Below are 72,089 nucleotides of genomic sequence, written 5' to 3'. Positions count from 1 at the left end.
TCAAATTTTACGGAACAGTGCATTCTTTCAATGATACCCACGAGCTGTTTGATGAAATTCCTGAACCCAAACATTGTTTCTTGGAATACTTTGATTTCTGGCTATGTCCATGGTGGTCTGTTTAAAAAACATTGTTTGTGTTTGGAAATCTAGAAAGGTTGCAGATTTGTGCTGATGTTTTCTTATGGAAGAACAAGAAGATATCTGCTGGTGCACTCGGTGTAGCATCTGCTATTTGGGTGTTTTTTGAACTGTTTGAGTATCACTTTCTTACAGTTCGATTTTGGTTCTTGCACTATTGTTCTCGTGGTCCAATGCTCATACATTTATTCACAAGACTCCAACTCACATCCCATTAGTTCATCTTCCTGAGGAACCATTTCTGCAGTTTGCATCTGCATTGAGAATTGAAATTAACCGAGGATTTTCTTCCTTAAGGTTCAATTGGAAAAAACAACATTGGCGAGAAGTAAGAACAACATCAATCAACACAAGAATTCAATGTTGGATCTCCTTGTTGCATTTTGTTGTTGTTATTTTTCTTTGGCAGGGTGTTGGTTTTCTATCAAAGAAGATTGAAAGGCTCCATGATGATGGTTATGCGGTCAGGTGCAGGTCTGCAGTTCATATGGTGTCTGATGAATTTCAGTTTTAGTTCTTCAGCTTGTTAACTCCAATCTTTCTTTTGCAGGGTGATTTTCGGTTGTGACTTGGTGGGGCAATCTCTGCAGGGTCTGCACGTGTTATGTATGTTGATCCTGTTAGAGTTGTAGGACATGGTTGTTGGCTGCAACTGATGGTTAATGCAGGTACAGCAGGGGTTGCCTTGGTTCAGGTTGCACCTTGCATTAACTTTTCTAGCAAAATTGAACCAATGCATTGAAGTGGTCTATCAACTGCTGACGGTCTTGTTTGATCCTTCTCATGTGATGCAGGTAAGGTCAGGTCAAGTTGGAAATTGTCCAGAATTTGCATGGTCTCAACTGGCATTGCTATTTGTAATTTCATCCTCATGCTTGGAGAAATGACCACTGCAGTAGGCTCACCCTTGTCTTCAAGTGGAAAATGGCAAAAGTAAGGTGGTTAACCCTTCCGTTGGACAACTCTGGTGTGACAGTGTACATGTTGTTGGCTGCTGTGAGACCACAGATGTAGGATGCTAATTCAAAGCCAAGTTCAAAATAAATTGTCTAGTCCAAATAACCATTGTAAGCACACATATGATTAGGTGGTTGTGATATTTGTTTGGTGGTGAGTATAAGTTTTGTAACAAGGAAACAAGGTTGTACATTTTTGCTGTGATAAAAGATGGTTGTGTGTGCTTGCAGGCTAGCTATTGCAACTCTGTTGTGCAAGTTGATGCAAGTTAGTGCAGGGTGCTTGCAAGGCAATGTTAAATGTGTTGATGAGGATGGTAAGTGAAACTTGGTTGGTCCTCTTGCAGGCAAACTATTGGTTGCACTGGTTTTGGTTTACATCGTATGTAATGCATACCTAGTTCAACCCATGGCTTGGCATGTTTCATGGATGAAAATGGTTTTACCTTTGCATTAGGTCCTGCTGGCTCATGCTCACAGCAGGTTTATCATTGACAACACTTGTGGTTTTAGGTCATGGCATATTAGCAACACTTCATGGATGGACCTTAATGTTGGTTATGACTTTGGTCTGTGCAGGTTAGGCATTGCAGCAGGTTGGTATAGCAGGGCAAATGCAGCATGATGGAAGTTAATTGGCAAAGCAAGATTCCAAAGGTTCAAGGTGTGACCATGTTGACATTAAAGTGAAGAAGCCAAGCACAAGTGGTTAAACCAAAGATAACAGGGACATGGATAATGTCATGAGAGTTAGGACTAGTCATTTAGTGATTAGGGATGACCAATGGCATAGGGTTGACTTTGGTCAAAGTTGACCAAAAAGTCAACTATTGACCAAAGTCAACAATTGGTTAAAATTCAATTTTATTTGCATTTTTCTTGTAAATGGACAAATGATTGATGATTGTGGTGAAAATTAAGGCTTTTGGGTTTTGGGTGACTTTGGTCAATGTTGACCAAAAAGTCAACTGTTGACCAAAGTCAACAATTGGTCAAAAATTGTCAAGACTTGTACCCCTTTTTTTTATGTAGAATCAAATGTGATGGTTTAGAATGATGTGAAATGAATTGAAATGGTTTGAAATTTGTTTTACAATTGGTTTATTTTATGACTTGAATGCTTGACTTTGAAAAGAACATGACTTGACTGGTAGTATGTGTTAACAAGGCCGTGAAATGATGGTATAAGATTAGGATTTGAAAGGGATATTCATGAGTCAAGTGGCATGATTGGCAATTGGCTTGTGACATAAGAAGGTTGGTTGTTTGGATGACCAAGACCATATGTGCATTAACAATCACATGAACAACACCATGACTTTGGACCAAGACCAATCCTCATATAAAACCAAAGTAAGGTTAGGCCAAGCATGCTAAACAAAAATAAAAACATAAAAAATTCAGGACCAAAATCGGGGTATGACAGAGCTTTGATGCTTACAACTATGGATGGTGAAGATTTTCCGTCCCCTGTTAACTCGGATGTAGTCAAAAAATACTTCGCATGAATTGACCCGCTGGACAAAAAGAATAAAAGAGTCCAGGCAAAAATGGGCATCCCGGCGAACCGAAAAAAAAGAAAAAAGGTTCGGGCAAAAGTTAGGGATAAAAAATGAAAAGAATTTGTACACCCGGTAAGTCGAAAACCCGTAAGGGCGACTTAGGCAAAAATGGGTATCCCGGTGGATTGAAAACCCGAAAGGGCGATCCAGGCAAAAGAGGGATTAGAGCGAAGACTACAGTCTGAGTTATCTGTATTTCATCGCGCTTCGACGTCGATCGTCTCGAAGGATGTGACCAGTCCAATCATTCTTCTCAGAAAGCAAGGAATTTGGGGAGAAATTGAAGATCTATGAGTCATAACAGAATTGGAAAATAGTGGATGCCGTATTCACATTGCCATTAGGGTAGATTTTTTCCTTTTTGTGTGCAATTACCTCTTCCTAGGAATTGCTTCCTGATGTATTTGCCTTTTCAGGCTCATTTTCAATCAATAAAAGTCGTTATTCAGATAAATTGCTCTCCTGTTTTTATTTTACTGTTTTGTTTGCAAAAACGTCCGAATTTTTGATAAACATTGCATATAAAAACATGAAGACCAGACAATAACATGCAGAAAGATGAGACATTTGAAAATCATTTTGAATGTTGAGTATGCTTGGGTGTATTGTGTCCATGCCATCCCCTGGGGCAATGTTTGTATTGTTGTTTGCAGGATTTTATCTTTTGATTGCTGGCTAAGCAGGAGCCACCGTTTATTCAAAAGGATTTTCAACACTGCCCAGTAGTGTGAGAGGTTGATTTTTTATCCAAGACAGATTTAGGGTTTGTATCCCCAGCGAAGTAAAATCAGGGTTACCTCAGCAGGCAGTTCTGAGATTGATTGCAAATCCCCGGTAGGGTCGTGAAGAGTATTCTCCCCAGCAGACCTGAGAGTTGATCTATCCCCAGTGGGTCTGAGAACCGGTAATTCCCCACTGAGTCGGAAGATTGTTATTTCCCCAGCAAAGGTGTCAGTGGAGTGTTGTTCCCCAGCAGTTTGGTTTGAGGTACTGCTATCCCCAGCGTGGTCGTGAGCGCTTATCCTCATCAGGATCGTGAAGGTTTTCCCCTGGCAGATCTCTTGAGCAGAGGTTTATGTGGATGGTTTTTCCCACCAGGTTCCCCGGGCGGATCAGGTTTGGTGGAATTTGTCTCCAGCAGAGTTTATCCTACCTGTGGGTAACTCTCCCTAGTGAAGTCGCCTTGTTTGTTCCCCAAGCGGAGTCCCTGAGTGGATTGGAATCTTTTCCCCAGCAGCGATGTTATTCTCCAGCATGAGTGAGAAGTCGGTGCTCTCCCCGCAGAGTTTTCCTCAGGCAGAGTCTCCCCATAGAGTTGGAGTACCTGACCAGTTTTGGCTCCCCAGCAGGAGCTCATCATTTTGCATCCTTTGCATGTAGTAATCATTGCATCTTCAAATCGCGTAGCATTTCCATTCAATATGGAGCATTACGCCATAGAAAAATTCAAACATATGCATTCATGTGTTAAACCTAATCAGATCATATCCCCGGCAGAGGCGGATCATTTGTTCAACATCTGTACAACACGTTTGCTATCGCTGCTCCTGACAGCATTCAGGATTGATATTCGCCAGAGAGGTTTATTTCCTCACCCGTCCGCGAACGGAAAGCTTGTTTCTCCCCAGTGAGATCCCCAGCAAGTGGTTAGCCTTGCCTTGATGTATTGAAGATGTCATCCTTGTGATACCGGTAAGTGTCATGTCGGCACCCGCGTGTGTTCTTTCTTTGGTGTCGGTAAACACCATTCTTTCGGTGTCGGTAAACATCGAGTCCTACCACAGTCATCGGTAAATGTCTGGTCTTCTTTGTTGATGTTGGTAAACATCATCTTTCGATGTCGGTAAACATCAAGTCTTATCCCAGTCATCGGTAAATGTCTGGTCTTCTTTGTTGATGTCGGTAAACATCATCTTTCGATGTCGGTAAACATCAAGTCTCATCCCAGTCATCGGTAAATGTCTGGTCGCCTTTGTTTGATGTCGGTAAACATCATTTTTCGATGTCGGTAAACATCGAGTATTTTCCCCAGTCGGGTAAATGTCTGGTAGTTCCCCAGCTAGAGACCCCCAGTAGAGTCGTCGGTAAACGTCCTATTTGGTTTCCGGTTGCAAGTATTTGTTTTTCTTCCCCAGTGAAGTGTTCACCTCTCCGTTGGTGTCGACAAACGTCGAGCTTCTCCCTTTCGTCTGTTGACGTCTGGTCGAGTCCTTTTCCCCAGTCATCGGTAAATGTCTGGTCACCTTTATTTAATGTCGGTAAACATCGTCTTTCGATGTCGGTAAACATCGAGTCTTGTTCCCAGTCATCGGTAAATATCCGGTCGTGCGTATTTCCTTTGATAAAAATCAAAAATCCCCAGGAGTCGTCGGTAAACGTCTTGTCTGATTCCATTTGCAAATATCTTTTTCCTCCCCAGGTGGAGACGCCATCGGTAAATGGCCCCGTTTGCTTCGATATCGGTAAATATCGAATGCCCATTTTAGCCGCCATCGGTAAATGGCCTCGCTTTCTTCGATATCGGTAAATATCGAATTCTCAGTCGGAACAGCCATCGGTAAATGGTCTTGCTGAAGTTGATATCGGTAAATATCAAGTTGCTTTGAAGCCACCATCGGTAAATGGTCTTGCTTCCTTTTAATATCAAATTCTCAGTTGAAGCCACCATCGGTAAATGGTCCTGCTTCTTTTGAAAGTTGTTTCCCAACAGCCATCGGTAAATGGTCTCGTTGAAGTTGATATCGGTAAATATCAGGTTTCCAGTATTTAGCCATCGGTAAATGGTTTTGCTTTCCTGAAGTTATCGTGCAGCCGCCATCGGTAAATGGCTTGGCTTTTCTTTGTGTCATGTCCCGCAAAGTGCAAATTTCTACGGTTCTTTGGTATTCAATCCCTGTGTACCTTGAAAGTCTGACAGCCGTTGCTCTCATCCCTTCAGGTTCCCAGCTGATTGAATAGGGGCAGATGTAGCACCTCAAATTTGCACCTCCCATTTTGTACATACATTTTCATTTTAGGTCATTAGCATTGCATTGTCCACTGCATAGCATTGCATTGTCCATTGCCTAGTGCAAGTCATCAGTCAAGACTAGTCAGGAGATTCAGTTGTGCAAGCAAGCAAGTGCATTTCCTATGGAAGCAAAGCCCTAGGGTTGGTTCAATGAGTTCATGTGACCTAGGGATCATTTTGAAGTGGTTTGGCCAAAGGTTGGATGTTCAAGGCTCATCAGTCAAGATGCAATTCATCTGAAACCCTAGAAAGTCAACCAAAGTCAACGGTCAATTCAATCATGGATTTGAAGGTGGGAGATGGTTAGAGAGGCCTCATTCATGTCCATACAAGTCTCATTTGACATTTCAAACATCAACATTGAGGAATTTGAGGTCAAATGAAAACTTTCCAAAAATAGTAAGTGACCTGTAATTTGAAATTGCCAAAAATGGAAAGGTTTTCTCCTCAATATTACATGACCAAGCAAGCTTCAAATGAAATTTTGTCCAACATGAAAGTTGAAGATCTTGTTCTCCCATTTCCAAAAAGTCCAAGATCATGAATTTCTCATGTGTGGTTGAAAAGATATGGATCAATCATGGTCAAGTGAATTTGAACTTCAAACATGCATAACTTTCAAACCATAAGGCCAAATGGAGTGGTTCTTTTTTGTACATTCATGTTTTGACCTCTACTATCCAAATTATGCATCACAAGCCATGCATTCTTATCACATAATTCTTTGGTTTTTCATTTGAATTTTGGAAGGAATTTTCAAATTTAAAAATAATGCATTGTTTACACATTTCAACACTTCCATTGGCTTACAAACAGAATTTTGAGTGGATTCAAGCCCAAAAACATGCACTGTTCCATTCATTTCATGCATAGGGGTGCATTATCCAATTTGCACTTACACTCTCATATTTTGCTAATCCATTTGCCATTTGCCTAAACCTGATTAAGGACATGATTAGGAGGGAGTATAAAGTGCAAACCCTAACAGATTTCAGCATTAGCATTCAGAACTTTCAGATCTAAAAAAAAACTCTTCAAATTTTCTCTCTCAATTTTCTTTGAAATTCTGCAAACACATTGCACATTTCTCGATCCATTCTTCACCTAGATGCATTATTGAGTAGATCTGGAGCAAGAACCGAAGGAATCCATGCATTTTGGAAGCAGCTCAAGCCTTGCAATCATCAATGCTGAATTCAGATTTCTGGGGAATTAAGCACGATTAAACCTTCATTCTTCATCCAACCAACTCCACAAACACTTTGGAAGATCTGTTGAGCTTTGCCAAGGCTTAAATCCATCGATTCCAATTTTGTTTGCTCCAAGAGGTCAGAACTCAAGTTTCTTCTTTCTTAAATTGATTATGTGATAGTTGTAGGTCTTATGATGCTGGTGAAACTGAGCTTTGAATCGTTGATTTCCATGCCAAATTGAATGAGTTATGCTGTTTTGAAGATTCACATGTGGAATTTGTTTGCTTCGATTTGCTTTGTTTAGTTAGAATTAGGTTGAATCATGTATGGATTGTTGATGTGTGTTACAAGATCTATCCAATGATATGCTTGTTTTATGTTTCTGAGAAAAATGTTCTTGAAGTATGATGAACATGATGAACGCGATGAAGAATGCATTTCCAGAACCGGTTTGATCTTTTCTAGCGCGAATTTAGGGTTTGCATGTGTTTTTGGAGAGACGCTCATGTATTGGTCCAGCACACTGCCATGCTTGCACGTGATTGGTTCTTGCTTTCTGTTGACCGGGTGTTGACTTCCTCATTTAAATGAAACGCTGAGTTTTATCCTCAGCAAGCGCGCCTCTTCCATTTAAATAAATATTAAATAATTAATTCATATTATTTCCATTTCTTTCTTCAATGTTTATTTCATTTCCAATTGCATTTTCTAAAATTCATATAAAATCAAAGAATGATCCAAATGACATGGGGATTTTTGCTATGGTTTTGTCTCTTCCTTTAGTTTTTTATCAGCATGATAGTCAAAATTGTGCACGGATGGAAATTAATTGGTGCTAGGGTTTGTGTATGCATGTCTATTTTGAACCTTGCTTGCTATTTCATTTGTGAAATGATGAGTTTTAATCCAATACTCTTGAAATTTGGTATGCTTAAGCTAGACATCTTGCTGATCATTGTGGTGTTGAGTTTGTATTTTTAGCATTTGTGGTTGCTGAGTTATGATCCTTTGAATGTAGGTGTGACAATGTGTGTCACACCTTTGCTTTCTCAATTTGATGAATTTCTTTGCCATGCCAAATAAACTCCAAATGATTTGATTTTTTGCATGATGCTTCCTCTAGATTGAGATTGATCATGAATTTTTATGGAATTTTTGGATCCATTTCTGATTTGTTTGGGATTTTCCTTGCTGGTTGACCATGTTTGAAACTTTTGAATAGTCATGAACTTCAATGATTTGTGAAATGATGGTTGTTTATCCTATGATTGTGAAATTTTGCACATTGTTTTTAGACACTTTGAAGTTTATTGTGGCTTTGGTTTGAGGCATTTATCATTTGTCAATTCTGTTTTAGGCTTGTGTTAAGTTGATGCATCATTTTGTGCCCTAATTGAGCTTGTTTGTGCTTACCTTGCCTTATGGAATTTGATTACCATGCTTAAACTTGTCCAAATGCCTTGATTTTTGGTGTGTTGATCATGTGATGTGTGCTGTTTAGTCATGATTTTTCTTGAGATTTATTGAACCATTTTTGAATTAATGAGCATTTGTTCATTCTGTTGTTTCAATGTGCTTCCAACTTGCATGCCTTGCCTTATTTGATTTTTGAAATGCTTTTGGTGCATGATATTGATGTGAAACCTTTTGGATTATGTTCTTAATTGATTAAAGTTGATTCATGTCTATTTTCATGTTCTGTTTTGAATTATTTCTTCCTCTTTAACCCTAGGCCTTGTCCTAGTGGTTGGTGCTTATGTTTGAGTTTTGTTTTCAGGTTAAGAAGTATATGGCCATAAGAGGATTGATTCACATTGCTTGAATTGGATTATTTGTTTGATGTTGACTAATCTTGATTTGTTTTGTAGGATTGATGTTAGCTCATTTGAGCTTGAGCTTGTGCATTGCACATTGTTATCCTGCTTGTTTGACTATGTCTGTTGACTGTTGACTAGTAACTGTCTATTTGATTTTGTTGAGTTGTGAACTGACTGAGTTGGATTGTTTTCAGGTACATTAGTTGCTTAAGTTCATTGTGAACTTGTGTTTGCTTTGCTTGGTTGCTTAACCATTAGAGGTATAACTCACTGACTTCATGTAGTCTGGAAGACCTGTCCTGTTACTTGGGCAGGCGCCTGTCTGAAGTCCTCCTTAAGAGGCAATGTTTGTGATTGTTTATCTTTGTCCCCTGTACATATCAAAGACCTCCTAAGTGAAGAGGCATTGGCAGATAGAAGAGATGTGTAGTCCATCTCCTGTTATTCAGTGTGTCATCCACTTTGCTCACACACCTTGTGTTGATGCATTGTGGATAATAGCCCAAGATCTTTGTCGTGTCAGTCATGTAGAGTCCCACATTCTGGACTCCCACACTTTCATTTGTCTGAAGCTCTCCCAGGCCAGGGATAAGAGCTGTGAAGTCTTATCTTCACTTCCCATTTCATCTGCTTCACCCTAACTCTCAATGTTAGGGTTAAGAGCTAACATCACCCTGTTACAGTGGTTTGTTTGTCGAGGTTGATATGACCCCTCGACTAAAACCTAACCTTGATTGAGCCAACTGATTGCATATAGTGTGTGCTACTTGTGCTTGTATATCTGTGCTTTTTTTAATTTAGCTTGCTTCCTGTGCAAGTTAGGGTTAGTTTGGCTTGCTTCCTGCGCAAGCCATGTTTAGGTTAGCTTGCTTCCTGTGCAAGTTAGATAGAAACCTTAACATAGGGCTATGATGCATGACAACTTCTAGGCTTGAGTCGTAGTCTCCCTAGTAGTTTGTGTCTCCCTTTGTATCTGGTTAGGCTAGTCCTTTGTCCCTGCGTAGGGGAACTACGTCACCCTGATCCTCATACCAGATGAGGTACGTAGGCAGGAGATGAGCTGATCTCTCCGGGCGCCCTTTTTGTTTTGTCTCGTGTGTGTGTTAGGAGATGGATGTAAGACCAGCGGTTGGCATTCCGTATCCTATTGTGGTGTGCTTGGAGTCCGATGTAAGTCCAGCGATTGGCATTTGGTTTCCAGTGTGCGTGTGTTTGGTTTGGAGTCTGATGTAAGTCCAGCGATTGGCGTTCGGTTTCCATGTTTGCCTGTGTTCGTGTTTGTTTTGTTTGGCGTGTGTTAGCCGAGCTACGAGTGCTCTGATTCTTCTTTAGTCCAAGAAGATACGTATGCATAGGATGCGACATCCTAGCGAGCACGTTTCCCCTGTCCCGAACTACGTCGGCTCTGATGTCTGTGCCTGACAGACTACGTAGGCCCAGGATGCGATATCCTGCCGAGTCCTGTTTCTTTTGTCTTTCTGTGTGTTCTTTCAGCCAGTGTTTGATGTTTGAGCAGTGTTTAGAAACCTTTATCCTTTCTTTTGTGCGTGGATCCCGTCGAGTACGACGGATGCGTAGGGGTGCTAATACCTTCCCTTCGCATAACCGACTCCCGATCCCATCTCTCTTTGGTCGCGAGACCATGTCTTTTCCAGGTTTACTTCGAGTGTTTCCTTTCCCTCTTTTGGGATAAATAACGGTGGCGGCTCTGTTGTCTTGTTTTCCCGCCGGTTTTTCGCGTAATGCGACACCAGTATTCAGACTGATGAGCGGCATTTAGGCCATGGTTATTTCTGTATTACCATTTATTTTGGTATCCAGGTTAACATTCTTTTTCGGTATTCAGACTGACTCTCACCGTACCAGACGGATTCTTCTTTCAAGACCACCTCTTTGCCGATTCTGACAGGCATTGTTACTTCACTTCACTTCAGTGCAAATTTTCGGGCTTTTATTGTATTCAATCCCTTGATACCTCGAAAGTGTGAAAGCCGCTGCTATCTTCTTTTCGGGTCTCCAGTTGATTGAATAGGGGCACCTGTAATACCTCAAAATTTGCCCCCCTCATCCATGCATTCATTTTTAGGTCATTTAACATTTCATATTGCATTTCATCATGTCAATCAGAATTAGATCCAAGAAGCTTGAATATCATCCAAGACACTTTGTGGGTCCTATCTGGGTGATCAGTCAACACAAGGGAATGGCTTGAGATACTTCCAACATGTTCAAATGGGGTTTATTCATCAATCAAAACGTTAATCTTGAAGGAGCAAAAGTTTGTTCATGAGCTGTCATGCTCGCTAGGCGAGCAGAATGGGTCGCCTAGCGAGTCCCAAGGAAAGCCACCAGAATCACCTACGCTCAGAGGAATTTCTTGAACTGTCATGCTCGCTAGGCGAAGCCCACGCGTTTTGAAAAAAAAAAATGAAAAACGAAAAAAAAAATAGAATAAATAAATAAATAAATAAATAAAATATAACAGAAAAATCTTGGACTTGGACCTCTCTCTTTTGAGCCCACAAAGTCATAAAAATCAGGTTATAAATTCTAGACTTCCATCTCCCAAAAAACCCTGGGAAAAAGATAGTGAGAGAAGAGGTAACAGAGTTCAGAGCAACCTCCAGAGACTGAAAGGAACTCATCTGCAAAGAGCCAATTCCATCTCATATAAACCCTCAAATTGCTTTGCAAACCCAACCGGGAAATTCAATTTCATTCGATCTCTCCAATCAGCTTTGCCCTATTTCCATTACTCTATGCTTTCAATTTGAATGCTCTGAATGTATGAGGTATTATCGTTAGGTTTTGCATGTGGGCACATGTTTTAGTATGTATGTCATGTCTTGATGTGTGGATCCTTGCCCCTGACTTTGAATTTTGATACCCTTTTGATGCATGTGTTTAACAAGAGGTTTAGGCCTCCTACACTTGGTTGCTTTTTGTGAGCTCTTTTTGTGAATTTTAATGGCATGATTCAATTGGTTACATTTTGATTTGGGGCAACTCTTGATTGCGCCCCATCTTGTCACTCTAACCTGTTTGTTGAGTTTTTTGTGAGGGCTCACATGACTCCTGAAAGGATAGCTTGCTTGGCATTCCACTTTATTTGTGGGATACCATTTGGAGATTTATTCCGATTACCTGTATTGACTTGCTTTCTTTGATGGTGCCAGCTCGAGAGATCTCTGGGTTTCTTATTTCTTTAGTTGTTGTTACTTCGGATCTTTATCCATCTGGTAGATCTCTTGATCCTTTATCTTTCCCGCGTTTTACCGCTTTCTTAGCTGGAAGACCTCAATAGGAGGCAATGTTTTCTTTTGTTTGTTTACTTTTGTGCCCAAAGACCTCAAAGAAGAGGCATCAGTGCTAAAGACCTCCCTGAAGAGGCAATTGACGGATAAAAGGGATTAGTAATCAATCCCCCATTATTCAGTGTGTCGTTCTTTATGCTCGCACTACGTGTCGATGCTTCAGAACAAAAGCCTAAGGTCTTTTGTCCGGTCAGTCAGTGGAGAGGGTTCCACCTTTCTAAATCCCCACTTTTTGTCATAAGCTCACCCTGGCCAGGGTTAAGAGCTATGAGGTCTTATCCTCATTACCCTTTTGATCTGCTCACCCTGACGTTCAATGTCAGTGGTTAAGAGCCCATTTGATTACCTATTCCATGGCTTGTCTGTCGAGGTTGATATGACCCCTCTTGACTAAAGCTCTACCCATGTATGTTTGAGCCCCCTTGTTGGCGTGTTTACTTTAAGATACATGTTTTGTGTGGTGTGATCGTCTCCCCATAGGGTTGCTAGACTTCGTATAGTCTCCCGTTTGTATGTCAATTAAGGTAGCGCGGTTCCTTCGTCTAGGACTGCCTTTTTGCATGAGCATCCCTAAAACACCCCAACTCATTGATTTTTCTTCTCCTAAAAACACGTTTACTTCTTCTACTACAGGCGAGTAAGTCTCCAAAGGTCGAGCATCCGGTAGATTGCGTAGTAACGTTGTTCACCCCAAAACACAACCCTTACCCCCCGTAGTTAGCCGAACTACGGCTTGCTCTGATTCTCATTCCAGATGAGATACGTAGGCATAAGACGCGATGTCTTAGCGAGCACACTCCTCTTTAACCCCTAGGTAGCCGAGCTACGAAGACTCTGATTCTCATATTCAGATGAGATACGTATGCAGTGGATGCGACATTCGTGCACGTCATTTTCTTTTGACCCCCTTTTAGTAAATAGTACATTAGATAAACCTACACCCTTTAGACAAGAACAACAAAAGTGGATCCCGTAGAGTACTACGGATGCGTAGGGGTGCTAATACCTTCCCTTCGCATAATCAGCTCCCGAACCCAAGATTTGGTTGCGAGACCTTGTATTTTCCTTTCCTTTCTCCCAGGTTTACTTCGAGCGTTTCCTTTCCCTCCTTTGGGATAAATAACGCACGGTGGCGACTCTTCTGTCATTTCTTTTTTTCGCCGGTTGTTTTTTTTCGCATTCTTTTTTCAGGTTGCGACAGTAAGAAAGTGGTCACTAGTAGCAACAAATATCTCAAGTGGCACTAAACTTGTAATATTTGTTCTACCAGAGCTATTGACCCATTATTAGTGTTTCCAAAATGTCCCAATTAATAAAAGGTCAGTCCCAATTAATATTAATTAAGTCAACCTGAACTCACTATTTACTCTATTTATCCCAACTGGTAACTTTTAGAGCACATAGGAACTCAATTAATAGGAATTTAGGTATTTAAGGAAATACGGGGTATTACATCCCCCTCCCCCCTTAAATAAAAATCCATCCTCAAATTTAAATATTACCTGGAAGAGATGAGGGTAAGCTTCTCGTATTTCTGACTCCAATTCCCAGGTAGCATCGCCTGAATGTGATTCATCCCACTGAACCTTAACAAGAGGAATCTCCTTATTCCTTAATACCTTAACTTCTTGTCCTGCAATACGACTTGGTAGAGGTTTGAAAGTCAGATCTGCTCCTACTTCTATTGAATCTGGAAGAATAGGCTGAAGAGAATCTGGAATGAACTTTCGAAGTTGAGATACGTGAAAAACGTCATGCATTTCTGATAGAGAAGGTGGTAAAGCTAATCTGTAGACTACTTCTCCAATCCTTTCTATAATCGGGTATGGCCCTATATATCTCAGACTTAGCCTCTGTGACTTAAACGGTCCTTTCAGTCTCAACCTCGGAGTCACCTTCAAAATACATGATCACCTTCATCAAATTCCAATGGTCTTCTCCTGTGATCCGCATAGCTCTTTTGGCGATCTTGTGCTTTCTTCATCTTAACACAGACCATTCTTATCTTTTCGGTAGTCTCTTGATTTTAATCTTCGGTCCTAAGATCCTTTCTTCACCAACTTCCGTACAACATAGAGGTGTTCTACATTTCCGTCCATACAAGGATTCATAAGGAGCCATCCCAATACTTGCATAATAACTATTGTCATATGCGAATTCAATTCATGTTAAAAGCTCCTTCCAATTCCCTCCACTTTCAAGTACACAAGCTCTTAACATATCTTTCAGTGTTTGTATTGTCCGTTCAGTCTGACCATCCGTTTGAGGATGATTAGAAGTACTCAGACACAATCTCGATCCCATAGCTTGTTGGAATGCATTCCAAAATATTAAAGTAAACTTTGGGTCTCTATCGGTCCACAATCACCCAAATTGAATCATAACCACCTTGGGTTCGAGGTAACCCTACTGCAAAATCCATTGAAATACTATCCCATTTCCAAACTGTGATTACATGGTACACACTTAAATTCAAATAGTAAATCTCATTACAATGCTAAAAATGATCATCAAACAATAATTTCAAATTTAAATTATTTGCATTTCTATTACTCAAACGTATTTGCATTTCTATTACTTAAATTATTTGCATTTCTATTATTTACAATAATCTCATTACATGGTACACCTTGTTATGTCTTATTTGCATTTCTATTACTCAAACGTATTTCTTATCTCTTAAATTTTTACTTTTTTTTTCTTTCTTCAACTGTATTCATCTTATCGTCTCAATTACAACTCTTTTATACTAAACAAAATCAAAATCAATATTTTATAATACCACTTAAAAATCTCATCTTATCCCCGCGTATCGCGCGGGTCTCAACCTAGTATATTATAATATATTAAATCTGAAGCACGCACTCTAATACAAACAACTCAACATCATTTGTGCCACATCACCCATATTCCTATGTGGCATATTCTAAAATTCATCTTCACTTTTTAAAATGCAAAATTGTATAGTGTAAAGGTCGCAAGTTCGATCCTGACAAATACAAAATATATATTAACTTAATAATTTCTTATGTCAAAAAAATATATTAAAGACAAATAATAATATTCTTGATCTTTGACATATAAGATATAGAATTTGCAAATATTGATATATACTTTGATCAATTTTTTATAGTGATCATAATGATTATAATAAAAAATAGAGGCAATAATGCCGAAAAAAAGAACTCCCATTTCTCAACTACTATTAATAATAAAAATTACTTAGAAATATTACAATATCACTAATAATAAATTAATATAATTCTTTTTTAAAAAATAACATACAAAACATATTAACCTATTAAATACTTGCAAACTTTGATACATATATTATTTTCATACAATTTATAAAATATTTATTATAATATATTATATCAAAAGTGTCCACTCTTAAAATAAAAGAAAGGAAATTTTGATGTATCATTTTAATATAGTGTCTCTAAAATAGTTTTAAATTCTCCAAAAATATGTTAGTAAAGTCATCAGCAATTGAAAGATTGATATTTATCATAGAAATAATATTTGACATTATAGACATAAGTTTGAATAGATTTTGAAAATTTTATTTAATAATAATTGTAAATAAATTTTAAACTTTATTAAGTACAAAGAATCAAATCATATCATAAAAAACTTAAAATTAAATATCTAAAAAAGATATCTACCAACGAGAATATATTAAAGATAAATAATAATATTCTTGATCTCTGACATATAAGATATAGAGTTTGCAAATATTGATATATACCTTGCTCAATTTTTTATAGTGATCATAGTGATTATAATAAAAAAATAGAGCCAATAATGCCGAAAAAAAGAACTATCATTTCTCAACTACTATCAATAATAAAATTACTTAAAAATATTACAATATTACTAATAACAAATTAATATAATTCTTATTAAAAAAATAACATACAAAACATACTAACCTATTAAATACTTGCAAACTTTGATACATATATTATTTTCATACAATTTATAAAACATTTATTATAATACATTATATCAAAAGTGTACACTCTTAAAATGAAAGAAAGGAAATTTTGATATATCATTTTAATATAGTGTCTCTAAAATAGTTTTAAATTCTCCAAAAATATGTTAGTAAAGTCATCAACAATTGAAACATTGATATTTATCATAGAACTAATATTTGACAATATAGACATAAGTTTGAATAGATTTTGAAAATTTTATTTAATAATAATTGTAAATAAATTTTAAACTTTATTAAGTACTCAGAATCAAATCATATCATCAACAACTTAAAATTAAATATCTAAAAAAATATAACTACCAACCAAAATGAAATAAGATTGAAAATAAAAAAACAACAACAAATATCTATTATAATATATAAAATCTGAAGCACGTTCTTTAATACAAACAATTCAACATCATTTATGCCACATCACCCATATTCCTACGTGACATATTCTAAAATTCATCTTCATTTCTTAAAATGAAAAATTGCCGAAAAAAAGAACTCCCATTTCTCAATTACTATCAATAATAAAATTACTTAAAAATATTACAATATCACTAATAACAAATTAATATATTAAAATCTGAAGCACGTACTCTAATAAAAACAACTTAAATACTCACAAACTTTGATACATATATTATTTTCATACAATTTATAAAACATTTATTGTAATATATTATATCAAAAGTGGCCACTCTTAAAATAAAAGAAAGGAAATTTTGATGTATGATTTTAATTGTGTCTCTAAAATAGTTTTAAATTCTCCAAAAATATGTTAGTAAAGTCATTAGCAATTGAAACATTGATATGTATCATAGAACTAATATTTGACAATATAGAAATAAGTTTGAATAGATTTTGAAATTTTTATTTAATAATAATTGCAAATAAATTTTAAACTTTATTAAGTACAAAGAATCAAATCATATCATCAACGACTTAAAATTAAATATCTAAAAAAGGATAACTACCAACCAGAATATATTAAAGACAAATAATAATATTCTTGATCTTTGAGATATAAGATATAGAGTTTGTAAATATTGATATATACCTTGCTCAATTTTTTATAGTGTTCATAATGATTATAATATAAAATTCGAGGTAATAATGCCGAAAAAAAGAACTCCCATTTCTCAACTACTATCAATAATAAAATTACTTAAAAATATTACAATATCACTAATAACAAATTAATATATCAAAAATCAAAAGCACGTACTATAATACAAACAACTCAACATCATTTATGCAACATCATCCGTATTCCTGTGTGGCATATTCTAAAATTCATCTTCACTCCTGACAAATACAAAATATATATTAATTTAATAATTTATTATTTTCATAACTAGTATAGAATATTAATTCTATTTTTCTTTCAATTATGTTTTAATTATTAAAATTATAGAATTTTTTTGATATATGTTTTTAATATAATCTCTCTAAAATAACTTTAGATTATTTCTATTCTATATTCTTCCTATCATATGTCAAAAGAATATATTAAAGACAAATAATAATATTCTTGATCTTTGACATATAAGACATAGAGTTTGCAAATATTGATATATACCTTGATCAATTTTTTATAGTGATCATAATGATTATAATAAAAAATAGAGGCACTAATGCCGAAAAAAAAACTCTCATTTCTCAACTACTATTAATAATAAAATTACTTAAAAATATTACAATATCAATAATAATAAATTAATATAATTCTTTTTAAGAAAATAACATACAAAACATATTAACCTATTAAATACTTGCAAACTTTGATACATATATTATTTTCTTACAATTTATAAAACATTTATTATAATACATTATATCAAAAGTGTACACTCTTAAAATATGAAAGAAAGGAAATTTTGATATATCATTTAAATATAGTGTCTCTAAAATAGTTTTAAATTCTACAAAAATATGTTAGTAAAGTCATCAGCAATTGAAACATTGATATTTATCATAGAATTAATATTTGACAATATAGACATAAGTTTGAATAGATTTTGAAAATTTTATTTAATAATAACTGCAAATGAATTTTAAACTTTATTAAGTACTAAGAATCAAATCATATCATCAACAACTTAAAATTAAATATAAAAAAAAAAAGATAACTACCAACCAGAATATATTAAAGACAAATAATAATATTCTTGATCTTTGACATATAAGATATAGAATTTACAAATATAGATATATACCTTGCTCAATTTTTTATAGTGATCATAATGATTATAATAAAAAAAAATAGAGTCAATAATGTTGAAAAAAAGAACTCCCATTTCTCAACTACTATCGATAATAAAATTACTTCAAAATATTACAATATCACTAATAATAAATTAATATATTAAAATTTGAAGCACGTACTCTAATACAAACAACTCAACATCATTTATGTCACATCACCGATATTCCTGTGTGGTATATTCTAAAATTCATCTTCACTTCTTAAAAATGCAAAATTGTACCGTGTAAAGGTCACAAGTTCGAATCCTGACAAATTCGAAATATATATTAACTTAATAATTTCTTATTGTCATAACTATTATAGAATATTAATTCTATTTTTCTTTCAATTATGTTTTAATTATTAAAATTATAGAATTATTTTTTATATATTTTTTTTTAATATAATCTTTCTAAAATAACTTTAGATTATTTCTATTCTATATTCTTCTTATCATATGTCAAAAGAATATATTAAAGACAAATAATAATATTCTTGATCTTTGACATATAAGATATAGAGTTTGCAAATATTGATATATACCTTGCTCAATTTTTTATAGTGATTATAATAAAAAATAGAGGGAGTAATGCCGAAAAAAAGAACTCTCATTTCTCAACTACTATCAATAATAAAATTTCTTAAAAATATTACAATATCACTAATAACAAATTAATATAATTCTTTTTAAAAAAATAACATACAAAACATATTAACCTATTAAATACTTGCAAACTTTGATACATATACTATTTTTATACAATTTATAAAATATTTATTATAATATATTAGATCAAAAGTATACACTTTTAAAATAAAAGAAAGGAAATATATTTAATCTGAAGCACGTACTGTAATACCCCGTATTTCCTTAAATGTCTAAATTCCTATTAATTGAGATCAGTTGAGTTCCTATGTGCTCTAAAAGTTTCCAATTGGGATAAATAAAGCAAATAGTGAGTTCAGCTTGACTTAATTAATATTATTTGGAACCGACCATTTATTAATTGGGACATTTTGGTAACACTAATAATGGGTCAATAGCTCCGGTAGAACAAATATTACAAGTTAGTGCCACTTGAAATATTGTTACTACCACTCTACCCACTTACTAACCACACATTTCTCATGGCCATTTAATACTAGCCTTGGCTTCACTCACCACCACATGTTATTATCTCTCACCAACTACCCACATGTGCCATTTTCAATTGTTCTATGTATCAGAAAGAATAGAGAGAAAGAGGAAAGCTCAAGAGAAGAAGGGAAAAACAAGGTTAGTGGAGTAGAAGAAGAAGCTTGGAAAGAGCAAGAGCTTGGAACCAACACCATCATCTTCATCCTCATTTCATCTTCCACAACTTCTCCTCTTCAATTTCTTGAGGTGGGTTCTATATAGAAACTTTAGGTTCTAGAAAAGTTAGGGTTGTAGAATGTTAGACAAATCATGAAAATCCATGCTATAAGATGAATATGTTCTTGCTCTTGTTGATTTCCATGAACATGTGTTTTGATGTGTTTTTATGATTGGTATGATAATATGATTTGTTATGGTTATGTTATGATGTTGAAATCCTTGTAGTTATGAACTTGGGATTCTTGTTATACATGTCTATATGAGCATGTAGTGAGATGGATGTGTTGGAAGAAAGAGTGTGGGTTTGATTGGAAAGGGAGTTATAGAGGAAAATGGTGTTATGAGAAGTGGAAAAATGAAAATATGAGTGAACCAATCGATTGGCCCCTGTTGTAACACCCTTCTAAAATACCCCAAATATTTAATTAAAACAACATATAAAAATCAGAGTAAATATGCCATTTAAGGGTGTCACACAATATTCCACACCATTCACCAATATAACGGTCATGCTCTTTTATTAATTCAAAACATAAGCATTTGCATAAAACACAGCGGATAGAAATCTCATCAATCATGTAAAACATGTAACATATTACATGTGGAATTATTCAACAAAATAAAAACATCCCGTCCCGATGTTACATCTATCAGAGCATGACCCACTAAGGAACTACTCTAGACTCCAAGTACTAGCTCCTACTCAATCACTGCTCGTTACCTGAAAAACAGTTGTAAGGGTGAGTTCCTCAATCGATATAATAAGTATTATCAAATATCATGTCATGTTAAGTAATTTAACACACTTCATCACCCTAATCCAAACATATATTCAGTAACAGCACATCAACTCAACATAATACTCAACACCAACACAAACACACGTATAATATTGGAATGCATCCATTCATATTATACGCCATACATATATTATGCAATGAGACTCCATGCATGCGGTACCGACTATTTGTGAACATATAGTTCAACCTCACCGTCCAAATCCAGGCACGGCTACCAAGCTCACTAGTCCCACTCATTTGAGACATAGTGACTCACTCACTAATTCCTCACCATGGGAATTAGCTACCACCCCAAGGGCTATGATATGCACGCTAATCACCTAGCATGCAAACATCAACAACAATCAAAATGATTTACTCACTAATTCCTCACCATGGGAATTAGCTACCACCCTAAGGGCCACAATATGCATGCTAATCACCTAGCAATGCAACAACAACAACCATTCAAGAATAGACATATGCTCACACTCTAAGCCATAAAACAGTCTATTCACAAATGCATACATAACTGATACATTCACAGCATCATGCATACCATCACACATCATCAACACATTTTATCACAAAAGCATATCATATCATGCCGCATAATCAAACACAGTATTAGCACACTCTACTAATACCTATACTACTCAAAACAACGGGAATGATCCCTACTACGTCATACATCAGCTAAGTTACATCATTCAGCCTAAACAACCAAAAACTGCACAACAACAGTTCAGAAAAACCACAAGTCTGCCCATACGCGTATTGCCCATTCCTAACCAAGTCCATACGCGTATTGCCCACGCCCATACGCGTATGCTACGCGTACCACATCCTCATACGCGTACCAACAGAGACAATTTCACGTTCAAAACATCATCTTTTCCACTCATACGCGTATGGTATACCCCATACGCGTACCACTCATGGGATACGCGTATCACACGCGTATGGCGCGTACCAGCGCCAAAACTCCCTTTTCTAAGCCATCCCATACGCGTATTGCCTAGTGCCATACGCGTATGACCAGAATCCAGTTTTCCAGATCTGCTATGGGTTTTCTCTGCTACGAGATCTCTACAATCCCAACCTTCTACAGTTCAATTTCATACATGTTCGTTCGTTTTATCAATTACAGATCATACACATTCGGCTTCCCAAATCGCTAACCTTACTACCTCTAATTCCTACGAATTTTCGTCAATTATCATCCAAATTCGTTCATCAAATATTTCACAATTTCAGCATGCATCATTCAAATCAGAGTCAAAATCCATGGTTTATCACTACCCATTACATGTTATCCCATAATACCCATTAATCGATGATAAACCCCCCTTACCTGAGTCAATTCCGGCGAATCTCTGAGCTCTAAGCTTTTCCTTCCTTCAACCCTTGTTCTCTTGCTCTTTTTTTTCACTTTCTGTCTCTTTTCCCTTTTCACGTGAAAATAACTCTTTTTACCAAATGGAACCTTTTTACTGATTTCTACTTTTATTCCAATAATAATAATAAAAATAATCCAATAATTATTATTCCAATACTAATAAAAATTCCAATTATTTAATTAAATTAATAAATATATTATTAACTCAATTTAAATAATTATCTTATTTTATCGGGGTGTTACAACTCTCCCCCACTAAAAGAGTTTTCGTCCTCGAAAACATACCTCAAGTGAATAACTCAGGATAAGACTCCTTCATCTGACTCTCAAGTTCCCAAGTCACATTGCCACCTGCTGGTCCTCCCCAAGCTATCTTCACCAAGGCAATCTCTTTACCCCGCAACTGCTTCAACTCTCGATCCTCGATCCTCACAGGTGATGTTTCAACAGTCAGGTTATCTCTCACCTGTACATCATCTACTTGGACTACATGCGACGGATCATGAATGTACCTCCTCAGCTGAGACACATGAAAAACCTCATGCAAATTCGCAAGTGACGGCGGTAAAGCGATACGATAGGCTACCTCCCCTATCCTCTCCAAAATCTGATAAGGACCAATAAATCGAGGTGTCAACTTCTTCGACTTCAAAGCTCGACCAACCCCAGTTATCGGAGTAACACGAAGAAACACATGATCTCCCTCTTGAAACTCAAGTGACTTCCTCCTCTTGTCGTGATAACTCTTCTGACGACTCTGAGCAATTCTCATCTTCTCCTGAATCATCTTAATCTTTTCCGTAGTTTGTTGAACAATCTCCGGTCCAACTACAGCACTCTCACCGGACTCATACCAACACAAAGGTGTCCGACATCTCCTACCATACAAAGCTTCAAACGGTGCCATACCAATGCTCGAATGAAAACTATTGTTGTAGGTAAACTCAATCAAAGGTAAATAACAATCCCAAGCACCTCCCTTTTCCAAAACACAAGCTCTCAAAAGATCCTCTAATGACTGAATCGTCCTCTCAGTCTGACCATCAGTCTGCGGGTGATATGCAGAACTCAATCTCAGCTTAGTTCCCAAAGCCCTCTGCAAACCTTCCCAGAACTTCGATGTAAATCTAGGATCTCTGTCCGAAATAATACTCGACGGAATACCATGCAAACTTACAACCTTCTCAATATACAACTCAGCTAATCTCTCTAACGGATAATCCATTCTGATCGGAATGAAATGAGCCGATTTTGTCAATCTGTCAACAATCACCCAAATGGCTTCAAAATTCTTACTTGTCCTCGGTAAACCAGAAACAAAATCCATACTGATACTATCCCACTTCCACTCTGGGATAGCCAACGGTTGCATTAGCCCAGACGGCTTCTGATGCTCAATCTTTGACTTCTGACAAGTCAAACAGGAATAAACAAAACTTGCAATCTCTCTTTTCATTCCCGGCCACCAAAATAACTTCTTCAAGTCATGATACATCTTCGTAGCTCCAGGATGAATACTCAGGCCACTACGATGTCCTTCCTCCAGAATACTCCTCTTAAGTTCGGTAACATCCGGAATGCACACCCGATTACCAAATCTCAAAACACCATTCTCATCAACTCTGAATTCACCACCTTGACCTTGATTCACTAGAGTCAACTTATCAACCAAAAGCACATCGGATTTCTGACCTTCTCTGATCTCATCCAAAATACCACTCGTTAACTTCAACATTCCCAATTTAACACTATTGTGAGTACTCTCACACACCAAACTCAAGTCTCTAAACTGCTCAATTAAATCCAATTCCTTAACCATTAACATAGACATATGCAATGATTTCCGACTCAATGCATCAGCCACTACATTTGCTTTACCCGGATGGTAATTCAACCCAAAGTCATAATCCTTCAGAAATTCTAACCATCTCCTCTGTCTCATATTCAGCTCTTTCTGATCAAACAAATACTTTAAACTTTTATGGTCACTGAAAACCTCAAATCTTGACCCGTACAAGTAATGCCTCCACAACTTCAGAACAAATACCACAGCTGCCAACTCTAAATCGTGTGTCGGATAGTTCCTCTCATGAACTCTCAATTGTCTCGAAGCATAAGCTATAACCTGCTTATTCTGCATCAACACACCACCCAAACCCAACAATGAAGCATCACAGTAAACCTCAAATGGTTCCGACGGACTCGGTAATATCAGAATAGGAGCAGTGGTCAACCTTCTCTTTAACTCTTGGAAACCTTCTTCACAATTTGAGTCCCAAACAAAAGCTTGCCCCTTTCTAGTCAACATCATCAACGGTAACGCCAACTTAGAAAATCCCTCAATAAATTTCCTATAATAACCAGCCAAACCAAGGAAACTTCGAATCTCAGCAACAGACTTCGGAGCTTCCCACTTAGATACCGCTTCTATCTTAGAAGGATCCACAGCAACACCACCTCTTGAAATCACATGACCAAGAAAACTAACCTCTTCTAACCAAAATTCACATTTAGAGAGTTTAGCAAATAACTTCTTTTCTCGTAGAACTTCTAAAACCACTCTCAAATGCTCAGCATGCTCTTCTTCAGATTTCGAATACACCAAAATATCGTCAATAAACACCACAACAAACTGATCTAGGTACGGATGGAAAATCCTATTCATATACTCCATAAATACCCCAGGCGCATTAGTCACACCAAAAGGCATTACAGAATACTCATAATGTCCATACCTTGTTCTGAAAGCAGTCTTCTGAATATCCTCAGTTTTCACACGTATCTGATGATAACCCGATCTCAAATCTATTTTGCTGAACACACTCGCACCAACCAACTGATCCATCAAATCATCAATCCTCGGCAAAGGATACCGATTCTTGATCGTCACTTTATTCAGTTGCCTGTAGTCCACACACAACCTCATAGTACCTTCTTTCTTCTTAACCAATAACACTGGCGCACCCCACGGTGACACACTAGGACGAATAAATTTCTTATCCAACAGATCTTCCAACTGACTCTTCAATTCAGTTAACTCAACAGCAGACATACGGTACGGAGCCATCGATATCGGTCTAGTACCAGGTACCAAATCAATCGAGAACTCAACTTCACGCTCTGGCGGCAATTCATTCACCTCTTCAGGAAACACATCAGGAAAATCACACACCACAACTAGATCGCAAATCACCAGTTTATCTTTAGCCTCCAAAGTCGCTAACAACATAAACAACTCTGCCCCATCTGCTACTTCCTCATTCACCTGCCTGGCTGATAGAAACAAACTCTTTCCTTCTTCAATCTCAGGAAATATCATAGTCTTATCAAAACAGTTGATAGAAACTCGGTTAAACACGAACCAGTTCATACCCAAGATAACATCAATCTGCACTAATGGAAGACACACAAGGTCTACCCCAAAGTCTCTACCAAAAATACTCAAAGGACAACTCAAGCAAACTGAAGTAGTAGTCACTGAACCCTTTGCAGGAGTATCAATCACCATACTACCATACATCTCAGATATCTCTAACTTAAGTTTCACAGCACAATCCAAAGATATAAAGGAATGAGTAGCACATGTGTCGATAATAGCTACAAGAGGAAAGCCATTAATATAACACGTACCTCGGATCAAACGATCATCTGCAGAAGTCTCAGAACCCGATAAAGCAAAGACCTTGCCTCCCGACTGGTTCTCTCTCTTCGGCTTAGGACACTGTGGGCTAATATGACCCAACTCTCCACAGTTGAAACAAGTCACAGTCTTCAACCGGCACTCTGCAGCCAAGTGACCACCTTTTCCACACTTAAAACACTTCTTCTCATTACTGGTACATTCATGGATACGATGTCCAGCCTGACCACATCTGTAACACTTAGCAGGGGCACTAGAGTCTCCCCCACTAGGCCTCTTCATCCCACTCTGCTTCTGGAAACCTTTGCCAGCTGCATACGGTTTTCCACGATCATTTTGATTCTTGCCTTTCCTATCAACCCTCTGCTGATAGCTCTCTGCTCTGGCTTTGGAATCCTATTCAAAAATCCTGCAACAGTCAACCAAGTCAGAAAACACTCTGATCCGTTGATATCCAATAGCCTGTTTGATCTCGGGACGCAACCCGTTCTCAAACTTCACACATTTCGAAAATTCTCCAGCAGCCTCATTATAGGGAGTATAATACTTTGACAGCTCTGTGAACTTAGCAGCATACTCAGTAACATACTTGTTACCCTGCTTCAATTCCAAGAACTCTATCTCTTTCTTTCCTCTGACATCCTCTGGAAAATACTTCCTCAGAAATCTCTCTCTGAACACAGCCCAAGTGATCTCAGCATTTCCAGCAGATTCCAACTCAGTGCGGGTAGCAACCCACCAATCATCTGCTTCCTCTGACAGCATATGCGTACCGAACCTGACCTTCTGGTTATCGGCACACTCAGTTACTCGGAAGATCCTCTCGATCTCCTTCAACCACTTCTGAGCACCATCTGGATCGTATGCTCCCTTGAACATTGGAGGATTGTTCTTCTGGAACTCACTCAGTTGACGAGCAGCTCCCATTCCCACAACATTCGGATTCCCTCCAAGTACTCCAGCTAGCATACCCAGAGCCTCAGCAATCGCAGCATCGTCTCTACCTCTTCCAGCCATCTCTATTCTGAAAACCCAACAAGCTAAAACAATAAGTACTAATAGGGTTACACAACACCTATCCCGTACAGGGGAAACAGAATAATTACGACTCGACTCGACCGACTATGCTCTGATACCACTAATGTAACACCCTTCTAAAATACCCCAAATATTTAATTAAAACAACATATAAAAATCAGAGTAAATATGCCATTTAAGGGTGTCACACAATATTCCACACCATTCACCAATATAACGGTCATGCTCTTTTATTAATTCAAAACATAAGCATTTGCATAAAACACAGCGGATAGAAATCTCATCAATCATGTAAAACATGTAACATATTACATGTGGAATTATTCAACAAAATAAAAACATCCCGTCCCGATGTTACATCTATCAGAGCATGACCCACTAAGGAACTACTCTAGACTCCAAGTACTAGCTCCTACTCAATCACTGCTCGTTACCTGAAAAACAGTTGTAAGGGTGAGTTCCTCAATCGATATAATAAGTATTATCAAATATCATGTCATGTTAAGTAATTTAACACACTTCATCACCCTAATCCAAACATATATTCAGTAACAGCACATCAACTCAACATAATACTCAACACCAACACAAACACACGTATAATATTGGAATGCATCCATTCATATTATACGCCATACATATATTATGCAATGAGACTCCATGCATGCGGTACCGACTATTTGTGAACATATAGTTCAACCTCACCGTCCAAATCCAGGCACGGCTACCAAGCTCACTAGTCCCACTCATTTGAGACATAGTGACTCACTCACTAATTCCTCACCATGGGAATTAGCTACCACCCCAAGGGCTATGATATGCACGCTAATCACCTAGCATGCAAACATCAACAACAATCAAAATGATTTACTCACTAATTCCTCACCATGGGAATTAGCTACCACCCTAAGGGCCACAATATGCATGCTAATCACCTAGCAATGCAACAACAAGAACCATTCAAGAATAGACATATGCTCACACTCTAAGCCATAAAACAGTCTATTCACAAATGCATACATAACTGATACATTCACAGCATCATGCATACCATCACACATCATCAACACATTTTATCACAAAAGCATATCATATCATGCCGCATAATCAAACACAGTATTAGCACACTCTACTAATACCTATACTACTCAAAACAACGGGAATGATCCCTACTACGTCATACATCAGCTAAGTTACATCATTCAGCCTAAACAACCAAAAACTGCACAACAACAGTTCAGAAAAACCACAAGTCTGCCCATACGCGTATTGCCTATGCCCATACGCGTATTGCCCATTCCTAACCAAGTCCATACGCGTATTGCCCACGCCCATACGCGTATGCTACGCGTACCACATCCTCATACGCGTACCAACAGAGACAATTTCACGTTCAAAACATCATCTTTTCCACTCATACGCGTATGGTATACCCCATACGCGTACCACTCATGGGATACGCGTATCACACGCGTATGGCGCGTACCAGCGCCAAAACTCCCTTTTCTAAGCCATCCCATACGCGTATTGCCTAGTGCCATACGCGTATGACCAGAATCCAGTTTTCCAGATCTGCTATGGGTTTTCTCTACTACGAGATCTCTACAATCCCAACCTTCTACAGTTCAATTTCATACATGTTCGTTCGTTTTATCAATTACAGATCATACACATTCGGCTTCCCAAATCGCTAACGTTACTACCTCTAATTCCTACGAATTTTCGTCAATTATCATCCAAATTCGTTCATCAAATATTTCACAATTTCAGCATGCATCATTCAAATCAGAGTCAAAATCCATGGTTTATCACTACCCATTACATGTTATCCCATAATACCCATTAATCGATGATAAACCCCCCTTACCTGAGTCAATTCCGGCGAATCTCTGAGCTCTAAGCTTTTCCTTCCTTCAACCCTTGTTCTCTTGCTCTTTTTTTCCACTTTCTGTCTCTTTTCCCTTTTCACGTGAAAATAACTCTTTTTACCAAATGGAACCTTTTTACTGATTTCTACTTTTATTCCAATAATAATAATAAAAATAATCCAATAATTATTATTCCAATACTAATAAAAATTCCAATTATTTAATTAAATTAATAAATATATTATTAACTCAATTTAAATAATTATCTTATTTTATCGGGGTGTTACACCTGTCATCAATCGATTGACAACCTTTGGTTTAGCAGAAAAATGAAAATTTCACAGGACCAATCGATTGACACTACATGTCAATCGATTGCATAAACTTGTTGTATATGAACAGTGGAAATTTTCAGCAGGATCAATCGATTGACACTCGGCAAATTTTGAAAAAACAGAAATGTGAGAGGAACCAATTGATTGGGCTTCCCCACCCAATCGATTGACTTAAGTTAAAAACTTCAAAATCCATTTCCTAAGTGTTAATGGTGAAAATTTCAAAATCCATTCTTCCATCCATTAATCAATTTTGATGCTATGTTTATGTTGAATACATGTTAATGGTGAAAATTACATGATGAATCTAGTGAGTTAACCTAGGATTGAAATTAGGTCATGAGTGAGGTTTATAATCTAGAAAATGCGAGAATACGGTATTCATTCGTACGACGCTTATGTGGAGGTCGTGGACAAATTGTTGCCATGATTGAGAACGAGACGCATTGTATGGAACATGCCATGTTATTGTTGTGTATTGTGGTGAATGAAGTCACCTATGATTGATGAATTTTGTTATGGTTCGTGGAACCGATGACTGTAGAACCGATCATGTGTTCAAAATGTGTGATTCTGTGGTGGTACACATCTCTATTGGTATGCTTAGACGTGTAAGCATTGGGATGTGGGACCAATGATTCGAGCCTCAATTGGGTTTGAGCCCCAACCATGGCGGACATGAGGGAAAGGTGGACACCAAAATGGGATAAGTCCCATACGATGAAAGAGACTCAAAGTGGGTAGAGTCCCATACGAGTGATGGTTCTTAATAGTGGGTTTGAGTCCCATAGGGGAACCAGATATCCACCATGAAAGTTGAATCATACGAGCATGAATGAACCGGTCCTTGCTTAGATGTAAGTCCGTTCGGGAATTGATGTGTCGTGATCTGAATAATGATTTGGTTTGAGTTGCGAGAACTCAGATGCATGTTGCCATACAATTGCGAGTTAGTTTCCCCATCGCTCAAGTCTTCGTTCCCTTGTTGACCTGAGTTGGACATGAGTTGAATATTGATTAAAAACCCTATAGAGCCGAGTGGACCCATAAGATAGGGAACCCACTGAGATTATTATCTCACCCCATGTTGTTGATTATTTTTCAGGTGGTTCTGAGCAGGATAAGGGTAAGGGCAAGATAAAGTGATGTCTTGCTTACCTGATGACTGGTGGCTTTTCTTCCGCTGTGTAGATATTTTTGAGATCATTGTCTAATGATCTAGATCAGTAGTTTTATTTTGGGCACTCTTATGTACATTTTGTGCCATATTGTGTTATTTGGGGCATGTATTTGTATATGTACACTGTGCTGCTAGGCACTTATGTATTTCAGTACCAGTATTACACTATGTATAACATGTATTCTAGACATATGTTATATGTGGGTGTTACAGTTGGTATCAGAGCAGGTCGTATCCTCGACCTAGCCATGAAATATTATAAGTATTCCTTTCTGCCTCATATGTGGGTTGTCATCATTGTCTTTGGTGTTATATTCATAGTATTGAGACTGATCAACTTAATCCTATTTGTATGACATTCAGAATCATGGCTGACAGACGCAGAGGTCGAGGTAGACCTAGAACCTAGAATTCAGACTCTGAACCGCCAAGTGGTAGTGAAGGTTTTTAATGGCCTCAAATTCTGCAACAGATGCAACAACAATAGAATCAATTCATGCAACAGATGATGCAACAATGGAATGGTGGTTTGCATCCTCAAGGAGTTCCACAGGTAGCTGCAGGTGGTAGTTTCCGAGATTTCTTCCGCATGAATCCTCTAGAATTCCATGGTGGGTTGAATCCTATGAAGGCTCAGGAGTGGATAATCGGCATGGAAATGATTTTTCGGATAGTGCATTGTAGTGAAGAAAATAAGGTTGTGTTTGCTTCTCACATGATGAAGGGTCCAACTGTGAGTTGGTGGGAGAGTGCCTCGACTCTTATGACCAATCAAGGAATACCTAGGGATTGGGAGCATTTTAAGACTATTTTCATGGATAAGTATTTTCCTAGTTCTTTGAGGACTCAGAAAGATTTTAAGTTTCAACAGCTCAGGCAGGGTACTATGTCAGTAGCTGCATATGCTGAGAAGTTCGAAGATATGGCTGCTTATTCTAGACAAGTTGCGTACGCACCGGATGAGAGGTGGAAGATTGATCAGTTTCTTTTTGGTCTAAGGGGTGAAATTTCTCATAGTGTTTCTCAAAGGGAATTCACTTCTTATGCTGAATTGTTGAGGCAATGTTATGTGGTTGAGAATAGTTTAAAGAAAGTTCAAGAAGAAAGGGATCTGTACAGGAGTGGGCAGAGAGACCAAGGAAGGCCAGGAAGCAAGTTTAGGCCTAGATCTCAGGCTTTCAAGGGAAAATAGGTGCAACATGCAAGACCTAACCAACCTCCTCAATGTCAAGTATGTCAGAAGTATCATTTTGGAAAATGTACTGTAAGTGGAATTAGGTGTTTTACTTGTCATAAGGAGGGACACATGTTTAGGGAATGTCCTCAGAATAAGAATCAGATGCAGGGGAGGAGCGTCGGTCGAGTTTATACTTTGGATGCAAGGAAGGATAAGAGCAACAATGCCTTAATTGCTAGTACGTGTTTCATCAATAATCGTCCTTGTTTTGTATTGTTTGATTGTGGGGCGACACACTCTTTTGTATCAATTCGGTGCATGAAGCGTCTTGGCTTGCAAGCAATTCCCTTGTCTCCTCCTATGGTGGTTACTACCACCATGGATGATGTGGTTGAGACACCGTTGATTTGTGAAAATTGTTCGCTCTCAGTGAATGGTAGAATTTTCCAGATTGATCTTATTTGTTTACCACTTAAGAAGGTTGATGTGGTTTTGGGGATGGATTGGCTTTCTGCCAACTCGGTGTTTATTGGTTGTGAAGAGAAGTTGATTATCATTCCATCTAGTGAAGCTACTCCAAAGGATGTGCTAACTACTATCTTGGAAGGTACGGTTGGCATGGTTCATTTCTTATTTGAGAATGAAAAGTCAGTTATCTTGGTTCTTACCAAGGAGCCTAGCGATAATCTGAGTGTTACACAAATTCCTGTTGTTTGTGAATTTCCGGAAGTTTTTCCTGAGGATGTCACCTCTCTTCCTCCTGAAAGGGAAGTGGAATTCTCTATTGATCTGATACCTGGGACGACTCCAATCTCCGTCTCTCAGTATCGCATGGCGCCACTAGAGTTGAGAGAGTTTAAGAATCAATTGGAAGATTTGTTAACCAAGCATTTTATCTGACCTAGTGTCTCACCATGGGGAGCTCCAGTGTCATTAGTAAAGTAGAAGGACGGTATTATGCGGTTGTGTATTGATTATCGCCAATTGAATAAAGCTACCATCAGGAACAAGTACCTTTTACCAAGGATAGACAATTTGTTATATCAGTTGAAAGGAGCCTGTGTGTTCTCGAAGATTGATTTACGACCGGGCTATCATCAAATAAGAGTTAAGAGTTTGGATGTGCCAAAGACCTCATTTAGAACCCGATATGGCCATTATGAGTTCCTTGTAATGCCGTTTGGTGAAACGAATGCCCCAACTGTTTTTATGGACTATATGAAGCGGATATTCCAACCCTACTTGGACCAGTTCGTGGTGATCATTATTGATGACATTCTTATTTATTTTTGTACTCCTCAAGAGCACGGAGAACACCTAAGGACTGTTCTATCAGTACTGCAAGAGAAATATTTTTTGCCAAGTTAAGTAAGTGTGAGTTTTGGATGAACGAAGTGAGGTTTCTTGGTTATGTAATATCACAAGGAGGAGTATTGGTAGATCCATCTAAAGTTGAAGCCGTTATTAATTGGGAAAGACCGAAGAATGCTTCCGAAGTTAGGAGTTTCTTAGGTTTGGCAGGTTACTATCGAAGGTTTATAAAGGGATATTCGCAGATAGCGTTACCAATGACTAGACTTACCCGAAAGGAAATTTCTTTCAAATGGGATTCGAAGTGTGAGAAGAGTTTTATGAGTTTGTAGGAGAAGCTAACGAGTGCTTCTGTTTTAGTCATCCATGATCCTAGTAAGTCTTATGAAGTATTTTGTGATGCCTCTAAGAAAGGATTAGGAGGGGTGTTAATGCAGAGTGGTCAAGTTGTAGCCTATGCCTCTCGTCAGTTGAAGCCTCATGAAGAGAACTACCCTACTCATGATCTTGAACTGGCTGCTGTTGTCTTCGCATTAAAAGTTTGGCGATATTACTTGTATGGGGTTCATTTTGAGATGTTTAGTGATCACAAGAGTTTGAAATAGTTATTTGATCAGAAAGAGTTAAATATGAGACAAAGGATATGGATGAAGTATTTGAAGGACTTTGATTTTGAGCTTAAGTATCACCCGGGGAAGGCGAATAAGGTTGTGGATGCCTTAAGTCGGAAAGAGATACATAAAGCTGAGCTGATGATGTTAGAGTACGCATTGTTGGAGAAGTTCTGAGGTCTTAATCTTCAGTTTAGTTGGACGCGGGATGGTGTGATAATGGGAAATTTGAATATTACTTTTGACATAAAGGAAGAGATCCGACAAGGACAAATGATAGACGAGAAATTTCAAGAGATGTCGACTCAACCAGGTTTCACTCAGTCACCGGATGGAGTCATTCTGTTTAATCAAAGGATTTGTGTTCCAGTTGATGTCGAGTTGAAAAGGAAAGTTTTGGAGGAAGCTCACAAAGGAGCGTTTACTATACATCCAGGTTTATCGAAGATGTATCAAGACTTGAAGAAGGACTATTGGTGGCCAGGAATGAAAAGGGATATCGCAGAGTATGTGTCAGAATGAATTGTATGCCAACAGGTAAAGATTGAACATCAGAAGTCAGATGGGTTATTACGACCTTTAGAGATTCCAGTTTGGAAATGGGATAGTATTTCAATGGATTTTGCAATAGGGTTACCTCGGACCCAGGGTGGTTATGATTCAATTTGGGTGATTATGGATCGGTTGACTAAGTCCGCGCACTTCTTGGCGATGAAGACTACTTACAAGGCAAGTCATCTTGCACGATTGTTCATTTCAGAAATTGTTAGGTTGCACGATGTTCCTACTAGCATTGTGTCCGATAGAGACCCAAAGTTTACTTCAAGGTTTTAGAGAGCATTCCAACAACCCATGGGATCGAGATTATGTTTGAGTACTTCTAATCATCCTCAGACGGATGGTTAGACTGAACGGACAATACAGACACTGGAAGATATGTTAAGAGCTTGTGTACTTGAAAGTGGAGGGAATTGGAAGGAGCTTTTACCATTGATTGAATTCGCATATAACAATAATTATCATGCAAGTATTGGGATGGCTCCTTATGAAGCTTTGTATGGACGGAAATGTAGAACACCTTTATGTTGGACAGAAGTTGGCGAAGAAAGGATCTTAGGACCAGAGATTATTCAAGAGACAACGGAAAAGATAAGGATGGTCCGTGATAAGATAAAGAAAGCACAAGATCACCAAAAGAGCTATGCTGATCACAGAAGAAGACCATTGGAATTTGATGAAGGTGACCATGTATTTTTGAAGGTGACTCTGAGGTTGAGACTGAAAGGACCGTTTAAGTCACGAAAGCTAGGTCCGAGATACATAGGGCCATACCAGATTATAGAGAGAATTGGAGAAGTCGCCTACAGATTAGCCTTGCCACATTCTCTATCAGAAATGCATGATGTTTTTCACGTATCTCAACTCCGGAAGTTCATTCCATATTCTCTTCAGCCTATTCTTCCAGATTCAGTAGAAGTAGAAGCATATCTGACTTTCGAACCTCTACCAAGTCGCATTGCAGGACGAGAAGTTAAGGTATTAAGGAATAAGGAGATTCCTCTTGTTAAGGTTCAGTGGGATGAATCACACCCAGGCGACACCACCGGGGAACTAGAGTCAGAATCGCAAGAAGCTTACCCTCATCTCTTCCAGGTAATATTTAAATTCAAGGATGAATTTTATTTAAGGGGGGAGGATGTAATACCCCGTATTTCCTTAAATGCCTAAATTCCTATTAATTGAGATCAACTGAGTTCCTATATGCTCTAAAAGTTGCCAATTGGGATAAATAGAGCAAATAGTGAGTTCAGGTTGACTTAATTAATATTATTTAGAACTGACCTTTTATTAATTGGAACATTTTGGTAACACTAATAATGGGTCAATAGCTCCGGTAGAACAAATATTATAAGTTAGTGCCACTTGAGATATTTTTACTACCACTCCACCCACTTACTAACCACACATTTCTCATGGCCACTTAATACTAGCTTTGGCTTCACTCACCACCACATGTTATTATCTCTCACCAACTACCCACATGTGCCATTTTCAATTGTTCTATGTATCAGAAAGAATATAGAGAAAGAGGAAAGCTCAAGAGAAGAAGGGAAAAACAATGTTAGTGGAGTAGAAGAAGAAGCTTGGAAAGAGCAAGAGCTTGGAACCAACACCATCATCTTCATCCTTATTTCATCTTCCACAACTTCCCCTCTTCAATGTCTTGAGGTGGGTTCTAGATAGAAACTTTAGGTTCTAGAAAAGTTAGGGTTGTAGAATGTTAGACAAATCATGAAAATCCATGCTATAAGATGAATATGTTCTTGCTCTTGTTGATTTCCATGAACATGTGTTTTGATGTGTTTTTATGATTGGTATGATAATATGATTTGTTATGGTTATGTTATGATGTTGAAATCCTTGTAGTTATGAACTTGGGATTCTTGTTATACATGTCTATATGAGCATGTAGTGAGATGGATGTGTTGGAAGAAAGAGTGTGGGTTTGATTGGAAAGGGAGTTATAGAGGAAAATGGTGTTATGAGAAGTGGAAAAATGAAAATATGAGTGAACCAATCGATTGGCCCCTGTCATCAATCGATTGACAACCTTTGGTTTAGCAGAAAAATGAAAATTTCACAGGACCAATCGATTGACACTACATGTCAATCGATTGCATAAACTTGTTGTATATGAACAGTGGAAATTTTCAGCAGGATCAATCGATTGACACTCAGGATCAATTGATTGACCCTCAACAAATTTTGAAAAAATGGAAATGTGAGAGGAACCAATCGATTGGGCTTCCCCAACCAATCGGTTGACTCAAGTTAAAGACTTCAAAATCCATTTCCTAAGTGTTTCTAAATGCATTCTTCCATCCATTAATCAATTTTGATGCTATGTTTATGTTGAATACATGTTAATGGTGAAAATTACATGATGAATCTAGTGAGTTAACCTAGGATTGAAATTAGGTCATGAGTGAGGTTTATAATCTAGAAAATGCGAGAATACGATATTCATTCGTACGACGCTTATGTGGAGGTCGTGGACAAATTGTTGCCATGATTGAGAACGAGACGCATTGTATGGAACATGCCATGTTATTGTTGTGTATTGTAGTGAATGAAGTCACCTATGATTGATGAATTTTGTTATGGTTCGTGGATCCGATGACTGTAGAACCGATCATGTGTTCAGAATGTGTGATTCTGTGGTGGTACACATCTATATTCGTATGCTTAGACGTGTAAGCATTGGGATGTGGGACCAATGATTCGAGCCTCAATTGGGTTTGAGCCCCAACAATGGCGGACATGTGGGAAAGGTGGACACCAAAATGGGATAAGGCCTATACGGTGAAAGAGACTCAAAATGGGTAGAGTCCCATACAAGTGAAGGTTCTTAATAGTGGGCTTCAGTCCCATAGAGGAACCCGATATCCACCGCGAAAGTCGAATCATATGAGCATGCATGAACCGGGCTTAGCTTAGACGTAAGTCCGTTCGGGAATTGATGTGTCGTGATCTGAATAATGATCTGGTTTGAGTTGCGAGAACTCAGATGCATGTTGCCATACAATTGCGAGTTAGTTTCCCCATCGCTCAAGTCTTCGTTCCCTTGTTGACTTGAGTTGGACATGAGTTGAATATTGATTAAAAACCCTGTAGAGCCGAGTGGACCCATAAGACAGGGAACCCACTGAGATTATTATCTCACCCCATGTTGTTGATTATTTTTCAGGTGGTTCTGAGCAGGATAAGGGTAAGGGCAAGATATAGTGATGTCTTGCTTACCTGATGACTGGTGGCTTTTCTTCTGCTGTGTAGATATTTTTGAGATCATTGTCTAATGATCTAGATAAATAGTTTTATTTTAGGCACTCTTATGTACATTTTGTGCCATATTGTGTTATTTTGGGCATGTATTTGTATATGTACACTGTGCTGCTAGGCACTTATGTATTTCAGTACCAGTATTACAATATGTATAATATATATTCTAGACATATGTTATATGTGGATGTTACCTGTACTCTAATACAAACAACTCAACATCATTATAATATATTAAATCTGAAGCACGTACTCTAATACAAACAACTCAACATCATTTGTGCCACATCATCCATATTCATATGTGGGATATTCTAAAATTCATCTTCACTTCTTAAAATGCAAAATTATAGTGAAGATGAATTTTAGAATATGCCTAATAGGAATATGGGTGATGTGGCACAAATCTGAACTCCCATTTTTAATATTGATCGTTTATAATATATTAAATCTGAAGCACGTAATCTAATACAAACAACTCAACATCATTTGTGCGACATCACCCTTATTCCTATGTGGCATATTATAAAATTCATCTTCACTTGTATAGTGTAAAGGTCGCAAGTTCGAATCCTGACAAATACAAAATATATATTAACTTAATAATTTCTTATTTTCATAACTAGTATAGAATATTAATTCTATTTTTCTTTCAATTATGTTATAATTATTAAAATTATAGAATTTTATTTTATATATATTTTTAATATAATCTCTCTAAAGTAACTTTATATTATTTCTATTCTATATTCTTCCTATCATATGTCAAAAGAATATATTAAAGACAAATAATAATATTCTTGATCTTTGACATATAAGATATAGAATTTGCAAATATTGATATACACCTTGATCAATTTTTTATAGTGATCATAATGATTATAATAAAAAATAGAGGCAATAATGCCGAAAAAAAGAACTCCTATTTCTCAACTACTATTAATAATAAAAATTACTTAAAAATATTACAATATCACTAATAATAAATTAATATAATTCTTTTTTAAAAAATAACATACAAAACATATTAACCTATTAAATACGTGCAAACTTTGATACATATATTATTTTCATACAATTTATAAAATATTTATTGTAATATATTATATCAAAAGTTTCCACTCTTAAAATAAAAGAAAGGAAATTTTGATGTATCATTTTAATATAGTGTCTCTAAAATAGTTTTAAATTCTCCAAAAATATGTTAGTAAAGTCATCAGCAATTGAAACATTGATATTTATCATAGAAATAATATTTGACATTATAGACATAAGTTTGAATAGATTTTGAAAATTTTATTTAATAATAATTGCAAATAAATTTTAAACTTTATTAAGTACAAAGAATCAAATCATATCATAAAAAACTTAAAATTAAATATCTAAAAAAGATAACTACGAACGAGAATATACTAAAGATAAATATATTAAAGATAAATAATAATATTCTTGATCTTTGACATATAAGATATAGAGTTTGCAAATATTGATATATACCTTGCTCAATTTTTTATAGTGATCATAGTAGTTATAATAAAAAAATAGAGCCAATAATGCCGAAAAAAAGAACTCTCATTTCTCAACTTCTATCAATAATAAAATTACTTAAAAATATTACAATATTACTAATAACAAATTAATATAATTCTCATTAAAAAAATAACATACAAAACATACTAACCTATTAAATACTTGCAAACTTTGATACATATATTATTTTCATACAATTTATAAAACATTTATTATAATACATTATATCCAAAGTGTACACTCTTAAAATGAAAGAAAGGAAATTTTGATATATCATTTTAATATAGTGTCTCTAAAATAGTTTTAAATTCTCCAAAAATATGTTAGTAAAGTCATCAACAATTGAAACATTGATATTTATCATAGAACTAATATTTGACAATATAGACATAAGTTTGAATAGATTTTGAAAATTTTATTTAATAATAATTGCAAATAAATTTTAAAATTTATTAAGTACAAAGAATCAAATCATATCATCAACAACTTAAAATTAAATATCTAGACAAAGATAACTACCAACAAGAATATATTAAAGATAAATAATAATATTCATGATCTTTGACATATAAGATATAGAGTTTGCAAATATTGATATATACCTTGCTCAATTTTTTATAGTGATCATAGTGATTATAATAAAAAAAATAGAGGCAATAATGCCGAAAAAAAAGAACTCTCGTTTCTCAACTACTATCAATAATAAAATTACTTAAAAATATTACAATATTACTAATAACAAATTAATATAATTCTTTTTAAAAAAATAACATACAAAACATACTAATCTATTAAATACTTGCAAACTTTGATACATATATTATTTTCATACAATTTATAAAAACATTTATTATAATATATTATATCAAAAGTGTACACTCTTAAAATGGAAGAAAGGAGATTTTGATGTATCATTTTAATATAGTGTCTCTAAAATAGTTTTAAATTCTCCAAAAATATGGTAGTAAAGTCATCAGCAATTGAAACATTGATATTTATCATAGAACTAATATTTGACAACATAGACATAAGTTTGAATAGATTTTGAAAATTTTATTTAATAATAATTGCAAATAAATTTAAAACTTTATTAGGTACTAAGAATCAAATCATATCATCAACAACTTAAAATTAAATATCTAAAAAAATATAACTACCAACCAAAATAAAATAAGATTCAAAATAAAAAACAACAACATATATTTATTATAATATATTAAATCCGAAGCACGTACTCTAATACAAACAACTCAACATCATTTATGCCACATCACTCATATTCCTATGTGGCATATTCTAAAATTCATCTTCACTTCTGAAAATGCAAATTTGTATAGTGTAAAGGTCGCAAGTTAGAATCCTGACAAATACAAAATATATATTAATTTAATAATTTCTTATTTTCATAACTAGTTGTAAGAACCTAATTTTGACCCTAAGATCCCTTATGACATTATATCATTGCACATTGCATTTGCCTCAAGGATCATAGCATCTTGGCTCCTTAACCCTTGAATTGTATATTATTTCTCTTCTCATTTTGTTTACTAACCAAAAGCACAAAAATATGTCACTAACTTGTTTTGTTTTGAAGCTTGAGCAATCATGTGATCCAAGGCTCCTAGGAGGCTCCTATGCCCGTGGAAGTGGTTAGATGAAGGTGAAAGCAAACATGACAATGGTTCACAAAGCTCTCAATCATCATATATGTCTCCCAAGTATCTCAATTTGTCAATTTGATCAAGATAAACCAAGGGGTTTGAGGATTGTTTCCTAAGGAAACCCTAATTCATTTGTGCATTGATTGTGCCTTGCTCATGAAGCAACCTCAACCCATGATCAAATACAATCAAGGGAAGTCCTTTCATTCATCATTTTATGCATATATGAGCTTATGTGAATGTCCTCAATCATCAATTCATTAAGATTTGAAGTTTAGACTTGAGAAGTTGATCAGTCAATTCATCTCACTATTTTGAAATCCACTGAGACCTAACTTTTAATGTGTTTATCAAATGAAGATGACCCCAAGAGAAAAATTGTTCTTAATAAACATATGAACAACTTTCATGTTCATCATAAATACTTTTGAAACTTGGAAGGTCGTCATTCATTTCAAAACATTATAGGTCATTTTGACTGAAACCCTATTTTGGGTCAATTTCCCAAGGGCCTAACTCCTTCATTTCTCATGATTTAGAGGTGGAACCAAGTGAATTGGAAAGTTTAATATGTCTACTTCAATTGTTATGTTGGACAAAATTTAATAATCCTAAAAGAAATACATGTGATAATACAAAACATTATAGGTCACTTTGGACCAAAGTCATTGAAATGTGAAAAAGTCCAACTTCAAGTGCCCATAACGTTCTCATAAAAAATCCAAATGATGTAAAATTTAAGTCCAAATTTATTGTCTTGAAAAGATATACAACTTTCTTGTTGAATATTTTGTCATTTGAGGCTTGAATAATTTAAACATAAGGGCTTGAAGTTGGTCCATTTTGGCAAAATTTCATTATACATGTTTTGTACCTTGAACTTCATGGCCTGTTTTCAATAATTTCCCAACACCAAATGGATTTTTGTTCAAAATAACATCTGTTCCTCATGAAAAGACCTTTCCAACCATTACCCCTATGGCTATGTTTGAATTTGGAAAATGGTATTTTCAAAGAGGAGAAGTTTTTGGTTCAATTATGCATAACATATCAAAACTCAATGCACAAGCTTACACATTCCAATCTGCACGTCCAATTCCATTTGGCTGATGTTTAGCACTCAATTTCCATTGCATTTGGGCCTCCCATGCGCCTGTACAGGCCCATGCATGGAGGATCCAAGCTCATGCACACATGGATTTTTCATTGCTTGCATCATGCTTGGCTATAAATAGAAGCTCCATTCCACTTCAAAATCCAACCTCAAGGCGCCTGAACTGCTGCACAATTGAATACCTAACCTTCACTCAAAGGAATTTTGATTTTTCTCTCAAATTTTAAAGCTCAGATTTCAACTTCATTGGTTAATCTCTAAACTTCAATTCCTTAGCCTAGCTTCTTTGTTACCTCAAGAACACACTGCATCAAAGAATTGGAGTGGATAAAGTCTAGTAAAGTTGCACTTCAAAGGTTGTTGTTCAAAATGTTTTGATTCGAAGCTCCTTGGATACTGATCATTTCTTGTGTTTGCTGGTACCTCTGAAGTCCTCATGTGAGAGGCATTTAATCTATGCATTTAATTTCATGAATTGAGCAAACTCAGATTGAACACCATAAATTTCCATCTTAGATTTCTCTCTCCATAGAGATCTTGAGTGGAAACCAAGGTTACAAGGGTGATGTACATCACCCAGCTTTCTATTGATGTGTGGATCGTGCATTTTAATGAAGGTTTGAAAACCTGCAAGTTTTGGCCGGAATGGTGAGTCTCACCGGAGAAGACGGTGGTTTCCACCACCATCCCCACGTGGACGAGTTCATAGCCATTGGATGCTTTGCTTCTGATCTAATCTGGACCCTTGAGCGTTATGACTTTTTTAAATGAAGCGTGTTTCTCTTTTGACCAAGGCCTACCATGAGCGCGCGCTTATCAGCCACTTGATGCGCCACATTAATTAATGAATCCAGATCTGACGCCTTTGGATTTTTTGTGATTTTTAATTTCTGATTTTATTTTCTTTTATTTCAATTACTTTCAAAAATTTATAGCTTCTTCATTTTTAATCATAAAAATATGGGACCATTTGCAAAATTTTCCTTGTAAATTCTGGTTTCTAAAAATGATTTTTAATATTTTTTATGATTCCATTTAATATTTTTCTATGAATTTTATCCTTTATAGTTATTTTTAATTCATTTAAAATACTTTCCAATATTCAAAAATGCCAAAAATATTTTCTTAACATCTTTGAATGATGATGAATCTATGAAAAATATTCTCATCAATTTCTTAATTGATTTGAGATTTATTTGAGATTTTAGTTCAATTATGTTATATTTTCTTCATTTTTAATTGTTTAAAATTAGTTTCTATTTTCAAAAAATGATGAACTTTTTTGTCAAACCTTGTTTGACCATGTTGAACTTATGATGATCCAATTGGACTTTTCCAAGTTGATTTGAATTGGATTTGAATTTTGAACTTTATTTGTTTATTTCAATTCAAGTATTATTTTAATTCCAAAAAATACCAAAAATATTTTTATTGTTTCTTGACTTCTAAGCTTCATCTCACTTCTGTTTACCATTGATTGATGTTGTTGCCATGATTGAGAACGAGACACATTGTATGGAACATGCCATGTTATTATTGTGTATTGTGGTGAATGAAGTCACCTATGATTAATGAATTTTTTTATGGTTCGTGGAATTGATGATTGTAGAACCGATCATGTATTCAGAATGTGTGTTTCTGTGGTGGTACACATCTATATTCGTATACTTAGACGTGTAAGCATTGGGATGTGGGACCAATGATTCGAGCCTCAATTGGGTTTGAGCCCCAACAATGGCGGACATGGGGGAAAGGTGGACACCAAAGTGGGATAAGGCTTATACGGTGAAAGAGACTCAAAGTGGGTAGAGTCCCATACGAGTGATGGTTCTTAATAGTGGGCTTCAGTCCCATAGGGGAACCGGATATCCACCGCGAAAGTCGAATCATATGAGCATGCATGAACCAGGCTTAGTTTAGACGTAAGTCCGTTCGGGAATTGATGTGTCGTGATCTGAATAATGATCTGGTTTGAGTTGCGAGAACTCAGATGCATGTTGCCATACAATTGCGAGTTAGTTTCCCCATCGCTCAAGTCTTTGTTCCCTTGTTGACTTGAGTTGGACATGAGTTGAATATTGATTAAAAACCCTGTAGAGCCGAGTGGACCCATAAGACAGGGAACCCACTGAGATTATTATCTCACCCCATGTTGTTGATTATTTTTCAGGTGGTTCTGAGCAGGATAAGGGTAAGGGCAAGATAGAGTGATGTCTTGCTTACCTGATGACTGGTGGCTTTTCTTCCGCTGTGTAGATATTTTTGAGATCATTGTCTAATGATCTAGATCAATAGTTTTATTTTGGGCACTCTTATGTACATTTTGTGCCATATTGTGTTATTTTGGGCATGTATTTGTATATGTACACTGTGCTGCTAGGCACTTATGTATTTCAGTACCAGTATTACACTATGTATAATATGTATTCTAGACATATGTTATATGTGGGTGTTACATGTACTCTAATAAAAACAACTCAACATCATTATAATATATTAAATCTGAAGCACGTACTCTAATACAAACAACTCAATATCATTTGTGCCACATCATCCATATTCATATGTGGCATATTCTAAAATTCATCTTCACTTCTTAAAATGCAAAATTATAGTGAAGATGAACTTTAGAATATGCCTAATAGGAATATGGGTGATGTGGCACAAATCTGAACTCCCATTTTTTATATTGATCGTTTATAATATATTAAATCTGAAGCACGTACTCTAATACAAACAACTCAACATCATTTATGCGACATCACCCTTATTCCTATGTGGCATATTATAAAATTCATCTTCACTTGTATAGTGTAAAGGTCGCTAGTTCGAATCCTGACAAATACAAAATATATATTAACTTAATAATTTCTTATTTTCATAACTAGTATAGAATATTAATTCTATTTTTCTTTCAATTATGTTATAATTATTAAAATTATAGAATTTTATTTTATATATATTTTTAATATAATCTCTCTAAAGTAACTTTAGATTATTTCTATTCTATATTCTTCCTATCATATGTCAAAAGAATATATTAAAGACAAATAATAATATTCTTGATCTTTGACATATAAGATATAGAATTTGCAAATATTGATATATACCTTGATCAATTTTTTATAGTGATCATAATGATTATAATAAAAAATAGAGGCAATAATGCCAAAAAAAAGAACTCCCATTTCTCAACTACTATTAATAATAAAATTACTTAAAAATATTACAATATCACTAATAATAAATTAATATAATTCTTTTTTAAAAAATAACATACAAAACATATTAACCTATTAAATACTTGCAAACTTTGATACATATATTATTTTCATACAATTTATAAAACATTTATTATAATATATTATATCAAAAATTGTCCACTCTTAAAATAAAAGAAAGGAAATTTTGATGTATCATTTTAATATAGTGTCTCTAAAATAGTTTTAAATTCTCCAAAAATATGTTAGTAAAGTCATCAGCAATTAAAACATTGATATTTATCATAGAACTAATATTTGACATTATAGACATAAGTTTGAATAGATTTTGAAAATTTTATTTAATAATAATTGCAAAAAAAATTTAAACTTTATTAAGTATAAAGAATCAAATCATATCATCAACAACTTAAAATTAAATATCTAAAAAAGATAACTACCAACGAGAATATGTTAAAGATAAATAATAATATTCTTGATCTTTGACATATAAGATATAGAGTTTGCAAATATTGATATATACCTTGCTCAATTTTTTATAGTGATCATAGTGATTATAATAAAAAAATAGAGCCAATAATGCCGAAAAAAAGAACTCTCATTTCTCAACTACTATCAATAATAAAATTACTTAAAAATATTACAATATTACTAATAACAAATTAATATAATTCTTTTTAAAAAAATAACATACAAAACATACTAACCTATTAAATACTTGCAAACTTTGATACATATATTATTTTCATACAATTTATAAAACATTCATTATAATACATTGTATCAAAAGTGTACACTCTTAAACTGAAAGAAAGGAAATTTTGATATATCATTTTAATATAGTGTCTCTAAAATAGTTTTAAATTCTCCAAAAATATGTTAGTAAAGTCATCAGCAATTGAAACATTGATATTTATCATAGAACTAATATTTGACAATATAGACATAAGTTTGAATAGATTTTGAAATTTTTATTTAATAATAATTGCAAATAAATTTTAAAATTTATTAAGTACAAAGAATCAAATCATATCATCAACAACTTAAAATTAAATATCTAAAAAAAGATAACTACCAACCAGAATATATTAAAGATAAATAATAATATTCATGATCTTTGACATATAAGATATAGAGTTTGCAAATATTGATATATACCTTGCTCAATTTTTTATAGTGATCATAGTTATTATAATAGAAAAATAGAGGCAATAATGCCGAAAAAAAAGAACTCTCATTTCTCAACTACTATCAATAATAAAATTACTTAAAAATATTACAATATTACTAATAACAAATGAATATAATTCTTTTTAAAAAAATAACATACAAAACATACTAATCTATTAAATACTTGCAAACTTTGATACATATATTATTTTCATACAATTTATAAAAACATTTATTATAATATATTATATCAAAAGTGTACACTTTTAAAATGGAAGAAATGAAATTTTGATGTATCATTTTAATATAGTGTCTCTAAAATAGTTTTAAATTCTCCAAAAATATGGTAGTAAAGTCATCAGCAATTGAAACATTGATATTTATCATAGAACTAATATTTGACAACATAGACATAAGTTTGAATAGATTTTGAAAATTTTATTTAATAATAATTGAAAATAAATTTTAAACTTTATTAGGTACTAAGAATCAAATCATATCATCAACAACTTAAAATTAAATATCTAAAAAAATATAACTACCAACCAAAATAAAATAAGATTCAAAATAAAAAAACAACAACATATATCTATTAAAATATATTAAATATGAAGCACGTACTCTAATACAAACAACTGCACATCATTTATGCCACATCACTCATATTCCTATGTGGCATGTTCTAAAATTCATCTTCACTTCTGAAAATGCAAATTTGTATAGTGTAAAGGTCGCAAGTTAGAATCCTGACAAATAGAAAATATATATTAATTTAATAATTTCTTATTTTCATAACTAGTTGTAAGAACCTAATTTTGACCCTAAGATCCCTTATGACATTATATCATTGCACATTGCATTTTCCTCAAGGATCATAGCATCTTGGCTCCTTAACCCTAGGGTTGAGACTTGTGTGAGTTGGTTTGAGACCACCAAGCATGCTTGAATTTTATATTATTTCTCTTCTCATTTTGTTTACTAACCAAAAGCACAAAAATATGTCACTAACTTGTTTTGTTTTGAAGCTTGAGCAATCATGTGATCCAAGGTTCCTAGGAGGCTCCTATGCCCGTGGAAGTGGTTAGATGAAGGTGAAAGCAAGCATGACAATGGTTCACTAAGCTCTCAATCATCATATATGTCTCCCAAGTATCTCAATTTGTCAATTTGATCAAGATAAACCAAGGGGTTTGAGGATTGTTTCCCAAGGAAACCCTAATTCATTTGTGCATTGATTGTGCCTTGCTCATGAAGCAACCTCAACCCATGATCAAATAAAATCAAGGAAAGTCCTTTCATTCGTCATTTTATGCATATATGAGCTTATGTGAATGTACTCAATCATCAATTCATTAAGATTTGAAGTTTAGACTTGAGAAGTTGATCAGTCAATTCATCTGACTATTTTGAAATCCACTGAGACCTAACTTTTAATGTGTTTATCAAATGAAGATGACCCCAAGAGAAAACTTGTTCTTAATAAACATATGAACAACTTTCATGTTCATCAAAAATACGTTTGAAACTTGGAAGGTCGTCATTCATTTCAAAACATTATAGGTCATTTTGACTGAAACCCTAATTTTGGGTCAACTTCCCAAGGGCCTAACTCCTTCATTTTTCATGATTTTGAGGTGGGATCAAGTTAATTGGAAATTTTAAGATGTCTACTTCAATTGTTATGTTGGACTAAATTTCATAATCCTAAAATAAATACATGTGATAATACAAAACATTATAGGTCACTTTGGACCAAAGTCATTGAAATGTGAAAAAGTCCAACTTCAAGTGCCCATAACGTTCTCATAAAAACTCCAAATGATGCAAACTTTAAATCCAAATTTATTGTCTTGAAAAGATCTACAACGTTCATGTTGAAGGTTTTGTCATTTTAGGCTTGAATAATTTAAACATAAGGGCTTGAAGTTGGTCCATTTTGGCAAAATTTCATTATACATGTTTTGTACCTTGAACTTCATGGCCTGTTTTCAATCATTTCCCAACACCAAATGGATTTTTGTTCAAAATAACATTTGTTCCTCATGACAAGACCTTTCCAACCATTACCCCTATGGCTATGTTTGAGTTTGGCAAATGGTATTTTCAAAGAGGATAAGTTTTTGGTTCAATTATGCATAACATATCAAAACTCAATGCACAAGCTTACACATTCCAATCTGCACGTCCAATTCCATTTGGCTGATGTTTAGAACTCAATTTCCATTGCATTTGGGCCTCCCATGCGCTTGTACAGGCCCATGCATGGAGGATCCAAGCTCATGCACACATGGATTTTTCATTGCTTGCATCATGCTTGGCTATAAATAGAAGCTCCATTCTACTTCAAAATCCAACCTCAAGGCGCCTGAACTGCTGCACAATTGAATCCCTAACCTTCACTCAAAGGAATTTTGATTTTTCTCTCAAATTTTCAAGCTCAGATTTCAACTTCATTGGTTGATCTCTGAACTTCAATTCCTTAGCCTAGCTTCTTTGTTACCTCAAGAACACACTGCATCAAAGAATTGGAATGGATCAAGTCTTGTAAAGTTGCACTTCAAAGGTTGTTGTTCAAACTGTTTTGATTCGAAACTCCTTGGATACTGATCATTTCTTGTGTTTGTTGGTACCTCTGAAGTCCTCATGTGAGAGGCAATTAATCTATGCATTTAATTTCATGAATTGAGCAAACTCGGATTGAACACCACAAATTTCCATCTCAGATTTCTCTCTCCATAGAGATCTTGAGTGGAAACCAAGGTTACAGGGGTGATGTACATCACCCCAGCTTTCTATTGATGTGTGGATCGTGCATTTTAATGAAGGTTTGAAAACCTGCAAGTTTTGGCCGGAATGGTGAGTCTCACCGGAGAAGACGGTGGTTTCCACCACCATCCCCATGTGGACGAGTTCATAGCCATTGGATGCTTTGCTTCTGATCGAATCTGGACCCTTGAGCGTTATGACTTTTTTAAATGAAGCGTGTTTCTCTTTTGACCAAAGCCTACCATGAGCGCGCGCTTATCAGCCACTTGATGCGCCACATCAATTAATGATTCCAGATCTGACGCCTTTGGATTTTTTGTGATTTTTAATTTCTGATTTTATTTTCTTTTATTTCAATTATTTTCAAAAATTTATAGCTTCTTCATTTTTAATCATAAAAATATGGGACCAATTGCAAAATTTTCCTTGTAAATTCTGGTTTCTAAAAATGATTTTTAATATTTTTTATGATTCCATTTAATATTTTTTATGAATTTTCTCCTTTCTGGTTATTTTTAATTCATTTAAAATACTTTCCAATATTCAAAAATGCCAAAAATATTTTCTTAACATCTTTGAATGATGATGAATCTATGAAAAATATTCTCATCAATTTCTTAATTGATTTGAGATTTATTTGAGATTTTATTTCAATTATGTTATATTTTCTTCATTTTTAATTGTTTAAAATTAGTTTCTGTTTTCAAAAAATGATGAACTTTTTTGTCAAACCTTGTTTGACCATGTTGAACTTATGATGATCCAATTGGACTTTTCCAAGTTGATTTGAATTGGATTTGAAGTTTGACCTTTATTTGTTTATTTCAATTCAAATATTATTTTAATTCCAAAAAATACTAAAAATATTTTTATTGTTTCTTGACTTCTAAGCTTCATCTCACTTCTGTTTACCATTGATTGACGTTGATTCCATTCATATTTGGTCAATGTGTTTTGCTTATGTCATTTGAATTTCAATTTATGTACATTCCATTTCTTCTTCTTCTTCTTCTTTTTTCTTTTTGATCAATGAGTTAATGATAGGTGGTTAGCCTTGATATATGAGGGGCTTAGCCTTCTTTGACTCAAATCAAATTCATCTTGATCAAAGATCAAGTGAATTGCTTTGCATTAGAGATAGGTTGCTTCTTGGTCAAGCAAAAAACCTAAATCCATACAAGATCATTCTTCTTTTCTTTTGGCATGGCAAGTTGTAGGAGCTTGGCTTACTAGTCATGGTCTCTAACTTGTGTTTGTTACCTATAGTTTTATTGACCGGCCTCAGATAGGTGTGACTACTACATTAGTCCACTTACGATTGCTTAAGATAGCACTAAATTGCCTTATGGCACACTAACACTAACTACTAATTACTAACTTTTAATTCAAGCATTTAATTCTTGCAATTTACTTTAATGCAATTTAATTTCTTGCTCATTAATTCATTTGCCTTTGCCCTTTGCTCACTTGAGCTCATGTTTATGTTAATGCAATTTGCCTTTTGCTCACTTGAGCATATTATTGTGTATATACTATTGTCTTGTGCTTTGTGTTATTTTTGTTTGAGTGAACCCAATGCAAATGGAGAAAGGACTTAGATTTTAGGACCTTATCTATGCTAAATGGAGTTTGAAGAGCAACTAGGCCTCATGCCTTTAGAATGCTAAAAAAGGAAATTGTCAAAGAGCAACTAGGTCTCATGCCTTTAGAATGCTTAATCTTGAATAAGACATTGAAAGGACCCCTAATTCTAAACTCACTCTTGTCCATTCTTTCTATTGCATTGTGGAACTTTTTGATTTGTGTGTTCTTGTGTGCTAGGGATCCTAAACTTGAGCCAAGTAGAAGAACCATTGTCATGAGCATCCAAAGTGAGAGATACAAAAGCCAATTGGAAGATTCCTAGAAGCTTGATTGATTATTTGCTTGATTGCTTGAGTTATTTGCTTATTGATTGCTAAATCCAAAGGAAGGAGCAACTTGGATCATCTTTATGATCTCAAGAAGGGAACTCCAATGTGGTTTTATTTCTTTTCCTTCATCTTTGCATGTTTAGGACCTAGCCCTTCTCTTCTTCTCTCCACTCTAACCCAAGCCAAACTTTTGTGCAAACATTAACATTGTTTTCAAAGATTAGAAACCTAGGTGTAATGCCCCAAAATTTACCCTTCATTTTTTCTGGAAGCATACGCTTTACACCTCATGCATGCATTCATTTTTAGGTCATTTAGCATTTGCATTTCATCATGGCAATCGGAATTAGATCCCAAAAACTTGAACATCATCCAGGACAGTTTGTGGGCTCTATTTAGATGACCAGTCAACACAAGGGAAAGACTTGAGTTACTTCCACGTGTTTTGAAAAAAAAACGGAAAACGAAATAAATAAATAAATAAATAAAGAAAAATCTTGGACTTGGACCTCTCTCATTTGAGCCCACAGGTCCATAAAAATCAGGTTATAAATTAAGAGTTTCAGTGAAACAAATATTCATTCTATTCCTATTACCCTGTCTAGGAAAAAGATAGTGAGAGAAGAACCCTGGGGAAAAAGATAGTGAGAGAAGAGCTAACAGAGTTCAGAGCAACCTCCAAACCCTGAAGGGAACTCAACTGCACAGAATCACCTCTGCCTCACATAAACCCTAAAGATTATTTTGTAAACCTCACGGGTGCAACTCAATTTCAATCAAGCTCTCCAATCAGGTTTGCCCTATTCCCATTATTTTACGCCTTCAATTTGAATGTTCTAAATGTGTGATAAATATGTATGATGCCTTGAATGCTTACTCGTTTAATTTCTGAAGTGTATGCCACAGGGTTTGAGGTTTCTGAAACCACACTGTTATCCATGAAAAACCATACTGTTTTGCTCTAATCTGACTCACGTTTGCCATAACATGTTTTCTCCTAATCCTTATCTTGTTTCACTAACCCTTTTGTTGAGTTTTTGTGAAGGCTCACATGAGTTTCGCAGGGATAGCTCACTGGATATTCCCCTTTGCTTGTGGGATACCATTTGGGAGATTTATTCTGATTGCCTTGTTGGCACATTTACTTTATACATGTTTGTTTTGTATGTGTTCGTATCTTCGCAGGTAGCGCGGTTCCTTCGTCAAGGACTGCCTTTTTGCATGAGCATCTCAAACCCTAACCCTTCATTGATTTTTCTTCTCCTAAACACATGTTTACTCCTTCTACTACAGGCGAGTAAGTCTCCAAAGGTCGAACATCCGGTAGATTGCGTAGTAACGTCGTTCGTCCAAAACCCAATCTATAACCCCGTAGTTAGCCGAACTACAGCTTGCTCTGATTCTCATTCCAGATGAGATATGTAGGCATAAGACGCAATGTCTTAGCGAGCACACACACCCAACCCATAGGTCAGTCGAGCTACGAAGACTCTGATTCTCATATTCAGATGAGATACGTATGCAGCGGATGCGACGTTCGCGCGAGTCATTTTCATTTAACCCCTTTTTTAGTAAACAACACAAGATAAACTCACACCCTTTAGACAAGAACTACAAAAGTGGATCCCGTAGAGTACTACGGATGCGTAGGGGTGCTAATACCTTCCCTTCGCATAACCGACTCCCGAACCCAAGATTTGGTTGCGAGACCTTGTCTTTTCCTTTCCTCTTTTCAGGTTTACTTCGAGCGTTTCCTTTCCCTCCTTTGGGATAAATAACGCACGGTGGCGACTCTTCTGTCATTTTCTTTCGCCGGTTGTTTTTTCGCACACTGTATTTTTCAGGTTGCGACAGCTGGCGACTCTGCTGGGGACTCGGTTTCCCTAAGCGAGTCCCTCCTAGCTTTTGTAGTTTGTTTGTTTATTAGGTGTTCATGCTTTTGTACAGTTATTTATTTACCTGCTTTACCTTATTGCATTGTGTACATATCATTGATGTATTTGTTGGCTGGCTATGGCTGCTTGGTGATCTTTGTCAGATGAGTTCTATACCCGAACTTGAGTGCACTTAGGATAGGAGAATGGCATAGTCTTGTCGACTTGTGTGGAGTTATTCCTTAGCAAGTTGACTTGCAAGCCCATTCACTTGGTGGAGGTCATGTTGAGATCAATAATGTCACACAAGTAAGTTGTGGTTAGACATTACTTTTTCCAATATAGACCTTAGAAGCCGAGGACCTTAGTTTACCAAACCCATCTTGGCCTATTCGTAGGACGTAGTGTGAAAGTCATTCAAGTGTAAGATTTGATACGATTGTTACGCGATACTACACTCATAAGAGTCTCTCTTGAGAATATTTTTGGAATACGAGTAGTCGTTCCTCCGATAATATCCGAAAGATGGGATTATGACTATGGGAACCTTTTGTAGAACATGTTTGACAGGTTTAAACCTTAGTACACTCCTTTTGGGTGGTTCTTAACCTAAACTCCATGTTCGTGACTTGTAACAAACCCTTGATTCATGGTTGATCCGATCAGGTATCCTTAATATCAATGAAACTTGGGTGTTGATAAGGTGTAAACCATAATCCACCAAAATGGGTGGTTGATATTAAGGATAACATGATCCATCCCATGACCTTTGTTTGGTGTGCTCTTAATTTCTCTCCGGACAGTGCAACCTGACAGATGTTCAAGCAGATACAGCGATCTGGATTCCCATGCCATTGCATTGCATTCACATCATTTTTCATTCATATCATTTAACATATGTTTATCTATTCCCAGGGGCTCATATCTTCTTCTTGATTCTAGTCGGGTTTTTTTTTCTTACACTGTTTATCAAATGTGAGACTAGAATCAAGGGGGTAGAATACTTGTGGAACTGATAAACATGTCATTGCATTTGCATACACATTAGCATGTCGTGCATAACAGGTACCTCCACAGTATTCTCAGTTTATTTGGTGTTCCACTATCAGGATAGCTGACCCAGGCATTCACCGGTACAGTACCCGCAGAAACCAACAGAGAATAATGGAAAGCCTACAAGAAGAGTTCGCCGAGATGAAGATCCGCATGAACCAATTCATGGATGTGGTTCAAGGGGTGGCTCAGGGACAGCAAGAACTCAGGAAGATGATGTAGAGGAATCCCGCCACTACTCAACCAGAGACGTTGACTGATCCTCCAGCTGGAGAGGCTAACGGACCCAATGGACCGGGGCCTACCCCGATCCTACATGTCACCTCCGGTCAACCACCCGTCCATGATGATCAGGACGATCAATGTCCCCTGCTTCAGGAAGACTTTGGTATGGATCATGGTATGGACCCCATGTTTAGAAGATTAGAAGAGGGGTTGAAGGCAGTGGAAGGACATAATCCTCTGGGAGTAGACGTTGCTGACTTGGGATTGGTCCAGGTGTAAGAGTGCCACCGAAATTCAAGGTCCCGATATTTGACAAATACAATGGCAACTCTTGTCCCAAGACCCATGTGCAAGCCTATTTCTGTAAAATGGTTGCATACTCCGATGACGAAAAGTTGCTTATGTACTTTTTCCAGGACAACCTAGCTGGGGCATCCCTAGAATGGTATATGAGGCTGGACAGAGCCCACATCCGTTGCTGGAGGGATTTGGCTGAGGCTTTCGTGAAGCAGTATCAGTATAATGCAGACATGGCTCCGGACAGAACTCAACTTCAAAATATGTCTCTTAAAAGCAATGAGTGCTTCAGAGAATACACTCAACGCTGGAGAAAAACAGCTTCCCGTGTTCAACCTCCTATGTTGGAGAAGGAAATGGCTAACATGTTCATGAACACTCTGCCAGAACCTTATTTGGAGCGCCTGGTGGGTTGCAATGCCTCCAATTTTGCTGATGTAGTCTCTACTGGAGAGAGGGTGGAGAATTACCTGAGGACATACAAGACCCAGAGTGGAGATGGATCCTCATCAGGGGTGAAGAAGCCGTTCATTCAGGGACAGAAGAGGAGAGAAGGGGATGCAAGTGCCATATCTTCTTATCAGAACAGGGATAACCGGAGGAATAACTTTCAGAACTATCATCAGCCACCGTATGTTGCGGCTGTGACCATTCCAGCTGCAGCACCACTACAACAACAACAACCACAACGTCAACCAGCTCAGTACCAACCACAACAACCGGGTAACAGACCCGCCTATCAACCGAGGCCAAGGACGATGGACCGGCGTTTCGACACTCTTCCAATGTCGTACGCTCAGTTGCTTTCTAGTCTTCAACAACTACAACTTGTGCAGTTGCGCACTCTGGCTCCTCCCGTTGGTAGGCTTCCGGTGGGTTATGACGCCAACGCTAGGTGTAGCTTCCACTCTGGGGCACCTGGCCACAATATTGAGAACTGCAAAGCTTTTAAGCACGTAGTTCAGGACCTCATTGATTCAAAGGCCGTTAACTTTGCACCAGCTCCTAATGTCGTCAACAATCCCATGCCCCAGCATGGTGGAGCCAACGTTAACATGGTTGAAGGAGAAGTCAAATTAGTCTCTGCGGTCAACAATGAAGATGGGGATAGTGATTGCGACATCGATAATTGGGTGCGTCCGAGGATCCCGGGTGAAGTTCTCAACAATTGGTCTTCTGAGGAGATTGTCCAAGCCATTTGTCTGGAGGAGTAATTTTCTTTGTTTATTCATGCATATCCAAGTCTTACGTTCCGCCAGGGCGTAATGACTCATTGTAGGGCTCATCTATGTGACACTTGCATTTTTTATCATAAATAAAGGACGTCTTTTTGCATTCAAATATTTCGTTCCCTGTCTTTCTATTTTTGTAGTTTTTCAAAAAAAATGGCAATATTTTGTTTAGTTTCCACTTTTTTCTCACACTCATAAGCACATACCATCACTCATGCAGATGCACATCACCGGATCCTATTGATAACGGTTCTGCTATGGCTCGCTTCGACTTTCAAAATCCAATCTTTCAAGCTGAAGAAGAGGGTGATGAAGACTGTGAACTCCCTAAAGAACTTACCAGGTTATTAAAACAAGAGGAAAGGGTCATTCAACCGCATCAAGAGTCTGTTGAAGTGATTAATCTCGGCACCGAGGACGCCAAGAGAGAAATCAAGATAGGGGCTGCTTTGGAAGACAATATGAAGAAGGGGTTGATTGAATTGCTGCAAGAGTATGTTGACATCTTCGCTTGGTCTTATCAGGACATGCCCGGGCTTGACACAGATATCGTGGTACACCGTTTGCCGCTTAAAGAGGATTGTCCTCCGGTCAAGCAGAAGCTCAGAAGAACAAGACCAGAGATGGCTGTCAAGATAAAGGAAGAAGTGCAAAAACAGTTGGACGCAGGGTTCATAGCAGTTACAAATTATCCGCCATGGGTTGCAAATATCGTTCCGGTACCTAAGAAGGATGGAAAGGTACGGATGTGTGTTGACTACTGGGATCTGAACAGGGCTAGTCCTAAAGATGATTTCCCCTTACCTCACATTGACGTTTTGGTGGATAACACGGCTCAGTTCTCGGTATTCTCCTTCATGGATGGATTTTCTGGCTATAATCAAATTAAGATGGCACCAGAAGACATGGAGAAGACAACATTCATAACCCCATGGGGCACCTTCTGCTACAAGGTGATGCCGTTTGGTCTGAAAAACGCCGGAGCAACATATCAACGAGCTATGGTGACTCTTTTCCATGATATGATTCATCATGAAATCGAGGTTTATGTTGATGATATGATTGCCAAATCTCAGACAGAAGAAGAACATTTGTTGAATTTGCAGAAACTGTTTGAGCGTTTGAGGAAATTCAAGCTGAGGCTTAATCCGAACAAGTGTACTTTCGGGGTGAGATCTGGGAAACTGTTGGGTTTTATTGTTAGTGAAAAAGGGATCGAGGTGGATCCTGACAAAGTAAAAGCGATACAGGAAATGCCTGAGCCAAGAACAGAGAAACAAGTCCGTGGTTTCTTAGGGAGGTTGAACTACATTACAAGGTTCATCTCCCACCTAACAGCCACGTGTGAGCCGATATTCAAATTGTTGAGAAAAGATCAGGCTATCAGGTGGAATGATGATTGTCAAAGGGCGTTCGAGAAGATAAAAGAGTATTTGCAGAATCCTCCTATCCTTGTGCCTCCGATCCCAGGGAGACCGCTGATTATGTATTTGACAGTACTAGACAATTCCATGGGTTGTGTTCTCGGTCAACACGACGAGACAGGTATGAAAGAGCATGCCATCTACTACCTGAGTAAGAAATTCACAGATTGCGAGTCGAGATACTCAATGCTTGAAAAAACATGTTGTGCACTTGCATGGGCTGCTAAGCGATTGAGACAATACATGTTGTCTCACACAACCTTACTGATCTCCAAAATGGATCCAGTCAAGTATATATTTGAGAAGCCAGCTCTCACCGGAAGGGTTGCTCGTTGGCAAATGGTACTGACAGAGTACGACATCCAGTATACTTCCCAGAAAGCCATCAAGGGGAGTATTCTGTCAAACTATCTTGCTCAACCGCCGGTTGAAGATTATGAGCCGATGAAGTTTGATTTTCTAGATGAAGACATCATGTTCCTCAAGATGAAAGACTGTGAAGAGCCAGTTGTTGAAGAGGGACCTGATCCAGACGAAAAGTGGACTTTAATGTTTGATGGGGCCGTCAACGCCAGAGGAAGTGGAATTGGTGTTATCATTACAACTCCGAAAGGTGCCCACATGCCTTTCACCGCTCGTCTGACTTTCGAGTGCACCAATAATGAAGCTGAGTATGAAGCATGTATCTTGGGTATTGAGCAAGCCATTGATTTGAGAATCAAGACTTTGGACATCTTCGGAGATTCAGCTCTGGTAATCAATCAAGTGAATGGTGATTGGAACACTCTCCAGCCTACTCTGGTCCCCTACAGAGATTACACGAGAAGACTGTTGACTTTCTTCACAACAGTAAAGTTGTACCATATACCTCGTGATGAGAACCAGATGGCAGATGCTCTTGCTACTCTATCCTCCATGATCACGGTGATCCGTTGGAACCATGCTCCCAAGATCGACGTGATGCGCCTTGATAGGGCTGCGTAAGTGTTTGCTGCTGAACTGGTAGTTGATGACAAGCCCTGGTATCACGATATCAAGTGCTTTCTGAAGAATCAAGAGTACCCTGCAGGGGCATCCAACAATGATAGAAAGACTTTGAGAAGATTGGCAGGCAGTTTCTTCTTGAACAAAGACGATGTTCTGTATAAGAGGAACTTCGACATGGTCTTGCTCAGATGCGTGGACAGACACGAAGCAGACATGTTAATGCAGGAAGTTCATGAAGGCTCCTTCGGTACTCATGCCGGAGGACATGCAATGGCTAAGAAATTGTTGAGAGCAGGTTATTACTGGATGACCATGGAGTCTGATTGTTTCAAATATGCTCGGAAGTGCCATAAATGCCAGATTTATGTTGATAAGGTGCATGTGCCGCCGAATCCTTTGAATGTGATGTCTTCGCCGTGGCCTTTCGCTATGTGGGGCATCGATATGATTGGAAAGATTGAGCCGACTGCCTCCAATGGGCATCGCTTTATCCTTGTTGCCATCGACTATTTCACCAAGTGGGTCGAAGCAGCGTCATTTGTGAAGGTCACCAGACATGTGGTTGCCCGATTCATCAAGAAAGAAATCATTTGTGGCTATGGGATTCCCGAAAGAATCATTATTGATAATGGTTCTAATCTCAACAACAAAATGATGAAGGAGTTGTGCCAGAACTTCAACATTCAGCATCACAATTCTTCCCCTTACCTCCATAAGATGAACGGTGTTGTTGAGGCGGCAAATAAGAACATAAAGAAGATTGTGCAGAAGATGGTCGTTACGTACAGAGATTGGCATGAGATGCTACCCTTCGCCTTGCATGGGTACCGTACTTCAGTACGTACATCGACCGGGGCAACCCCTTACTCCCTTGTGTATGGTATGGAAGCAGTCTTACCTATTGAAGTGGAGATTCCTTCTCTAAGAGTCCTGTTGGATGTCAAGTTAGACGAAGCTGAATGGATTCGGACAAGGTTCAATGAGTTGAGTCTTATCGAAGAGAAGCGAATGGCAGCCATTTGTCATGGGCAGTTGTATCAAAGTCGGATGAAGAGAGCCTTTGATCAGAAAGTGCGTCCTCGATGCTTCTAGGTCGGAGATTTGGTGTTCAAAAGGATCCTTCCTCCTCAGACAGATCACATGGGCAAGTGGACTCCTAACTATGATGGACCGTATATTGTCACCAAGGTTTTTGATGGTGGGGCCTTAATGCTTGCAACGATGGATGGTGAAAACTTCACTTCCCCTGTGAACTCAGACGCAGTTAAAAAATACTTCGCATAAAATAGACCCGTTGGATAGTAAAAAGAATAGTCCAGGCAAAAAATGGGCATCCCGGCGAACCAAGAAAATGAAAAAGGTTCGGGCAAAAATTAGGGATTAAAAGTGAAAAGATTGTACACCCGGTAAGTTGAAAACCTGAAAAGGCAACTTAGGCAAAAATGGGTATCCCGGTGGATTGAAAACCCGAAAAGGGTGATCCATGCAAAAGTTAGGGATTAAGCGAATGACTGCATTCTGAGTAGTTCTGAATCTCATCTCGTGTCAATGACTGGAAACTTTTGAAGGATAGGAAATAGTCCAGTCACTCTTTCAGAAAGTTGATCACCTGGAGGATCTTGAAGACGAGCAAGTCATAGCAGAATTAGAACCCAGCGGATCAGAAAAAATCAATTAAATTGACAATCCAAACCAAACCAAACCGAATAAAAAAAATCTGATTGTTTCTCATTCGGTTCAAAAACCAAATCAAGCCAATGAAAATCGATGTGGTTTGGTTCGATTCTCAGTTTTAATTTTTAGGAACCGACAAATTGATGAGTCGAACCAATGATAAAATTATGCTTTAAATCTTTTATTCCACCCATCATTAAGCCCAAATTTTATATCGGTCAAATTATTCTCCATCTTTGTTTACATTTAATTCATTTTAGAAAAACACGAATATAGAACCAAACTCTCAAACATAGAAAGTAAAAACAATATAAGTCACAAAATTTCTCTCGCCTCCTTCCACCACTATTTTTCTCTACCGTCGTTATGTTATTATTGTCTTCTTCGTGTTAAAGTTCTCTGTGTTAGTTCTCATATTTTTTTTTTTAAAAATTGTTTCTTATTCAATAAAATTTTTTTTAGTATTGTTACAAAATATGTATATTATTTTATCTATAAATTCATTGTAACCGTTGTGAAATATTATCCCCTCGATTAAAAGTAACAACCGTGGGGAAAAATCCACGCGCCTAAATACCAAAATGATTTTATTGAGAAAGGAACTCATGATCAAACAACTTTTCACCTCAGTTAGCAGGTTCAATCATGAGAAAAATGCATGCTATTCATTTTTTACCTCCGCCATTAGTTCAAAGGAAAAAATAACGCATATTCTATGACACCCTTGTAACCAAAGACAATCATACAGGACAAACCATTTAGTCAACCGAGATGATATATAATTTTATAGCAATGATAAAAATTAAACCAAAAAGAATACAATAGCACTATCGTCATAAATACAATAATTAGAACAAAACAATATCACTAATAGTAAATACAACTCATAATCAAATTTTAGATTTTAGCAAAGTATTCATCCGAAAATAAAGAACATTAAATAATTTCTTGTTTCCAAAACCATCAAATTGTGTTATTGAACATCAAAATATAAATTTTTAGACATGAAATCTATAAGTTAACATGTGGTTTTAACATAAAAATATAGATTTTGAAGTAAGTTAAAAAAAATTACAAATGAAAATATAAAGTTATTTTTACAGGTGTGTGGGATTAAAAATAAGGTAATATAGATGAATTGGATATATGTCATTGTTATATTGTTTATTTTCTTACTATCATTTTAAAGTACAAATTAAAATCATAAATACAAGGTTCATGAAATCAGGAAACAAAAAAAAAATGTTTGAACAATAAATAAATGCTATTTTAGAAGATAAATTTTATCATAATATATTATTCATTTATTTTTTATTGATACTTTTCCATTTAACATATCTTAAGATCTTTAATCCTGGTATACAATACGGCAAAACAGATTGATGCATTTCATAATTTGTGGATGATGTATATATCTAGGACAGTCTTCATCAACTTCACATTCGTAAGGAAGTAACTTATATCTTTCTGAAATGAAAAGAGATTATGAAGTAATATTAGAAAACTTAATAAAATATTATATACAAACTTGAAAGTTTAAAATAAATTAGAAAAAAAATATAAATAAAGTGGTTTACCAACAGCATGTGATGTTGTAACAAATAATAAAACATAAAAAAACCAAATATAAAATAACTTGAGAATTTCAGCCATTTTAAACTTTACTTTACTTGTAAAATATAGAGCATAGTTTGATCTTTTTATAGCATGTAATGTTCAGATTCTTAAATATTTATCTAATTTTAGTTTTATCCCTTACGAAGTTGTAAAAGTATTTTAGAAAATTATAATCAGAACTAAATGTCTCTTAATTTTATAAATGTGTTGTGTTTGTCCCTTAAAGCTACCTAAGAAGGAGGTTACATAATAAAAATAATAATAATAATAATAATAATAATAATAATAATTATTATTATTTATTATTATTATTATTATTATTATTATTATTATTATTATTATTATTATAATATTTAATGATTCAAGAAACTTTTTTGTTCCATGCATGATCATGGATAGACACTTCGAAATATCCTTGTGTAACTTTGAGTCATCTATAAGTTTAATGACCTAATATGTGTTCAAAATGTTAAGTAATAACGAGATAATGACAATTAGCTTCACTACTTCTTTAGCATGCCAATCAAAATTAAGACGGATATGATGATTAAGAGAATGTAATATTATAAAACGGGTATTTGATTATGGTATTGTAGATATATTGGAGGATTTGAATACCATATTTGATTATGGTATTGTAGATATACAAGTAGAATATGTTTTAATGAATATTCTAAAAAGGTTAATACTATATGAAAATTTTTTAATGATGCATTGATGGATGAAGAACGCTATCCACAGATGAAAAAACAATAGTTCGCTGTAAGAAATTAATGAAATTTTGATGCAAGATATTCTTAATGCGAAAAAAAATCATCTCAACAAATGTCACGATGCCGATGATTACACAAAAAAATCAGATAAATGAAATGATCTAGATGACAATATAATGTAGATATGAATGAGATATATTATGCACACATAACAAACATATAATACATACACAAAATACATCAAACAAAGAAATATCAACAAATAATTAAAGGCACACTAATAGAAAGTGGAGGAGCGTAGAACGATCATACAAATTTGATGATTTAGGCTCTAATTGTTGCACAAGTAATGGTTAGTATAAAAAACTTAAGTAAAATGACAATACGATCAAAACAATATATAATTGAATATGTCTTTATTTTCACGTTTGGAGAGATATTCTCAGACACTCCTTAATAAAATAAAAAATGAAGTGGAATGACACATGCTTTGATTATCTTTACTTGTGTCTTCCCGCCCAATAATGACTAATTACTTCATTGCTTGAACTTATGCATCGACAAACTTAGATAACTTATTCAAAATTTCATAATAATTTGGATCACTAATAAAAACTTATTATTTTGAGTCTTATCATATACTTGTTGAACAATTAAAGAACACACCAACATATTCATAGAAACTATCTTCATCTTCCTTCACAATGACCTTGGAAGAATAATTCTTCAAGGAGATGCTTCTACTTTCTTCTAACAATCTTTTTCCCTTTTTTATTTTATTTAGATACTTTAAGCTTCATGATAAATCAGTTTTCCAAACAAAATTAAAATATTTAAAGTCTTCAAGTCTTGTGGCTAGGTGGTTATTCATGCACATAAACCTTAACACCTTGTCAGCCCAATCCATTAAGATAAAGTCATATTGAAATTCTAACTGATGATTATGTTAGTATAATGATATTAAATTTATTCATATAACTCAAATTTGAATATGGAAGCTCTATTGAACACACACTTTGGATCGTTCTTTCCCATATTCTCATCTTCTGAGGTTGCAGAACCTAATCAAAAGACTAGCTCTGATACTACTTATTAGTGGAGGATATGGGGATCAAATGTTATTGAGTGGAGGGGGTTTAATAGACTGTTTCCCCAAAACCATTCTCAAAAACATTTCCTTTTATAAAATCAGAGTTTTACCATGAGATTCACAAATTACACGCTCTGAGGCCAAATTTTCATATCATGGGAGCATATTGCAAACTGAAGCAAAAGATAGCGGCACCTTTATAAAACATACGATTCAATTGATATTACAATTAACTAAGATAATCAGTATTCACAACAACTGAGAAATATGAAGTTGCTTAAACAAGCAATTCAACAATGATCATAAATCATTTTTCACACACAACTAAAATTTATTTTCTAACTAATCGAATGATCAATCTAACAACAACAAAGTTTAGAAAAAATAAAATATGAATTCTTCTCAAGATTCAAATATTTACAAAATACAAATATTAATAGAACATAACTAGAAACTACATTATCAAGCAATTAGTGTCGATCGGAAATTTAATTACAATTTAGAGATATAATTCAAGTGTTCTTAGTCTTGTTGAATCATCTTTTGTGCTTAGGCATGACTTGTAAACCCATGGTTACGACCTAAATGACAAGGAAAAAATGTTAAAGTAAGATGATATAATTGAAGAGAATTTCAACGGACGGTTGTTCATTGAAGTCAAAGGTGAGGGTTAGCGTGACAAATTCTAAGTTTGGACAGAGTAAGGGTGAGGGTGGGACAAGTTCGATGAGGGTGAGAGAGTGAGAGAGTTGAACTACAACAAAATTTAAAAACTAAAATGTTAATGTAAGGGTGTAAGCGGATCAGAAAAAATCAATTAAATTGACAATCCAAACCAAACCAAACCGAATAAAAAAAATCTGATTGTTTCTCATTCGGTTCAAAAACCAAATCAAGCCAATGAAAATCGATGTGGTTTGGTTCGATTCTCAGTTTTAATTTTTAGGAACCGACAAATTGATGAGTCGAACCAATGATAAAATTATGCTTTAAATCTTTTATTCCACCCATCATTACGCCCAAATTTTATATCGGTCAAATTATTCTCCATCTTTGTTTACATTTAATTCATTTTAGAAAAGCACGAATATAGAACCAAACTCTCAAACATAGAAAGTAAAAACAATATAAGTCACAAAATTTCTCTCGCCTCCTTCCACCACTATTTTTCTCTACCGTCGTTATGTTATTATTGTCTTCTTCGTGTTAAAGTTCTCTGTGTTAGTTCTCATATTTTTTTAAAAAAATAATTGTTTCTTCTTCAACAAAATTTCTTCTAGTATTGTTACAAAATATGTATATTATTTTATCTATAAATTCATTGTAACCGTTGTGAAATATTATCCCCTCGATTAAAAGTAACAACTGTGGGGAAAAATCCATGCGCCTAAATACCAAAATGATTTTATTGAGAAAGGAACTCATGATCAAACAACTTTTCACCTCAGTTAGCAGGTTCAATCATGAGAAAAATGCATGCTATTCATTTTTTTACCTCCGCCATTAGTTCAAAGGAAAAAATAGCGCATATTCTATGACACCCTTGTAACCAAAGACAATCATACAGGACAAACCATTTAGTCAACCGAGATGATATATAATTTTATAGCAATGATAAAAATTAAACCAAAAAGAATACAATAGCACTATCGTCATAAATACAATAATTAGAACAAAACAATATCACTAATAATAAATACAACTCATAATCAAATTTTAGATTTTAGCAAAGTATTCATCCGAAAATAAAGAACATTAAATAATTTCTTGTTTCCAAAACCATCAAATTGTTTTACAGAACATCAAAATATAAATTTTTAGACATGAAATCTATAAGTTAACATGTGGTTTTAACATAAAAATATAGATTTTGAAGTAAGTAAAAAAAAATTACAAATGAAAATATAAAGTTATTTTTACATGTGTGTGGGATTAAAAATAAGGTAACATAGATGAATTGGATATATGTCATTGTTATATTGTTTATTTTCTTACTATCATTTTAAAGTACAAATTAAAATCATAAATACAAGGTTCATGAAATCAGAAAACAAAAAAAACAATAAATAAATGCTAATTTAGAAGATAAATTTTATCATAATGTATTATTCATTTATTTTTTATTGATACTTTTCCATTTAACATATCTTAAGATCTTTAATCCTGGTATACAATACGGCAAAACAGATTGATGCATTTAACAATTTGTGGATGATGTATATATCTAGGACAGTCTTCATCAACTTCACATTCGTAAGGAAGTAACTTATGAGAAATATGAAGTTGCTTAAACAAGCAATTCAACAATGATCATAACTCATTTTTCACACACAACTAAATTTGATTTTCTAACTAATCGAATGATCAATCTAACAACAACAAAGTTTAGAAAAAATAAAATATGAATTCTTCTCAAGATTCAAATATTTACAAAATACAAATATTAATAGAACATAACTAGAAACTACATTATCAAGCAATTAGTGTCGATCGGAAATTTAATTACAATTTAGAGATATAATTCAAGTGTTCTTAGTCTTGTTGAATCACCTTTTGTGCTTAGGCATGACTTGTAAACCCATGGTTACGACCTAAATGACAAGGAAAAAATGTTAAAGTAAGATGATATAATTGAAGAGAATTTCAACGGACGGTTGTTCATTGAAGGCAAAGGTGAGGGTTAGCGTGACAAATTCTAAGTTTGAACAGAGTAAGGGTGAGGGTGGGACAAGTTCGATGAGGGTGAGAGAGTGAGAGAGTTGAACTACAACAAAATTTAAAAACTAAAATGTTAATGTAACGGTGTAAGCGGATCATAAAAAATCAATTAAATTGACAATCCAAACCAAACCAAACCGAATCGAAAAAAATCCAATTGTTTCTGATTCGGTTCAAAAACCAAATCTAGCCAGTGAAAATCAATGTGGTTTGGTTCGATTCTCAGTTTTAATTTTTAGGAACCGACAAATCGATGAGTCGAACCAATGATATAATTATGCTCTAAATCTTTTATTCCACCCATCATTAAGCCCAAATTTTATATCGGTCAAATTATTCTCCATCTTTGTTTACGTTTAATTCATTTTAGAAAAGCACGAATATAGAACCAAACTCTCAAACAAAGAAAGTAAAAACAATATAAGTCACAAAATTTCTCTCGCCTCCTTCCACCACTATTTTTCTCTACCGTCCTTATGTTATTATTGTCTTCTTCGTGTTAAAGTTCTCTGTGTTAGTTCTCATATTTTTTTTAAAAAAAAATTGTTTCTTCTTCAACAAAATTTCTTCTAGTATTATTACAAAATATGTATATTATTTTATCTATAACTTCATTGTAACCGTTGTGAAATATTATCCCCTCGTTTAAAAGTAACAACCGTGGGGAAAAATCCACGCGCCTAAATACCAAAATGATTTTATTGAGAAAGGAACTCATGATCAAATAACTTTTCACCTCAGTTAGCAGGTTCAATCATGAGAAAAATGCATGCTATTCATTTTTTTACCTCCGCCATTAGTTCAAAGGAAAAAATAGCGCATATTCTATGACACCCTTGTAACCAAAGACAATCACACAGGACAAACCATTTAGTCAACCGAGATGATATATAATTTTATAGCAATGATAAAAATTAAACCAAAAAGAATATAATAGCACTATCGTCATAAATACAATAATTAGAACAAAACAATATCACTAATAATAAATACAACTCATAATCAAATTTTAGATTTTAGCAAAGTATTCATCCGAAAATAAAGAACATTAAATAATTTCTTGTTTCCAAAACCATCAAATTGTTTTACAGAACATCAAAATATAAATTTTTAGACATGAAATCTATAAGTTAACATGTGGTTTTAACATAAAAATATAGATTTTGAAGTAAGTTAAAAAAAATTACAAATTAAAATATAAAGTTATTTTTACAGGTGTGTGGGATTAAAAATAAGGTAACATAGATGAATTGGATATATGTCATTGTTATATTGTTTATTTTCTTACTATCATTTTCAAGTACAAATTAAAATCATAAATACAAGGTTCATGAAATCAGAAAACAAAAAAAACAATAAATAAATGCTATTTTAGAAGATAAATTTTATCATAATGTATTTTTCATTTATTTTTTATTGATACTTTTCCATTTAACATATCTTAAGATCTTTAATCCTGGTATACAATACGGCAAAACAGATTGATGCATTTAACAATTTGTGGATGATGTATATATCTAGGACAGTCTTCATCAACTTCACATTCGTAAGGAAGTAACTTATGAGAAATATGAAGTTGCTTAAACAAGCAATTCAACAATGATCATAAATCATTTTTCACACACAACTAAATTTGATTTTCTAACTAATCGAATGATCAATCTAACAACAACAACGTTTAGAAAAAATAAAATATGAATTCTTCTCAAGATTCAAATATTTACAAAATACAAATATTAATAGAACATAACTAGAAACTACATTATCAAGCAATTAGTGTCGATCGGAAATTTAATTACAATTTAGAGATATAATTCAAGTGTTCTTAGTCTTGTTGAATCATCTTTTGTGCTTAGGCATGACTTGTAAACCCATGGTTACGACCTAAATGACAAGGAAAAAATGTTAAAGTAAGATGATATAATTGAAGAGAATTTCAACGGACGGTTGTTCATTGAAGGCAAAGGTGAGGGTTAGCGTGACAAATTCTAAGTTTGAACAGAGTAAGGGTGAGGGTGGGACAAGTTCGATGAGGGTGAGAGAGTGAGAGAGTTGAACTACAACAAAATTTAAAAACTAAAATGTTAATGTAAGGGTGTAAGCGGATCATAAAAAATCAATTAAATTGACAATCCAAACCAAACCAAACCGAATCGAAAAAAATCCGATTGTTTCTGATTCGGTTCAAAAACCAAATCAAGCCAATGAAAATCAATGTGGTTTGGTTCGATTCTCAGTTTTAATTTTTAGGAACTGACAAATCGATGAGTCGAACCAATGATATAATTATGCTCTAAATCTTTTATTCCACCCATCATTAAGCCCAAATTTTATATCGGTCAAATTATTCTCCATCTTTGTTTACGTTTAATTCATTTTAGAAAAGCACGAATATAGAACCAAACTCTCAAACATAGAAAGTAAAAACAATATAAGTCACAAAATTTCTCTCGCCTCCTTCCACCACTATTTTACTCTACCGTCCTTATGTTATTATTGTCTTCTTCGTGTTAAAGTTCTCTGTGTTAGTTCTCATATTTTTTTTTAAAAAAAATTGTTTCTTCTTCAACAAAATTTCTTCTAGTATTATTACAAAATATGTATATTATTTTATCTATAAACTCATTATAACCGTTGTGAAATATTATCCCCTCGTTTAAAAGTAACAACCGTGGGGAAAAATCCACGCGCCTAAATACCAAAATGATTTTATTGAGAAAGGAACTCATGATCAAATAACTTTTCACCTCAGTTAGCAGGTTCAATCATGAGAAAAATGCATGCTATTCATTTTTTTACCTCCGCCATTAGTTCAAAGGAAAAAATAGCGCATATTCTATGACACCCTTGTAACCAAAGACAATCACACAGGACAAACCGTTTAGTCAACCGAGATGATATATAATTTTATAGCAATGATAAAAATTAAACCAAAAAGAATACAATAGCACTATCGTCATAAATACAATAATTAGAACAAAACAATATCACTAATAATAAATACAACTCATAATCAAATTTTAGATTTTAGCAAAGTATTCATCCGAAAATAAAGAACATTAAATAATTTCTTGTTTCCAAAACCATCAAATTGTTTTACAGAACATCAAAATATAAATTTTTAGACATGAAATCTATAAGTTAACATGTGGTTTTAACATAAAAATATAGATTTTGAAGTAAGTTAAAAAAAATTACAAATTAAAATATAAAGTTATTTTTACAGGTGTGTGGGATTAAAAATAAGGTAACATAGATGAATTCGATATATGTCATTGTTATATTGTTTATTTTCTTACTATCATTTTAAAGTACAAATTAAAATCATAAATACAAGGTTCATGAAATCAGAAAACAAAAAAAACAATAAATAAATGCTAATTTAGAAGATAAATTTTATCATAATGTATTATTCATTTATTTTTTATTGATACTTTTCCATTTAACATATCTTAAGATCTTTAATCCTGGTATACAATACGGCAAAACAGATTGATGCATTTAACAATTTGTGGATGATGTATATATCTAGGACAGTCTTCATCAACTTCACATTCGTAAGGAAGTAACTTATGAGAAATATGAAGTTGCTTAAACAAGCAATTCAACAATGATCATAAATCATTTTTCACACACAACTAAATTTGATTTTCTAACTAATCGAATGATCAATCTAACAACAACAAAGTTTAGAAAAAATAAAATATGAATTCTTCTCAAGATTCAAATATTTACAAAATACAAATATTAACAGAACATAACTAGAAACTACATTATCAAGCAATTAGTGTCGATCAGAAATTTAATTACAATTTAGAGATATAATTCAAGTGTTCTTAGTCTTGTTGAATCATCTTTTGTGCTTAGGCATGACTTGTAAACCCATGGTTACGACCTAAATGACAAGGAAAAAATGTTAAAGTAAGATGATATAATTGAAGAGAATTTCAACGGACGGTTGTTCATTGAAGGCAAAGGTGAGGGTTAGCGTGACAAATTCTAAGTTTGAACAGAGTAAGGGTGAGGGTGGGACAAGTTCGATGAGGGTGAGAGAGTGAGAGAGTTGAACTACAACAAAATTTAAAAACTAAAATGTTAATGTAAGGGTGTAAGCGGATCATAAAAAATCAATTAAATTGACAATCCAAACCAAACCAAACCGAATCGAAAAAAATCCGATTGTTTCTGATTCGGTTCAAAAACCAAATCAAGCCAATGAAAATCAATGTGGTTTGGTTCGATTCTCAGTTTTAATTTTTAGGAACCGACAAATCGATGAGTCGAACCAATGATATAATTATGCTCTAAATCTTTTATTCCATCCATCATTAAGCCCAAATTTTATATCGGTCAAATTATTCTTCATCTTTGTTTACGTTTAATTCATTTTAGAAAAGCACGAATATAGAACCAAACTCTCAAACATAGAAAGTAAAAACAATATAAGTCACAAAATTTCTCTCGCCTCCTTCCACCACTATTTTTCTCTACCGTCCTTATGTTATTATTGTCTTCTTCGTGTTAAAGTTCTCTGTGTTTGTTCTCATATTTTTTTTTAAAAAAAATTGTTTCTTCTTCAACAAAATTTCTTCTAGTATTATTACAAAATATGTATATTATTTTATCTATAAATTCATTGTAACCGTTGTGAAATATTATCCCCTCGTTTAAAAGTAACAACCGTGGTGAAAAATCCACGCGCCTAAATACCAAAATGATTTTATTGAGAAAGGAACTCATGATCAAATAACTTTTCACCTCAGTTAGCAGGTTCAATCATGAGAAAAATGCATGCTATTCATTTTTTTACCTCCGCCATTAGTTCAAAGGAAAAAATAGCGCATATTCTATGACACCCTTGTAACCAAAGACAATCACACAGGACAAACCGTTTAGTCAACCGAGATGATATATAATTTTATAGCAATGATAAAAATTAAACCAAAAAGAATACAATAGCACTATCGTCATAAATACAATAATTAGAACAAAACAATATCACTAATAATAAATACAACTCATAATCAAATTTTAGATTTTAGCAAAGTATTCATCCGAAAATAAAGAACATTAAATAATTTCTTGTTTCCAAAACCATCAAACTGTTTTACAGAACATCAAAATATAAATTTTTAGACATGAAATCTATAAGTTAACATGTGGTTTTAACATAAAAATATAGATTTTGAAGTAAGTTAAAAAAAATTACAAATTAAAATATAAAGTTATTTTTACAGGTGTGTGGGATTAAAAATAAGGTAACATAGATGAATTCGATATATGTCATTGTTATATTGTTTATTTTCTTACTATCATTTTAAAGTACAAATTAAAATCATAAATACAAGGTTCATGAAATCAGAAAACAAAAAAAACAATAAATAAATGCTAATTTAGAAGATAAATTTAATAATAATGTATTATTCATTTATTTTTTATTGATACTTTTCCATTTAACATATCTTAAGATCTTTAATCCTGGTATACAATACGGCAAAACAGATTGATGCATTTAACAATTTGTGGATGATGTATATATCTAGGACAGTCTTCATCAACTTCACATTCGTAAGGAAGTAACTTATGAGAAATATGAAGTTGCTTAAACAAGCAATTCAACAATGATCATAAATCATTTTTCACACACAACTAAATTTTATTTTCTAACTAATCGAATGATCAATCTAACAACAACAAAGTTTAGAAAAAATAAAATATGAATTCTTCTCAAGATTCAAATATTTACAAAATACAAATATTAATAGAACATAACTAGAAACTACATTATCAAGCAATTAGTGTCGATCAGAAATTTAATTACAATTTAGAGATATAATTCAAGTGTTCTTAGTCTTGTTGAATCATCTTTTGTGCTTAGGCATGACTTGTAAACCCATGGTTACGACCTAAATGACAAGGAAAAAATGTTAAAGTAAGATGATATAATTGAAGAGAATTTCAACGGACGGTTGTTCATTGAACGCAAAGGTGAGGGTTAGCGTGACAAATTCTAAGTTTGAACAGAGTAAGGGTGAGGGTGGGACAAGTTCGATGAGGGTGAGAGAGTGAGAGAGTTGAACTACAACAAAATTTAAAAACTAAAATGTTAATGTAAGGGTGTAAGCGGATCATAAAAAATCAATTAAATTGACAATCCAAACCAAACCAAACCGAATCGAAAAAAATCCGATTGTTTCTGATTCGGTTCAAAAACCAAATCAAGCCAATGAAAATCAATGTGGTTTGGTTCGATTCTCAGTTTTAATTTTTAGGAACCGACAAATCGATGAGTCGAACCAATGATATAATTATGCTCTAAATCTTTTATTCCACCCATCATTAAGCCCAAATTTTATATCGGTCAAATTATTCTTCATCTTTGTTTACGTTTAATTCATTTTAGAAAAGCACGAATATAGAACCAAACTCTCAAACATAGAAAGTAAAAACAATATAAGTCACAAAATTTCTCTCGCCTCCTTCCACCACTATTTTTCTCTACCGTCCTTATGTTATTATTGTCTTCTTCGTGTTAAAGTTCTCTGTGTTAGTTCTCATATTTTTTTTTAAAAAAAATTGTTTCTTCTTCAACAAAATTTCTTCTAGTATTATTACAAAATATGTATATTATTTTATCTATAAATTCATTGTAACCGTTGTGAAATATTATCCCCTCGTTTAAAAGTAACAACCGTGGGGAAAAATCCACGCGCCTAAATACCAAAATGATTTTATTGAGAAAGGAACTCATGATCAAATAACTTTTCACCTCAGTTAGCAGGTTCAATCATGAGAAAAATGCATGCTATTCATTTTTTTACCTCCGCCATTAGTTCAAAGGAAAAAATAGCGCATATTCTATGACACCCTTGTAACCAAAGACAATCACACAGGACAAACCGTTTAGTCAACCGAGATGATATATAATTTTATAGCAATGATAAAAATTAAACCAAAAAGAATACAATAGCACTATCGTCATAAATACAATAATTAGAACAAAACAATATCACTAATAATAAATACAACTCATAATCAAATTTTAGATT

At 35.0% G+C, this 72,089-nt stretch overlaps 2 protein-coding genes across 2 annotated transcripts; both read left to right on the top strand.

Annotated features, from left to right (window-relative positions):
• The first annotated feature begins 30,327 nt into the window (after positions 1 to 30,327).
• Positions 30,328 to 31,014, top strand: LOC127115300 (uncharacterized). Its single transcript, XM_051046877.1, has one exon. It carries the CDS (start codon positions 30,328 to 30,330, stop codon positions 31,012 to 31,014), a length of 687 nt encoding a protein of 228 aa, XP_050902834.1.
• A 114-nt stretch (positions 31,015 to 31,128) lies between these two features.
• LOC127115299 (uncharacterized) lies at positions 31,129 to 31,899 on the top strand. Its single transcript, XM_051046876.1, has one exon. The coding sequence runs from the start codon at positions 31,129 to 31,131 to the stop codon at positions 31,897 to 31,899; it is 771 nt and encodes a 256-aa protein (XP_050902833.1).
• Positions 31,900 to 72,089: the final 40,190 nt, after the last annotated feature.

This window comes from Lathyrus oleraceus, chromosome 1 (genome assembly GCF_024323335.1).
Source record: "Lathyrus oleraceus cultivar Zhongwan6 chromosome 1, CAAS_Psat_ZW6_1.0, whole genome shotgun sequence".
Classification (NCBI taxonomy): Eukaryota; Viridiplantae; Streptophyta; class Magnoliopsida; order Fabales; family Fabaceae; genus Lathyrus; species Lathyrus oleraceus.
The sequence above is the reverse complement of the archived record's forward strand: the minus strand, read 5'-3'. Positions and strand labels throughout refer to the sequence as shown.

Coding starts and splice junctions, on each gene's coding strand:
- LOC127115300 (XM_051046877.1), top strand. CDS start 30,328: ATGATGCAACAATGGAATGGTGGTTTGCATCCTCAAGGAGTTCCACAG.
- LOC127115299 (XM_051046876.1), top strand. CDS start 31,129: ATGTTTAGGGAATGTCCTCAGAATAAGAATCAGATGCAGGGGAGGAGC.